The sequence below is a fragment of the Solanum dulcamara genome, chromosome 2 (genome assembly GCF_947179165.1).
Source record: "Solanum dulcamara chromosome 2, daSolDulc1.2, whole genome shotgun sequence".
Classification (NCBI taxonomy): Eukaryota; Viridiplantae; Streptophyta; class Magnoliopsida; order Solanales; family Solanaceae; genus Solanum; species Solanum dulcamara.
Window position 1 is genome coordinate 69,894,576 of NC_077238.1, and position 72,089 is coordinate 69,966,664.

General features: G+C 36.3%; 2 protein-coding genes, 1 long non-coding RNA gene and 1 pseudogene across 4 annotated transcripts; 1 reads left to right on the forward strand and 3 right to left on the reverse strand.

Moving 5' to 3' along the window:
* Positions 1-1,214: 1,214 nt before the first annotated feature.
* Positions 1,215-2,808, reverse strand: LOC129872599 (phosphomannomutase-like; annotated as a pseudogene).
* An 8,373-nt stretch (positions 2,809-11,181) lies between these two features.
* On the reverse strand, positions 11,182-15,244 carry LOC129880666 (phosphomannomutase). Of its 2 annotated transcripts, none has more exons than XM_055954801.1 (12): positions 15,082-15,244; positions 14,663-14,767; positions 14,073-14,117; positions 13,935-14,001; positions 13,282-13,358; positions 12,804-12,839; positions 12,274-12,329; positions 11,981-12,080; positions 11,785-11,880; positions 11,602-11,691; positions 11,477-11,528; positions 11,182-11,386 (listed from the first exon to the last, which is right to left on the reverse strand). In XM_055954801.1, exons 2-12 carry the CDS (start codon positions 14,729-14,731, stop codon positions 11,316-11,318), a joined length of 759 nt encoding a protein of 252 aa, XP_055810776.1. In that variant the 5' UTR covers positions 14,732-14,767; positions 15,082-15,244; the 3' UTR covers positions 11,182-11,315. The 2 variants fall into 2 exon arrangements, with proteins under 2 accessions (XP_055810776.1, XP_055810779.1); XM_055954804.1 differs by lacking the exon at positions 15,082-15,244 and adding an exon at positions 14,891-14,981.
* Positions 15,245-33,261: 18,017 nt separating this feature from the next.
* Positions 33,262-35,652, forward strand: LOC129880668 (uncharacterized). The gene is made up of 2 exons (XR_008765472.1): positions 33,262-33,420; positions 35,232-35,652. It is a non-coding gene; the product is annotated as an uncharacterized LOC129880668 (long non-coding RNA).
* LOC129880667 (uncharacterized) lies at positions 33,718-37,169 on the reverse strand. The gene is made up of 5 exons (XM_055954805.1): positions 36,962-37,169; positions 36,752-36,822; positions 35,015-35,223; positions 34,243-34,369; positions 33,718-34,110 (listed from the first exon to the last, which is right to left on the reverse strand). The coding sequence occupies exons 1-5, from the start codon at positions 37,098-37,100 to the stop codon at positions 33,970-33,972; spliced, it is 687 nt and encodes a 228-aa protein (XP_055810780.1). The 5' UTR covers positions 37,101-37,169; the 3' UTR covers positions 33,718-33,969.
* Positions 37,170-72,089: the final 34,920 nt, after the last annotated feature.

Here is a 72,089-nt window from a genome sequence, read left to right on the forward strand (position 1 = left end):
AAAATACCAAAATGGGCTCGGGATCTCTAAAAAATTCAACCAACACTTCTTCCAGACCAAAAACCATCTCCCAAATCCAACGGAGTCATCGGAATTCAATTTCGAGCATCGAAACTCCAAAAGTTGACCAAAGTCAAACCTTGGCCTAAAATTCTTCAAATTCCAACTAAAGACCTCAAATCTTCGTTACAACTCCAAAACTGATTCCGTAAACTCTCCTAGCCCAATTTCCATATTCTGAAGCTGTTGGAATCGACAGAATTTTGTTCCGAGAACCATAGCTCCAGTTGGTGCCAAATACCACTTTTGAACACTTGTAGCCTTTTAAACTCAAAACTTTTCAAAACTCATCTTTTTCATAGAATTCCCCAAAACCCACATCCGGTACCAATAAAAACGACATGGGGTAATTATAGGGAGGGGTAAAATGGACATTTTGTAAAAATTACCAAAAATGACTTTTAGGGTCATTACACAATCACTGAGAACAGTCTTTCAATCTTAACACTGCGAGCCTCTCTACGGCCCATCCAGTGGACTCATCTAAAAATTCCCGAGACCTGAAAATTTTCCTAGCTCAGAACATTACCTACGATCGCGTACCTACGGCAGGTAGATACTTGTATGGTTCGTGGGTGGGACCGTATAAACTAGCATCAACACATTTATGCAACATTTCTGTTCCATCCAAACTTTCCAACTTCCAAGGTGTTACAACAAAGGGGCAAAACAATAATAATAACAAAAAAAATGACCTCGAGGGTCATCTTGTTGTAGAAGTAATCAAAGTAGGGGAGCTGCTGTATCAATCAGCAAAAGAGTTGTTTCCTATATTAAACAAAAACAAAAGAACTCATGAAGTGCAAAAAGCAGGTGAAAGACCCTCGGATGGCAGAAATTATATGCTCCGTCTTACTTTGCTTCTAAATTCATGATATTCTTTACTTGACGAGTGAAGTTTCTGCCCTTATTGAAAGGTTAAGGCTCAAATTTAGGTTGGGAAAAGCCGATTGCTTGGAAAACCTATATGGGCATATCATGGTTATAATGTTCATAAAGATATCTTCAAAGTGTAGAGGAAGGAAATATGGTTGTGTTGAGATCAACCACATCCCTGAAGCAAAAACAATATTATGGTATTTTGCCCTACAGGAATGGTCTAGGAAATAATTTCTTAAACGGAAATGTACACAAAAAAAAAGTACTACATTCATATTATAATTTTGATGAGTAAATTCAATACAAGAATTGTTGCAATTATTCATTTCTGTAGTGCATAGGTTATAAGCATACAATCGTGTATCGGAAAACTGCAACAAGCTCAAGAATTTTCATTATCCTTGCCAAGGAATAGAACAGAACACTGCTTCAATGTGTCCTCCAGGCTAGTAACTGGAAAAAGGAAACAAATAACTGGTAATGTGAGTGATCGGGTAATTATGCAAACATCAAAAGAATGAAGTTTTAGGCAGACCTGTGTGACCAACAGTTCTCTCAGACTCGTAGATCTCATGGTCATTTCCTCCCTGTTCCAAGTAAAAAGCAGGACTGTTATATCAACACGGACAGGAAAAGAAAGCTTCAAGCACGTCGGTAACTCAAGATTACCTTGTATGTTTTGTCTCCATAAAGTGCATTTCATTAAATTCTTCAATGTATCTCAAACAATAAGTCTTGTCCCAGCCTTGGGGAAACACCTGTCATGAGCAATATCCTCAAATCAATAACAACAAACCCAATATAATCCCACAAATGAGGTTTGGGGAGGGTAGTGTCTACACAGATTTTACTCCTATTTTGGGAGGTAGAGAGCGTTGTTTTCGATAGATACTCGACTAAAGAAAAAATATAACAAAGCAGTTCGAAAAAAGAAATAACAGAAATGAAGAAGCCAAATCATCTGTCAATAATACACTTAGGGGTTGTTTGGTAGAGCGTATAAGAATAATACTAAATAAGGTGTGTTAGTAATGCTGAAATTATTTCTTATCAATTGTTTGATTTGATATATTATGGACAATTATGACTTTAACCATGCTTATCCATGTATAAATAATGTGTGCATTGCTAATACCATATTTTGCTATGTATTAGTTATACCACTATATAATACTGAATATCATGTATAACTAATACATGTAGTAGCTATGCATAAGATGAAAATCTTACCAAACAGAGAATTAAATAATACCATAACTAATACATGTATGATTTTTTCTAATACATTCCAAATGAGCCCTTAAAACGTTCAACAATCAATGAGCACAAGCAAAGGCTTAAAAGATGCTCACATCGAAACTAATTTGGCCTCCAATGGAAAAGGTGAGATGAAGGTGTGCAAACTTTCCTCTGAGAACTGATATCATTGTTTCGCGTATCTTCTGTGCCTGAATATAGTTTTAAAATTGCCTTTAAATCAAAGAGAAAAAAGAATCTATAAGAGGTACATTACTTCAAAACATATATGCAATACTAGAGAAGTTGCCTGTACCTTGTCATACTTTACAAATTCATCCCTCTCTTCCGGGTACAGTTCCCCCCAATAGGTGACACATTTAGTTTACCACTTCTGAACTCAATGAATCTTCCTCTGCAAAGGAGAATGATTTAGAAGTTTGCCACAATGAAGCAGATAATTCAACCGTTGATCTATGTTTGCTTGAATCCTTTAAAAATTTTGCGGGGTATGATACGGGTACAACAACATTTTTTGAGGATCCGAGCAACATATCCTTTGATATGCTCACCTCTTTATTGGAATATCCAAGTCAGCAATATAATGGAGGGTAAGTTAATAAATTCCTGCATACCATCAAGTCATCAAGATATGTATTGGCCCTACACATATAAGCTCATTTCTAATTCAAGTGGGTGAGCCTAAGCTAAAAACATGAATCCTCACCCAATTGTATGCAACAAACATACAGAATTGACTCTATATGTTACTCCGAGAACTTAACAAATTAATGCAGAGTCAAAGCAGTTTTTCGACAAAAATACAGAAGTATTATAAGTGTTCAGTGAAAAGGATAATGTTATTTCTATAGATGATAAAAATTTTCTTAATATAGTATATCTATGTAAGTTTTCATATTTTAAATTATTTGTGTTATTTAAGCAAATGATTTTTGGTCCTTACCTAAATATACCACAATGCAATTATCAAAATTAAGAGCCCGTTTGGATGGGCTTAAAAAAATAACTTTTATGTATGAATTGCTTTTAGAACTTTGAAGTGCTGAAAATTATTTTTATAAATAAGTCGTTGAGTGTTTGGATAAAAGTGCTTATGTTGAAAATAAGTGTTTGAATTTTAGGGTTAAAAGAATAAAAAAGGTAGTTTGGGAATTTAGTTAAAATATAAGGGATATAAAAATAATTTTCATGATCAAATAAAATGGTTTTAAGCACTTAGACAAAAAAAGTTAGAAATCCTAACTTTTCATTTTTGACTGACTTTAAGAACTTTATGGCTTAAAGTTAGCATTAGGCAAACACGTCTAAAAGCTAACAAAGGGGCTTTAAGTTGGTTTTGACCAACTTAAAGCCCATCCAAACGAGCTCTAAATAACCAAATGTCTTCTACTGCTTGAGTTGGAGCAAAAAGATCCAAATGAAATTGCACGTTCACCACGTTCAAGAAAACGTCCTTCATTTTTCCCTCAAAGAATTTGCCATTATTATTGGATTGAGATGTACTGACAATATTGAAGATTTTCGATACCTCGATGATGCAAGAAGTCAAAAAGAAAAAAGGAAAAAGAAAGAAAAACAAATATGCAGCAACTTTTAAAAGTTGACAGAAATTATGTGTTGCCTCTTTTGACAAAACGAACTTTGACAGAAAAAAATGCGTAAAAAATTAATGCGAATTTTTTTTATGCGTTTTCATCCTCCTATAAATAGAGGGCCTTGGGCCTCATTTAATTCATTCAAAAAAGGAGAGTAAAAATACAAAGAGAGTTATACACCAAGATAAATATTATAGTCTTGATTGTCCTCTTTAGTAGTTGTTCCTTTTATAAGAGAGAAATGTTTATTGTTGTTTTCTCCTTATATTTGAGACCAGTGTACTCCCATATTATTATAGTAAAATCCTTCTACCCCGTGGTTTTTTTCTCTATCTGTTTGAGGGGTTTTCACGTAAAATTCTCGTGTCTAATTTATTTTCATTATTTATTATCATATCAAACTTTAGTTGTGGTGGTTTCTCCCCTCAATAGTGGTATCAGAGCCCTCAGTTATTCTGTTTATTTTATGCGAATGTACTATTTGTGAATAATAAATTTTCGTGAATAGTAAAATTTGGTGAAAAGTACTATTTATATGAATAGTAAATTTTGGTGATGGTATATTTTGTTACGATTATTCGCAAAAATATTCAAAAATGATCTAGAAGGGAGTGAAGCAAATAACAATGTCGAGTACAACAAAGTTTGACGTTGAGAAATTCAATGGGACTAATTTCTCATTGTGAAAAATGAAAATAAAAGAGATATTGAGAAATGACAATTGCTTAGATGTAATTGAAGGCAGACCCATAGACTTTACTGATGATAGAAAGTGGAACGACATAGACAATAATGCAGTTCCTGATCTACACTTGACACTAGCTGATCAAGTGTTATCTAGTGTGGCTGAAAAATGAACTGCGAAGGAAATATGGGATACTCTTACGGGATTGTACGAAATCAAGTGTTTGCATAATAAAATCTTCTTCAAAAGAAGATTGTATACTCTTCGAATGGCAGAGTCCATGTCAGTTACTGAACACATCAATACTTTGAATACTCTATTTTCGCAACTTATAATAATGGGTTGCAAAATAGAGGGGACTGAACATGCAGAGCTTCTACTTCAAAGTTTACCTGACTCGTATGATCAACTCATCATCAACCTGACAAACAATACGAATAGTCTAGTTTTTGATCAAATTGCAGCCGTTGTCTTAGAAGAAGAAAATCAGCGCAAAAATAAGGAAGACAGACTAGCAAGTTCGCAGCAAGCTGAAGCTTTGATGATGGTGAGAGGAAGATCAATGGATCGTGGCCCCAGTGGGAGTCACAATTATGGTATATCTCAATCAAGAAGTAAGAAGAATATTAAATGTTACATATGTGGCAAGAAAGGGCACTTCAAGAAAGATTATCGGTTCAAGAAAAAGAGTGAACACCCTAAGTCATCAAATGCTCAAGGGAATGTTGCAAGTACCTCGGATGATGGCGATATTTTATGTAGTGAAGCAATATCAAATAATGAAGGCAGAAAATGTTCACTGATGCCTGGATCATGGACACAGGAACAACATGACACATGACTTTTCGGAGAGAATGGTTCCATCAATATAATCCTATCTCAAGAGGGTATGTGTTCATGGAAGACGATCATGCTTTGGATGTTATTGGTATTGGGTCCATCAAAATAAAGATGTATGATATCACAATACGCACCATCCAAGAAGTACGACATGTAAAAGACTCGAGGAAAAATTTATTGTCTTTGGGATAATTAAATGATAATGAATGTCCATATAAGACTCTTAGTGGAGTTATAAAAATATCCAAAGGAGCGCTTGTAGTGATGAAAGCATAAAAACTTATTGCAAATCTATATGTCCTTAAAGGTGAAACACACCAAGAAGGAGAAGTAGCAACCGCGTTGGTAAGTTCATTTGAAGAATCAGTGATGATATGGCATCGTAAACTTGGCCATATGTCAGAACGAGGTTTGAAAATTCTTGTTGAGCAAAAACTTCTTTCAGGGCTCAAAAAGGTTTCACTACCCTTTTGTGAGCATTGTGTTACTAGTAAGCAAAATAGACTGAAGTTTAGCAGTTCTTCTGCTAAAAGCAAGGAAATATTAGATCTGGTCCACTTTGATATCTGTCAAGCACCGGTGGAGTTCCTAGGAGATGCAAAATATTTCTTGTCATTTATCGATAATTACTCCAGAAGAAGTTGGGTGTATCCAATCAAGAGAAAGATAGATGTTTTTTTAGTTTTCAAAGAGTTCAAAGCGCGGGTGGAACTTGAATCTGAGAAAAAGATCAAGTGTTTGAGGACAGATAATGAAGGAGAATACACAGGTGATGAATTTGATAACTTCTGTAAATAAGAAGGGATTAAAAGGCAATTCACGGTGGCATGTACTCGACAATAAAATGGAGTAGCAGAGCAGATAAACAGAACCTTGTTGGAACGGACAAGAGTTATGTTGGCAACTACAGATTTAGAAAAACTATTTTGGGCAGAAGCAGTCAAAATCGCTTGTTATATGATCAATCGGTCACCATCAACTGCAATTGATCTGAAAACGCCAATGAAGATGTGGACAGGAAAATCAGCTGATTATTCTCGCTTATATATATTCAAAAGTCCTGCTTATGTTATGTACAACACCCAAGAAAAATTGAAGTTGGATCCAAAATTCAGGGAATGCATTTTCTTAGGGTATGCTGATGGAGCCAAGTGGTATCGCTTGTGGGATGCCACTGTCCGCAAAGTGGTAATCAGCAAGGATGTTGTATTTGTTGAAAACAAGATACAAGCAAAAGAAGGTAGCACTTCAAAATAAAAATTAGAGACTACTATAGTTGAAGTTGAAGAAATAAAAGAAGTTTCAATTTCTTCTGAAGCAACACTAGAGCACGAAGAATAAGAGCAAGCTGAGATCAAAACTTCACAAGTTCGACGGTCAACTAGGGAGAGAAGAGAACCAGCTTGGCACTCAGATTATTTTATGGAGAGCAATGTTGCATACTGTCTATTAACAGAAGATGGAGAGCCCTCAACTTTTTACGAGGCTATGAAAGGCCAAGAATCATCTCTTTGGATAGAAGCAATGCAAAAAGAAATTGAAGTTCTTTATAAAAATAAAACATGGGATCTTGTTCAATTACAACAAGGAAGGAAGGCCATTGGAAACAAATGGGTTTACAAGATCAAACGCAATGGTAATGATCAAGTGAAGCAAGATTGATGGTGAAAGGATTCGCTCAAAAAGAAGGTATAGACTTTAATGAGATATTTTATCCGGTGGTTTGACTCACAACAATTCGAGTGGTCCTGGCGATATGTGCTATATTTGACTTGTACTTGGAGCAGTTAGATGTCAAAACTGTATTTCTTCATGGAGAACTTGAAGAAGAAATTTATATGCTCCAACCAGAAGGTTTTGAAAAACAAGAAAAAGAGAACTTGGTTTGCAAGTTGAACAAATCTCTATATGGTCTCAAACAGGCACCGAGGTGTTGGTATAAGAGATTTGATTCCTTTATTATAAGCCTTAGATACAACAGACATAGTTCAGATCCTTGTGTTTATTACAAGAGATTTGGTGATGACGATTTTATTATTTTGTTGTTGTATGTTGATGACATATTGGTAGCAGGTTCCAACAACGATCGTCTCACAAATTTAAAGGTATATTTGGCTAGGGAATTTGAAATGAAGGACTTGGGACCAGCAAATAAGATTCTAGGGATGCAAATTCACCAAAACAGAATTAATAGGAAGATTTGGCTTTCTCAAAAGAACTACTTGAAGAAAATCTTGCGACGCTTTAAGATGCAAGACTGTAAGTCAATTTCTACCCCACTTCTTATTAATGTCAAGTTATCCTCAAGAATGAGTCCTAGCAATGAAGCAGAGAGGATGAAGATGTCTCGAGTATCGTATGCATCAGCAGTGGAAAGTTTAATGTTTGTCATGGTATGTACAAGACCTGACATTGCACAAGCAGTGGGAGTGGTTAGTCGATACATGGCTAATCCTGGTAGAAAGCATTCAAATACTGTTAAGAGGATCCTAAGATATATCAAGGGTACCTCAAATGTTGCAATGTGTTATGGAGGATCAGACTTTACTGTTAAAGGTTATGTTGATTCAGATTATGCAGGTGATCTTGATAAAAGCAAGTCCACCACAGGTTATGTGTTTACTCTTGCTGGAGGAGTCGTAAGTTGGGTTTCAATACTGCAATCTATCGTGGCTACATCTATGATGAAAGCAGAATATGTAGTAGCAACACAAGCTAGCAAAAAGGTAATATGGATGTAGATGTTACTGGAGGAGCTCGGGCACAAACAAGAGAAGGTTGCTCTGTTTTGTGACAATCAGAGCGCTTTGCATCTTGCAAAGAATCCGGCATTTCATTCATGGACAAAGCACATACGAGTTCAGTATCACTTTGTTCGTGAGAAGGTGGAAGAAGACAGTGTGGGTATTCAGAAAATTCATACCGATGACAACCTAGCAGATATGTTTATGAAGCCGATCAATAGTAACAAGTTTATATGGTGTCAATTTTCTGTTGGCTTAGCAGAAACGTAACATTACAGTAATTGGGTAGAAAGGATGATGTGAAGACTTATTGATTCTCAATTAAATCTTCAAGTGGGAGAATGCAAGAAGTCAAAAAGGAAAAAGTAAAAAGAAAGAAAAACAAATATGCAGCAACTTTTGAAAAGCAACTTTTAAAAGTTGACATTACGCGTTGCCTCTTTTGACAAAAAGAACTTTGACAGAAAAAAATGCGTAGAAAATTAACGCATAATTTTTTTTATGAGTTTTCATCCTCCTATAAATAGAGGGCCTTGTGCCCTCATTTAATTCATTTAGAAAAAGAGAGTAAAAATACAAAGAGAGTTATACACCAAGATAAATATTATAGTCTTGAGTGTCCTCTTTAGTAGTTGTTCCTTTTATAAGAGGGAAGTGTTTATTGTTGTTTTCTCCTTATATTTGCGAGCAGTGTACTCTCATATTATCACAGTAAAATTCTTCTACCCCGTGGTCTTTTTCCTTTATCTGTTTGAGGGGTTTCCACGTAAAATTCTTGTGTCTAATTTATTTTCATTATATATTATCATATCAAACTTTAGTTGTGGTGCTTCCTCCCCCAACAGATGATTCCACAAGCAGGTTGTTAGAAAAATATTTCTCAAGTGCACATTCAAGTGTAAATAAAGGGTGTTTGGTACAACGTTTTCTTATGAAAAGATAGGACAACAATGAAGATGTCCAGATGACCATTTTATATTTTATACACACGTTTTTATTTTCTCAACTTGGTGACACGCCTGTACCATTAGCCGATTTTAAAATGGTGGAAGGTGGCAAATATCAACATTTTCCTTGGGATCAATTGGCATTTTCTAAACTAATGAAAAGTCTAAGACAAGAATTCACCGTGGCTAAACAGACGCATCGTTTGGGAGGCATGTCATACGCACTCAACGTATGAATGTATGAATGTGCATCACAAGTTCATCCTGATATTGCTGTAAAAGAGGGAAACAATATCCCTAGGATTTTGAACTGGCGCGTGGTTGGAGGTAAGCTGAAATAGAGACATTCATGGTGAGCATGTTTAGTAAGATAGTTTTACGTAGTGTATTTACTGTTTGAATTGGTTCAATTAATTTTCACAATATAATGTTTTAATAATTAACTGATCTTTAAAATTAAAACAATTCATGATACATATTTACTTGTTTTGTGTTTGGGTTGTTGGTGTCACACATAATTTTCCAGAATGCATGCACCAACATAGTGTCAACATCTGAGGAAATGGCAACACTTGATCTGCCTGGTAATGGTGATGTTTCGGCTACCCATAATTCAACACTGCCTCCTTCGACAACATCGGCTGTCAAGAAAATTCAACAGAAACCCCTTGCTTGATTTTGAGGATTTGACTATAAAACCACCAGAACAATTGTCAAGGTGAATGTTCCAATTCAAAATACATATGATGATGAATCCCGGTTGATTAACATTAATAATGAAACAAATGATAAGTAGGATTTAGACTTAAATCTTTGAAGTTAAAGGTATTCATGCCTAGCAGGTGGTACTTTTTTCTTCTTTTATGTTGTTTTTTAATCTCATTTTCACCTGTATTATCAAATCATAGTTGTTTAGAAGATTTTCAAATTTTTTTTATTTTTTTTAGGATTTTCTCTTTCAAGAGTTGTACTTTCTTCGGAAAAATAAACAATTTTAATTTAGCCTTTGTTCCGTCATAGAAGTTCTTTCAATTGTAACAAATATAAAAGGTGATTCATATCAAGAGTAATCAATAATTAGATTCGCGTTTCAAAATTGGACCTTGGTTACATTCATGAATTGTAGTAGGTGATGTTTTGTATTGTAAAGGGACATTCATACTTGCTCTTTAAGGAAGCTTATATACATAACTAACATAGTAATCGAGGCATTTCAAATTGTCTGCATACTGAAAAGGAAAAAGTAATGAACATACAAATCACTCTCCAAAAGGAGTGCAAGGAACTTGAATAAAAAAAGAAGAGAACTTAAAACAAAAAATTCTCTCTTATGAACCAGGTCCTCTCCTTTGGTAACAAACAATCCATGCTTGAAACTGATGAGAAGAAAGCTCTCATCACTCATCCCAAGGAAAAGGACCATGTTGAAAACATTCAAGGGAATCTGAAGGAGACATGGTATTTCAACACTGTCAAATCCACAATCCACAACGAGAAAAATGGGCCTGAATTACTGGCACTGATGACAATGGGGTCTCACTTATCAATCCCATGAGTAGTCTCACTATATCTCATTGTATATTTTAACTAAGCAGAACGTTTCCTAGCTCGAAACAAAGGCCAAAACTTCAATGAATACAACTGAATTCTCTTTAAGCTCTCTCGGCTCAAAGAGACCATTATTGAGGTACCTATTTGGAAGTAAGATTGTATTTCAAGAATTGTTTGGAAATGCATTTTCTCCTGCTGTAGAAGTAATCAAAGTAGGTGAGCTACTGTATTATTCATTAGGTTGGGTTGGTAGTCAATCAGCAACGTAGTTGTTTCCTACATCAAAAAAAAGAAGAAGAGAAGCTTATGAAGTACAAAAAGCAGGTGAAAGACCCTCAGATAGCAGAACTTTTTATGTTCCACCACACTTTGCTTCTAAATTCATGATATTCTTTACTTGACGATGAAGTTTCTGCCCTTGTTGAAAGAGTAAAGCTCGAATTTTGGGTGGGAAAAGACGATTGCTTGTAAAACCTGCATGGCTATCATGAAGATTTCTCCAAGTGTATAGGAAGGGAATATGGTTGTGCTGACTGCTGAGGTCAACCATATCCCTGAAGTAAAACAATATTGTGGTATTTTGCCCCACATGAATGTTGTAGAAAATAATCCTTGAACAGAAATGTACACAAAAAAAGTACTACATTTATATGATAATTTTGATGAGTAAATTCAATACAAGAATATTGCAATTATTCATTTCTGTTGTGCATAGGTTTACAAGCGTACAATGGCGTATTGGAAAACTGCAACAAGCTCAAGAACTTCCATTATCCTTGCCGAGGAATAGAACAGAACACTGCTTCAATGTGTCCTCCGGGCTAGTAACTGGAAAAGAGAGAAAAAGAAACAAATAACTGGTAATGTGAGTGATCGGGTAATTATGCAAACATCAAAAGAATGAAGTTTTAGGCAGACCTGTGTGACCAACAGTTCTCTCAGACTCGTAGATCTCATGGTCATTTCCTCCCTGTTCAAGTAAAAAGCAAGGCTGTTATATCAACCCGAACATGAAAAGAAAGCTTCAAGCAAGTCAATATTACCTTGTATGTTTTGTCTCCAAAAAAGTGAATTTCATTAAATTCTTCAAGGTATCTCAAACAATAAGTCTTGTCCCAGCCTTGGGGAAAAACCTGTCATGACCAAGATCCCCAAATCATCTGTCAATAATATATTTAAAACATTCAACGATCAATGAGCACAAGAAAAGGCTTAAAGATGCTCACATCGAAACTAATTTGGCCTCCAATGGAGAAGGTGAGATTAAAGTGTGCAAACTTTTCTCTGAGCACTGATACCATTGTTTCGCGTATCTTCTGTACCTGAATAAATTTCAATTGTCTTTAAATCACAGAGAAAAAGAATCTGCAAGAGGTACATTATTGCAAAACATATATGCAATACTAGAGCAGTTATCTATACCTTGTCATACTTCTCAAATTCATCCCTTTCTTCCTGACTACAATTTCTACCAATTGGCGACACATTTAGCATGCCACTTCTGAACTCAATGAATGTCCCTCTGCAAAGGAGAATGATTAAGAAGTTTGCCACAAAGAAGCAGATAATTCAACTTTTGATCTATGTTGCTTGGATCCTTCAAAAATGTTGTCGGGTGTGTTGGATTGTCCAAACAAATAATTTGCGGAGGATCTGACATGGGTGCGGCAGCACTTTTGGAGGATCTGAGCAAACATAGACTCTGATATGCTTACCTCTTTATTGGAATATCCAAGTCAGCAATGTAATGGAGGGTAAAGTTAATAAATTCCTGCATATCATTTGCATCCCATCAAGATATTTCTTGGCCGTCTACATATAAACTCATTTCTACTTCAATTGGTGAACCTAAGCTACAAACATGAATTCTCACCCAATTATACGCAACAAGCATGCACAATTAACTCTTCATTGAATCTATAATAACTTGGTTTTCAGATTTTCGTTAACTATCATAAACATTGCTTCGAAAATTTATGAAATACTCATCAGAGCAGTTTTTCAACAAAATATAAATTACATAGTAATCTTTTTTTTTTTAGCTCTTAGGCAAGTTAGCCTTCATCTTATACATAAAGGTATACATGCAGAGACTAATTTATCACTTCGGCGAAATTATTTTCTGTAAGTTAAACAACAAATAATTAGAAGGATCACTAAGCCTTTATTGAACTGCACTCTTTGCACGATTGCAAAAACAAAACATTCCCTCGTTAAATAAGAAAAGCAAAGCGCATTGACTAACCTTGAGCTTCTCATCTCCAAGAAATGCCTTCAAGCTCTGCACGCACACAGGGAGTCATGTCATTTCAAAACAAATCACCCTGCTTATTAACAACTAAGGAGAATGAAAGAAGTGATGCACTTTGAAGATGAGAAGAAAGAAAATTCCTTCAAGCTGTTCAGTTGTTCCATGTTTCATGAGACTATTATCTAGTCATATGGTTGTGATTGAGAGAGGTTTCTACTTCCATGTAAATCCAATCAGAATTTGAATTACAAGCTAAGGATCCAACTACAGCATGTATAGAGAATAGCATCTGTGTGTTTGTCGCATATCCAAAGAAGTATTGACTTGGTACAAAGTGCTTAAGTAGTGGCAACAAGGATGTTGTTTTAAGTCGATAAAGACAGTATCCAAAGATTTCGTTTTGTCACAAAATGAATATGCACTTACATGTAATATTATAGAGATAAGATATCAAATTCTAATCATTAATCACCTGTTTCCCAATAAGCTTGCCATCCTTATGTGCTACAAGGCCATTTTCAGAGAAACAATAATCATAGTCATTCGTAACTGTATCAAAAATATTAGAAAGATCAAATTGTTATCATTCTCAAGAATTTTTTTAGATAGATCAGTTAATAGCCACATATTGAGAACCAAGGGCACTACAGTACAAATATACTTCAGATTTGCATGATGAGAAGAACTGTGGCCCGTTTGATTGAACTTTCTTTTCATGGATACTTGTTATTTAAATATGTTCGCTTTTTTTCATTTAAGAGTTACCAGCTCTATACATTGCTTTACTTTCTAGTGATAGTTATGGTGAAAATCATATCAGCTCCATATGGACATGAACGACCTCAAAGAATGTTTAGCACTAAAGTTGGGCAGAAAAAGGTACATTTCAACAGCTAACATGGAGCTATAACCATAAGGCTATGTATGCCTTTCTAGTGGAAAGGTCCTTTCATTTTCGAAATCAAATCGCAGTTCAGTGCTCTTGGCCATAGTTCTACACTTCTACTCTTGCCTAATACTGCGAGAAATTTTAGATACTGAGCTAGAAACATGAGCTCTAATAAGTTGATGTAGCACCTTTTTCATCCCAACTCCAAGTTTAGCATATATGCTAGTTTAGCTAACCTGTATTGCCAAGCTGTTCTGATATCTTTACAAGATCGGAACCTCCAACAACTCCAACAGTAACAACCTGCAGGTCGACAAAATTTGTTATGGAAAAGAGAAAGAAGGAAAAAGGAGTATGGCAAGAGAATCATCTACCTTTCTAAGTTCCTGCATGAATTTCAACATTTCTGGAGTAGATTCCTGAAATTTTGATGGAAATTTTCCATAGAAGAAAATCATTATCGTTATGGGGATGATTAAATGCCACTACTGGGAAATTAAAGGAAGACATAAGAATCAGAACGCTTAAAAATCATGACAATTTTTTGAAAATAAATGTACAGGCTAGCAAGAATACAGTGAATCAATGAATGGTACCTCCAATCTCAAACCGGTTGGATTCAGCTAAATATACAAATCATATGTACCATTCTGCTCTATTCAAGCCCGTCAACAAGGATGCAATTGTTCATAATGTCAAATTAAACTAAACAAGGGTGTGTACGGTATGGATCTGATTTTCTCATGTTCTTTTGGTCAAAAATTTTAGAAAATTGGAAAATGACTTGTCTAATGGACTAAGGGAAAACAAGTTCTATAATTAGCATTCCACATTAATTTTGTCCTCAACACAATTTATCTTCATCCCACCCCTGTATGCCTATCTCCACCACCCTACCCCATCCTCCTATATTATTTGCCTAGATTATATACAAATACTTTTAGAATAATAGCGTGCACTATACCTTCCTGGGTGCTGTAAGAGTTCCATCAACATCGAACAGAGCAATTAAACCAGCTTTCCTTGCTGCCATTTTGATCTTTCTATACTTCCTCACCAACTCTTCCCCCTGCATTCAACGGCCAAACATTCAACACAAAAGTTCACAAAAGATGAAAGGAATCAAATCAACTTTTAGAATCACAATCATGTAAACAAAACACCTCATTCAACTACAATATTAATCCAATACCTTCTGAATATAATTATATTCTTATTATATATATAACTGTTGTCGCCGTTGTTACAGCAACAGATGAACAAAAACAAGGGGCGGTGAGGCACCGTATTCAGCAAAATCAGTTATAGAAAGTGCAAAATTTACACCGACAGAAGAAGAGACGTGCAAGGAATTTTCCACCGTTGTATTGAATATTGGCTTACCTCAGCAAAAATGGCTCGGAGAATCGGACGCAGATCTGAGATCGAATTGCTTTTGAGTAATTTATAGTGGGGATATTGGGATATGGAGTTGAGGTGTTTTTACTCAAAGGGTGCTCACTCAGTTTTTAGATCTATATGTCCCAATATGTGGTTTCTTCAACAACTAGCCAATTATATTCTGCCAAATCATTTATTTCTGTCATACTGATGCTAAAATCTTACAAATGTGAAAATTGCACATACACATTTATCACTTATTCTTGGTTAATAGCAAAAAATATCTAAATACACATTCTATTTTATCATAATATCTAAAAAAAAATTAAAAATCTCTTCTCGGATACATCACTCACCTCTCGCTAATGCATTTTTATCCCTTCTCGAATACATCCTTCCCTTATGTATCCAAATGAGACTCCCTCTCTGATACATCTCTATCCCCTCTCTGGTACATACCTCTCCTATGTATCCAGATGTCTGCTAATGTATCCGGAAGTTGAGTGTGCATCCAAAATTTATAAATTGTAAGGGATTTATGAAATTTATAAGTAGAATAATCCTTTTATAAATTTATTGCAAAATTTAATGTTATTTTTTTATGATTGTTATTTTATATTATATACATTAAGTATGTATGCATATAATGTATAATGTGCATTCATATTTTGAGTTTCACTTATTTTTTAGGTATAATACATTAATGTGCTCTTGAACTTGGTCTCAGTTGGCATGTATGCCCTCCAACTTATGGGTGTCCACAAGTAGACATTTAAATTTGTATAAAGTTAAATAAGTAGACACACACATTCTACTTAGAGCATAATACAAATCAGATCGAGTGTGTCCATGCGAATTGTCATGTAGGACGCGTGTGTCTACTTGTTCACACCCAAAGTTAGAGGCTGTCACGATCTTGGCCCGCCATGAGTGGCACTCACACTAACCCTCCGATGGGAGAACCAATTACTAGCCCAGCTAAACCCATCAACCTATTTTAGAGAATACAAACTATGTAGTCATAAGAGTAAAACAGTTTAAAACAATCAAAACTTGAGTTTCCATAAACTCAATTAAATATCAAAAATCATTTGTGAAAATTAAACCCCCTATAACCTGAATATCATAGTATCAAAACTCTAAAAAGTTTAGAATAAAAGGAGATGCAAGCCAATCAAGAAAGCAATAAAACTAAAATCTATGAAATGTTTGAGTCTGAAAAGATGGACAAAGAATAGAGATGAATCCATGGCAACTCGAAAGAACTAGCTCACCTTTGTATTTAGAAGTCAAGTATCTCTCAACTGAGGTCTCTCAATAGCCTCCTGAATATGCTCCGTACTCAAGAAAGAAAAAAGCAAATGCAGTATCATTACACAACCACAGTATACTGGTAGATCACAAGATCAATTCCAAACCATGAATGTAAACAAGTAATTATAACATAGTAAACATGTCAATACATATATACATCACAGTCACAACATAATACAGATTCTCAATTACAATAACCTGAATCAGACAATGAATAAAGCATGACCCACCTGATCACACAATGCACATGCTCGGTTTTTTCATGAAATTCACATACAAACTGTTAGTGTATCATCATGGTATCCTAGTCAACCATTAATGAATCATACCAGGCGTGGTATTCGATCCAACCATATATATATATATATATATATCCTATATCGGCATGGTATCCAAACCAACCATATAGATATTCCAGGCGTGGTATCTGAGCCAACTATCAATCATAAGCAACATACACAATCACAATCACAAATGAACAATCACATTATCAACATGGTGCCATTTCACATTAGCCTCTTAGTTTCCTTCATATGCATTGCATCAGTAATACTACAAAGCAGTAGACATACATACATAATTTGGAAACACGCAAACCATTACGTACCTCGAATCAAGTCTTGAAAACTGTTAAAGAACTTAAACCTTCTCCTTTTGTAATGCCTTGGCTTATTCTTGGTCTAAAACAAATATAAAATATAATAATTAATGAAAATGGACCAATTACATTCGGATTATACTCATATCCTAACCCCAGGCCAATTCCATGATCATTCCACCCAATTAGGGCTTTTCTCATCATCAATTCAACTCAAAAATCTTCCCCTAATATAATAACTGTAGATTCTAAGGCTTAAGAATAAAATACAAGTTAGGAGAGTTATTAACTTACCTTTATCGCAAGAATTGGTGGAAAATTAAAAAATAGCCATAAGTCGTCTCTTTCTCTCCCAAGAACAAAGTTGCAGAAATAAAATAGTTTTAGGACTTCTCTCTATTAAATCCGCTACTGGCCCGCCATAGTGGCCCCGTCATAGTAGGATTTCACCTGCTATGACAGCTTGCACAGAGATAAAAACTCAAAATTTCTTCCCTCCCTCAAGCCCTCATTTTACAACACAACCTCAAACCTGACATTCCAAAATAACCATTGCACGTCAAGTTTGATATCAGGAGTTCTACTTATCTGATTCAGTTTAGAAAAGTCCTAAAAACTTTTTAACGCTTTAGATTTAGAAATTACAATCCACTCTCAATCATTAACCCCAGTCCATTCCTGGATTGCCCTATACCTCACCTTACTCAAATTCATCTAAGACTGGCCTAGCCTGAAAATTTTAAATTACTACCCAAAAAGTTTTCTTGCTCAAATTCTTTCACTATCGATTTTTCCATAACGACCAAAAGGGATCATTACAATAGATACAATTTATCCATCGCTCATCTCCGAGCGATCTACAAGAAAATTGGCTAAGTTAAGAAAGGAATAGAGTGTAGTACTTAAATCCTTAAACAAGTGACGGTACTTGTCCCCCATTTTCTTTTCATTTTTTCAAGTGGCTTTCTCAATCAGATGATTCTTTCATTGTACCTTTATCGATTTGATCATTTTAGTTCTCAACTTTTGGGTATCACAATCAAGAATTGCAATCGGTTCCTCTTCATATTGAAGATCCTTGTCCACCAATATCAAGTCCCACTTAATAATATAATCCCCATTCCCATATTATCTTTTCAACATAGATACATGAAACAACACTAGATGGACTTCAGACAAACTAGGCGGCAAGTCTAACTTATAAGCTATTGGCCCCACAATCAAGAATCTCAAAAGGACCAATATAACGAAGGCTAAGCTTACCCTTTTTATCAAATCGCATGACCCTTTTTATAGGTGACACCTTCAACAGGACTTCCTTACCAACCTGAAATGTCATGTCTCTTACTTTAGGGTCTACATACTCTTTCTATCTGATATAGACTACCACAATCTTGGTATTAATATAGCCTCTCTTATCAAATCAATGCCCAATGATTTCACATCGCGAACCTCAAACAACCCTATGGGCGATTTACATCTCCTTCCATAAAGTATTTCAAATAGTTTCATATCAATGTTGGAGTGATAACTATTATGTAAGAAAACTCACACAAGGGTAGAAATTGATCTCAGTGTCCCTCAAAGTTGATTAGACATGCTCTCAACATGTCCTCCAATACCTGAATTGTCCTCTCTAAATTTCTATCCATTTGAGGGTGAAAAAATATGTACTGAAAATGAGTTGAGTTTCTAACTCCTCATGCAATTTACCAAAGAAATTTAAAGTAAACTAAGTACCACGGTCTGAAATGATAGAAAGGGGCACCCCGTGCAACTTTACTATCTCTTTGACATAAATTTTCCCCACCTGTTGAGAATTATAATCCACTCTGACTAGTATGAAGTGGGATGATTCAGTCAACCTATCAACAACAATATAGATTAAGTCATAATTTCCCAATGTTTAAAGAAGACCTACCATAAAATCTCTGACTATACTTTTTCATTTTCAATCAGGAATGGGCATACTCCGCTATACCTTTCTTTATTCATGGCTAGTAATAAAGTCATCTCAAATCTCGATACATCTTGGTTATCTCCGTATGAATCGCATATCGCCAATCATTAGACTCTGTCAACACCTTCTGGATCAAATCGTCAATCTGGGGAACACAAATACTTCTCCTAAAACTGAGCACTCTGCTTGTATCGAGAGTGGCTTCCTGAGCCTCATCATACACCACCCTAATTCTGATTTTGTTCAAATCCTCATCTTCAAATGACTTAGTGTCATGACTCAAATCCGAGTGTGATGACACTCTTCTCAATCCATTGAGACGATTCAGACTAAAAGCCAAGGAAAATTAAATGCGGAGGAAAATAAGGCAATACAACATAAAATTTAAGTGAAAATGGTAAATAACTCAAAAATCCCCCAAGACTGATTGTTACATGTACAAACCGATAATGTAATACATAAAGTAAGAAATAAAATACAGTCACAATGTCTTTGTCTCTAGAATATGACTAAAACATAAAAAAAGCAAGAGGTGTCCGCTGGATGGATGCAACAACTACTTCAGCAAAACGATGAGTGACAAAGATAATTTCTATAATAATTGAAACCACCGTCTCGTGAAATAGGAACTTGCTGGATTTGTTTGTAACGCAAGTTGCTATTTATGGGAAATTCTGAGGCACAACAGGAAAAAAAACCGCTCTATCCTTCGTTTGCTTGTTGTGTACTTACATTACTAGCTTTACCTGTTACCGCAGCTAACTTTCTACATCATCCGGACAGTGACTCTTAACTATAACATTCACATGGGCTTACACCAATCTATTGATGTGCCTTTTGTCCTACACGACAATATGTCTCCATGCGCTTCTAAAATTTATTCTCTGGTGGATCGATAGCAGCCCCAAAATTCACCCTACATATGTGTTGATGTTAGTTTTGGAAATGAAGAAAATGGAAAAGGTTGTTGTCTCCCATCGAAGAAAAAGAAATGACCAATTCTTTTTTCAGTTATAAAAGAAGCTTAGCTCCTTGGTTTATAACACCACCAAAAATTCAATTCCTTGTATATTAGAGGAGAGGTTTAGAGATAATTCTCTTGAAGATCTCTTTGGGAATAATATTTTAGAAATGGGGGGTGTGTGGGAAAAATATTGTGTGTTATGTCGGAAAAAGACGGTTTAAAATTAATTTCAACTTTATAGAGAAAAAATCAATTTTAGTAAAAGAAGAGTCGCTGCTTAATTTTTTTAAAGAAATTAAAAAAACTTAATTTAAAAGATCCTAACAGATTTAACTCTTAAAAATTAAAAGAAAAAGGTACGAGGTTCATATTACTATTTTAAGCTGGTTTTAACACTTAAAATAACCGCTAACATGCAATTGTCCGACGATTTGAAAATTATTTGACTAACTTTGACAAGAAAAATAATCTTAAGTAAGAAAAAACAATCACAAGTTTTTCACAAAGGAACTTAATTTAAAACATTCAAAGTAATTTTGAAAATGAATACAATTTTAGCCAAAATAAACTAAGTATCCTTTAATCCTTTAAAAGAAAAATAAGGTTGATGTGGTTTAGCTAATTAAGAAAATTGATCAAATAAGCAAATAAATAAAAAGTTGATAAAATCATTTAAACAAATAAACCAACATAAAAAAAATTAGTTCTTCTTTTGGATAAATTAATTAAGTTAAAATAGAATAAAATTAGAAAAGTAAATTACAATCAAAGAATATAAAAATAGACGAAAGAATAAATTTGGGCTCCTGCCCAAGTTCGGATTATTGGGCTAATAGGCCCATTTTTATCCTGCCCAGTTTGCTGTTGTATACACCAACTGTATATCAATGTATATCGCCTGTTTTTCACATTATACTAGGTGTATACAACACTGTATACATCCCATTTTGGACTTTCGAGACCCCTTTTCAGCTTTCAAAATCTGTTCATCAGCTTCCATTGACGAGGTTGACTCGATAATTGGGGTTTTAAATAACCCGAGATGCGCAGGGGAAAAAGAGAGTCCAATAGACTCAAATCGAGGGAGTCCATGCAAGAAAATTAATAATAAGGATTAATACCCAATTCATATCATAGGTAAAGGGATCAAGTGAAATATTGTGGAGGGTCAAAATTGGCTGTCAACATTGTGTATTATATAATTGTAATAATTTTTCATATATTGAATATTTTTCTGAGAGGCCCGTGTTTTTTCTCCAATTGGGGATTTTTCTACGTTAAATTTTTGTGTTGTTATTCTCTTTAAATTTCTCTGTTATTTTCTGCTTTAAGGCGATCCGGAAGGGGTGAAAAAATAGTCGGTGCCTTTTTTTCCCAACAAGTGGTATCAAAACTTTTGGTGTGGAATAATTCTTTTGAGATTTTAGTATGCTCTGTGGTTGATTCTTTGTCTGATCTTCCACATTAGAAAAAAAATCTGAATTAAAATTATTGTTTTCAAGCAGAAATTTTGTCCTGATGAAGTAGCAAGTGGAGTCTGATTCCGGTGGAGTTTACTATTCTGGTGAAATTACTTTCGTATACTTGTATATTTGGTAATAGTGGAAATAAGAACGATCTAAAGAGGTTCAGACTAAGAAAAAACTTGACACTTAAATGTATTCGTTGTGATCCATCTCTCTTTTCTTGGAATTAATTTAGTGGGTACTTTTCATTGCTATTGTCCATTTATTAGTACTGATAAGTAAGATGGACAAAATTTGAGATTGAGAAATTTGATGGGAGAATTAATTTTGGCTTGTGGCAAGTACAAGTCAAGGATGTGTTAATCCAATCTGGATTACACAAGGCTTTGAAAGGGAGACCAACTAGTGGAAAAGATGACAAGGGTTTAGAAAAATCTGAAAGTAATGAAGACTCGGAAAAATTCAAAATTAGTGATGAAGAATCTGAAGAGTTAGATATGAAAGCGGTAAGTTAGATTCGCTTGTGTTTAGCTAAAAATGTTCTAGCTAATGTAATTGGATTGTCTACAACAAAGGAGTTGTGGGAGAAACTTGAAGAATTGGACCAAACCAAAAGTATTTTAAATAGGCTATATTTGAAGGAGCAATTTCATAACTTGCAAATGGACGAAGGTACAACTATTTTTGATCATCTGAGTGTCTTGAATGAAGACAAGGCACTTTGACTCATCTGGTCTCTTCCATCTTCCTATAAGTACATGCAACCCATTTTAATATATGGGAAGAGAATTGTGATTTTCTCGTAAGTGATGAGCAAATTGATTTCTGAGGAAAAAAGATTGAAGAATGGAGATGAAAAATCTCTAGAAAATTCAACTCTTGTTGTTAAAGGAAAATGGAAGCAAAATAAAAACTCTAAGAAGAAGGTCGCTTGTTGGGATTGTGGTCAACCAGGACATGTTAAGAGTGTTTAAATAATGGGGCTAGTTTGGCTGGAAGCTCCAAAGGAAATGCTGTCAATGTTGTTTCCGAGAGGGATAATATTCTTCTGTAAGAAAAATGAAAATCATCATGACATGAATGCTATCTTTAGAATTGTCATGGAAGAAGATGTTTAATTGGTAGCTAGTCCACAAGTTTGCACATGGGCATTGGTTGATAAGTGATGCAAGGTGTGTGGTGGAAAGGATGTCGATGGCTAATGAACTCTCAAGAAATCAACAAGAGGGTTGCACCATAAGTTTTTAGCAAGTTTTTCGACATGAGCCAAAATTGAAATTCTTGAAATTGAAAAGTGATTTCAAGTGAAAATTCTTGGATTGGTTTTTTCAATCTGAGTGGATGTACTCTTTATGGTGGGGGTATGATAATTCTTGAATTTAGAATTATGATTGTCAGTATCAGACAATGTGAAAGTTGCAGTTGCACATGATTGGCGAGTTTAAAGTTAGGTGAAAAATTAATTCTATTATGTGCAGCTGGACAACTATAAAGGACCAGCGGATTGCGTTTTCTTCTCTTCAAAAGGTGGAGATTTGTTGATGTTAGTTTTGAGAAAGAAGAAAATGCAAAAAGTCTTTGTCCACATCGAAGAAAAAGGAATGGTCAATTCCTTTTTCAGTTATAAAAGGAGCTTAGCTCCTTAGTTTATAACACCAAAAATTCAATTCCTTATATATTAGAGGAGAAGTTTAGAGATATTCTCTCAAAAATCTCTTTGGAAATAGTATTTTAGGAATTGAGGTGTGTGGAAAAAATATTGTGTATTATATGGCTGTAACAATTTTTCATATAATGAATATTTTTCTGAGAAGCCGTGGTTTTTCTTCAATTGGGGAGTTTTCCACGTTAAATCTTTGTGTTGTTATTCTCTTTAAATTTCTCTGTTATTTTTTGCTTGGATGCGATCCCAAAGGGGTGGGAAAACAGTCGGTGCCTTTTTTTTCCTAACAATATGCATCCTGCATGACATTCTATCTTCGTGCACTTCTAAAATTTACTCTCCGGTGGAGCGACCCCCGGCTCAAAATTCACTCCACATGTGCATTGAATTTTAATTTAGAAATTCCTACACTGCCATACATGACAGCCATGAAAGTAAAGTTGCTCAGTCTTTTCTGACCTACCACAGTGTGTAATTTGCTCATCCACAATTCAAAGGGGATTTTCATTTAACTTATTTAATGGGAGGAACTGAATTATGAATATTGTTAGCATCTATCTACCTGAAAAGTTGGGGCCATAACTCGAGACAAAATGACAGCTTCTCATGTTTACTGGTTGATGAATATAAAGTAGAAAAAAACAGAATATAACTAAATAACCACCCATTTAACATATTACTCAGCCAACCTCTTCTAAAAATTTGTTATTAGAATAAATTTATGATCAACTTCATAGTTAACTTTCACCATAAATTTTCTATTAATTGTTTTTTACTTCTCGCAGGAGACGATTTCAATGATCATGACTATTGCAACATAGGTTGTATTAAGGTGTGCTTTTATGTGTAGTGTTGATTATATACTATTCGCCTTGCTTGGCTTATTACTGGTACTTCATGATATGTGATGAATGTTTTGCTTTTTTGTAGTATTAACATACCTTTTAACATGACCACTTTTAGAATATTTGCAGTAGAAAATTTTGGTCCTTATCATTCATGTAGTGTCGCCTATTTCGAAATATATCACTCGGAATTTCCAGAGTTATAATAATGTAAATGATATATTGACTGGGTAAAATTTCATGATAAAATGGCAATGAATAATATGTGGTCTAAGTATGAACTTTTTACTCATTATGTCGAATGAAAATGGAGATGAAATCCTTCAGGAAGGATTATCTAGGTCTACAGGCAAGTTAATGATTGACACATTCTTTTTAGAAAACATCTTACCAACTGAAAAATCGAAAGTTATTCTTTAGAATGTCCTTTTAAAAGCATCATCTGGTACACTGATTTGGGTTTAAGGGAGGCAACTTCAAATCCTTTCAATTGGCTATAGTAGTTCTAGAAGAATTGAAGATAGTGCCTAAAGTAACCAAGAAACTGGACATTTCATCTTTATGCAAGAACACAAAGGCAAGTACATTTTGGATGAACTTATCAATATTGCCACGAAAATCAAGTATGTATATATCAATTTCAATTTGCTCCAACCTTTTTTGTCACGTTGGTTCTTATTTTTATCTCTTCGCAATTTTGAAGTGTGACTTACAATTCATATGGAGCCAAATCTTTTAGTTATGCCCGACTCAAATTGAGAAAGGCACAACTGCTTGACTATTATAGTTTAAGCCAAAAATGTATCCTCTATTTTGTAAGTACAGTCTTTATATTTTCTTTTTCTGATACTGAACTGTAACTGCTACGTTATAAAATTTTGATGTCAAAATAAATAAGAAATAGATCACAAAGGAACCTTTTAAAGCAAGATTTCTGTATTCTAAAGTTTTTCATCTTAACAAAGAGAACATTGGTTCTTCTGAGCATTAGCGATGGTTTAAGTGATACAGTAAAGATCATAATGATTCTTCTATGACAATTTGGTAGGAGTCGATACCAAAACGGGAAAAAAGTAATTTAATCCTCTGTCAGGAGTTGTGTTCAGATCATATAATTTCTTGCTAATCATGTACTATTTCACTCTTAAAAGTGTCACAAAACTTAATTACATGAACAATTTGTCAAATTATCTTTTCTAGAAAAAGAATATCTTATCATCTGTATTTGTACACTAAATGAAAACCTTCCTCACTATTTTATAGAACCATGGTTGCATTGTCAATATATAACAATATTTACAATTAACCTATGTGTCCAGTAGACCGACATTTTTTACTTCTCTTCTAAAAACTTATGTTTCACAGGCTACCACTTGTTGTATTAAGACTTGGTTGATGCAGTTCTTTCATAAACTATAGATAAAAATCTACTAGATGCTTTCTTGAATGATTTTCTAAACCTCACATCCCCTTCAAAATACTAAATGTATATACTTCCACAGATATTTTACTAAACCTTCCTTTGCCTCTTTTCAAAGAGTACACCATCTCTGGTCCATATAATCTTACAAGGCGACTGCAGAAAAATCTTTTGCTTATCCATGTTGGCAGGAGAAATCTTTTCATCTTTTCCTAATCGGTACTTCAGGTATTAAAATATTAGTGTCGATAGCTTAAAGTATCTTTAGATTTGATTTTTGCTTTGTGGGTAACTATTTTCCTCATGAGACATGAGGCAAATGTAGATTTGGAGGATAAAAGAAGAATGCAGGACGTTTGAACAAATTTTACATCAGTCAAAATTAGTCGAGCTGATAAGACAATGTGTGGATGTAAAATCACTTGGTGTCATTACACACTTGATATATTCAAGTCCTACTTTATAAATTGCAGATGCAAGGTGTGCTGAAATTTGTGAAGTTGGCTGCTCCAGATGGTTCTTTGGTTCCTTTTTTTTATACACTAATACGCTGGTTCGTATTAGACTAACTTTAAGATGATCTCTATGATTTTTTCTTTTGGGAGAAGAATTGAGTAGCTCTTTAGCTTTCAAATTTAACTTATACTTTGGATTGGAGAGGACATTCTTTGTCGTATATTGGTAAAGGTGATTCATGCTTACTTTATAGCTTAGTAGAATTTATTTCTTGCATTTTGATATTCTCCTCATGTTTTATCAAATTAAACGAAATAAACAAACAACCATGTCAGGCACAAGCCCGTGCCTTGCACGGGCACACCACATCTTGTAATTCTTGAAGAGGCACTTATTTATATGAAAAAAATGTTGATATTTGTCTACGAAAATGTTAAGTTTCATGTTTTTTTTTTCATACTTCTATATGTATGATTTGCTGCAAAAATATTGATATTTTTTTATATAAAAAATATTATTTATTTTTCTTTTCTGCCTCTAATGATTTGGGGTTTCATGAATAATGTTATGATATTTGTTATGATTGAATTTATATTATCATGCTCTAGGAAAACTGTAGAGATTAATAATATTTTAAATAGTTTTTGATGGTGTAATTAATCATTTCTTAGTATAAAAATTGAGGTGAATCTCTTTAACAATTTAGAACACATCTTCGAGAATTGCTTCTATTGGATTTAAAACTTTGTTTAGATTTTTGAAATACCTAATTTGAAAGCTAAACCATCTTTAGAAAACAAACAAATAAGTTTTACGAAAAAGGAAAGACAAAATTTGATTGATTATATGTTTAAAAAATAGCTACTTGCTTAAGACCTCATTTGTTTCTATTAGGATTAAGAAGTTTGAATATGAATGCACATATAAATGATTAAGATGTTTTTTGTACATCTAAACACTAAATGATGAAGATTGATTGTTTTTTTAACATTTGAATATGTTGGATCAAAAAATTATTAAGTATAAAAATATAAAAATGGCAACAACAATAATATACCCAATATAATCAAGTTAAATTTTAAATATTATAACATTAATATATTATAGAAAATATTAATATAACATAATAAGATTATTAAACTAATAAAATATGAAATATACCATAATATTTCATCCAATATATCAAATTAATCAAACATTTTTTAAATCCACAAATTTTAAGAATTATTGAGAATTTTAATTGGATATATAGATTGTACTTTTTATACAGCCACAAAATTAATCGATTTTTCCTCGAATAACAATTCACGCAAAGACAAAGATAGATAAATAGATAGATATTATCTTAAAATGAGACAAAAATATATTGCATAGCTTAGATAAAGATGCTTGTTATAAAATCCCACAATCTATTTGAATAATAATTAAAACGAAATCGATATGCCATATTTGATTCAACTTAGCAATTAATGCAAATGAGTTGCCGAAGAACACTGAATAGATTTCAGACTTGATTTAGATATTATAAGACCCAATAAATGATAAAATTTTAAGAAAAACTTAGCTCTATACTTTCTAGTGTTATTGCCAGTCAAATTACTATGCCTTTCGTATAAGTTGTTTCCTTACAATCTTATTGTTGTGGGACTCAGAGTTAAAGTTCAAACTATAATAATTGAACTTCATGACATATGCCTCAAGTTTGAATTATGGAGTTAGAATTTCAAGACACAAGCTTGAAGTATGCCTTGAAGTTTAGACTCCGAAGACACACGTGTGTGTTTCTTAAAGTTTGAATAGTTGATTCCATTTCATAGTTGTTGCGGGAGCTGGCAAAATGAGTTTGGTCCGTGAGGCCGATCCAATTCAATCTTTGAATTAAGTGGGATTGGGCTAAAAATTTTCAGTCCATTTAAATTTAGGAACGAGGCCTTTTAGGCCAGCCTCATTTGGCCCGCGAGTCTCAAAGGCCAGTCCGTGGGTCGTGAATTTTATATATATTTATTATATATATTTTAAGTAATGTTTTATTTTTTCAAATCTTTTGTAACTAGGAAATTGAAGTTATTATAACTATGAATCTTTGACCTCTTTTATTTTTGTGTTTATGCCTAATTTTTCTTTTCTCCTTTCTTGTCTAGTTTATGGAAAAAAAATGATCATGTAATGTATATTGTTTTGATAAATCCTTTAAATGTTGACTATTGTATCTTGCCTATTCTGTTGTTTTGTAAGTATTCCACTAAAGTGTGTGCAGCTCATGCACATGTGAATTTTTGAGGTATTAATGTTGTGTTCATCAATATTCGATAGTATTTCTAAGAGACCAATATTGTTCATCTTTTAATTAAAGGGCCAACCCATCCCAACCCGTAGCCTATTTAGGACTGAATTGAGCTACTATATTATTAGTTAAAAGGGTCAGCCCGTCCTAACCCATTTAACTCGCTAGCCCTTTAGGGTTGGGTTGGGCCAACCCATTTTGACAGCTCTAGTTGTTGCTTCTCTTGTGTGAATCCTTGCTAGAATAACTTCCATTGTATCGAGGCCACCAGTCCACTTTACCTATCACCTATCTTCTCAGGTTATCGCACGGAATAATATAGCTCAGTGTGATACTTAGCTACACCATGCAAGCCAAGACTAGATAGGCAAAGAACGAGAGGTGGAAGGGGTTTATCCGCAAGTAGAGTTGTCAATATGGGTCGACTCAGCCCATTCGGGCTAATCCATACAAATTTTGAAATTTTACTGGTCAGGTCGGGCTGACTCATTATTTTGGCGGGTCAAAAAACAGTTAACCCAATCCACAACTACGTGGGCTACCAGCCGCGCCAGATCAACTCTTTTTCTTTAAAGAATATATTTTTTTTATAATTTAAATTCTAATTTTAAAATGTTAACATAAATATTGACAAGACAATAATACATGATGTTTACTACTTGTAACCAAGTCTCAAATTCATGAATAAAATCATTGAGATACTTATTAAGTTTGACTTCAAAAAAAGATTTGGTTATATGATTTCAATCTGAAATTATTGTCATTTTATGTAAATATTTTGGATACAGTCGTATAAGAAAATATTTTTAGTATTTGAGTTATTCTTTTATTATGTTTTATTTGACCCACAGGCCAGCCCAATCCATATTACTCAAGCCCTACAAGCTAGTGGACTTATTTGGGCCGGGCTAAAAAACTCTATTCTTGAATGGACTCTAAATCTTGGTCCGGTCCTATCAAATCACGAGCTTGGCTAGATTGATCCAACAGACCTAGCCCTTAGTGACGACTCTATCCACAAGGCCTAAACTCTTCTTACACCACACTTATGTTGCTTGAGCAATTTCTGCCTCTCACAAGGCCTAAACTCCTGAAGCTCCAGTTTGTGTGCAGAAAATTTGTTAACGATTTGTGTACGTACACTTTATGAGCCTTGTTAGTAAAGTACAAGTAGAATAGTAGAGATTTCTTCAAAATAACAATTTATAACTTCACTTATTTTGTTTCTCTAGCTTTTCATATATTTTCCACTTTTATGCCTCACACGCCAAATATAATACTTTCTCCTTCTCCTCGATTTATGTGTTACAATTCAATTTTAAAAGCAGAGACGGTTACAGCATTGCTTGCTGTATTTATCTTTTCCGTTTAGTTCCTATCTATTGTTTAGCAAATTTATCTTTTACATATATATTGTTTCATTAGAGAAACATTTTGTAGGTATTTCTCTTTTCTCTTGTTCTCTTGTTTTCTTATCTTCTTTGCAGGGTTGCCTTATTGGTGCCTTGAAGGTTCGACGAAATTCCTTAATGAAATACTGCTTCATTAAATGCAATCAGTTTTGGGTGCTTGGCCCAAAAATTTGTTCAACCCTAGATTTGCTACCCGCTCAACTCAAAAGTCGTTGTGAACATCACCTTGAAAATCAGGTTCAGTTCAACTGGAGTTGGTACCTCCGGTTCCCATATCTTCCCCTATTTATTCCTTATTCATACAATTGTAGTTACATTTTGCTAACTTTAAACCTTCGAATAATTTATTAGTTCATACACGTTTTCGTGGCTTTGGATAGTGATGGTAGAATAGGGTCATGTTCTCACTTAGGGACGGAGACGGGGACGGGGACGAGGGTTAGGAGGGGTAAGTGGGTTAAAGGAGCATCTAGAATGATAATAGGCTCTTGGAACATTGGGACGTTGACGGGAAAATCCATAGAGCTAGTTAAGATCCTAAAGACGAGGAAGATTAATATAGCGTGTGTACAAGAGACCAAATGGGTAGGTTTTAAAGCTAAGGTGGTAGACGATATTAAGCTTTGGTTCTCTGGTAGATCGAAGAATAGGAATAGGGTAGGCATTTTAGTAGACAGTAACTTAAGGGATTAGGTGGTGGAGGTTAGGAGATTCAATGATAGGATGATGTCGATTAAGGTGGTCGTTGAAGGGACCACGTTGAACATTATTAGCGCTTAGGCGCCGCAAGCAGGCTTAAACAGGGAGGATAAGAGACGCTTTCGGGAGGATTTGGACGAGTTAGTGGGAGACATACCGTCTACTGAGAAGCTTTTCGTAGGAGGGAATTTCAATGGGCACATCGGATCTTATTTCGGGAGGGTATGATGATGTGCATGGAGGCTTCAGCTTCGGGGTCAGAAATGAAGGAGGAGTCTCACTGTTGGATTTTGCAAGAGCTTTTGGGTTGGTGATAGCCAATTCGAGTTTCCCAAAAAAGGAGGATCACTTGATAACCTTCCGGAGTGCGGTGGCTAAGACCCAGATAGACTTTTTACTCCTTAGGAAGGATGATAAAGGTATGTGCAAAGACTGTAAGGTCATTCCGATCGACAATCTTACGACCCGACATAAGCTCTTGATGATGGATTTAGGGATCAAGATGACGAGGAAGAAGAGGGTCGGGGATGACCGACCTAGGATCAGATAGGGGAGTTTGACCACGACTAGCGCCGTGGAGATGGGGGAAAAATTGAAGGATATGGGGGCCTAGGATAGTAGTGGGGATGCGAACACTATGTGGGATAGGACGGCTAGTTGTATTAGGGTTGTAGCAAGGGAAGTGTTGGGAGTCTCGACAAGTAGCCGTGGCCGGCACCGAGGGGACTGGTGGTGGAATGGATAAGTGCAAGGAAAGGTGGAAGCGAAGAAGATAGCGTATGCGAAGCTGATAGAAAGCAAGGATGAGGTGGAGAAGTGGACGAATAGAGAACTTTATAAGATAGTGAGGAAGGAGGCGAAGTCGGCGGTTTCGACGGCAAAAACGGCAGCTTTTGAATGCCTTTATGCTGAACTAGAAGAAAAAGGCGGGGATAGGAAATTGTTCAAGCTAGCCAGGATGCGGGAGCGAAGGGCACGCGATGTGGATCAAGTGAAGTGCATTAAGGACGAGCATGGAAAAGTATTGGTAGAAGAGACCCTCATTAAACAGAAATGGCAGTCGTACTTCCATAAACTCTTGAACGAAGAAGGAGACAGAGAGATTGTGTTGGGAGATTTGGAACATATAGGGAGGCTTCACGTTGGTGAGTGTTGCAGGAGTATTTCGGTCGAAGAGGTTAAGGGTGTTGTGCGTAGGATGCGCTGGGAAAGAGCGACCGGACCTGACGAGATCCCTAGTGAATTTTGGAAGAGCACGAGCCCGGTAGGTTTGGAGTGGCTGACTAGGTGATTTAATGTCATCTTTAGGACAACAACGATGCCCGAAGAATGGAGGTCGAGCGTACTAATCCCTCTATACAAAAACAAGGGGGATATCCAGAGTTGCAATAACTATAGGGGTATCAAGCTTCCAAGCCATACTATGAAAGTGTGGGAAAGAGTGGTGGAGATGAGGGTTAGGAGAGGCGTGTCTATTTCAGAGAACCAGTTCGGATTTATGCCGGGACGCTCAACTACTGAAGCTATCTATCTTATGAGGAGACTGGTGGTGCAGTATAGAGAGAGAAAGAGGGACTTGCATATGGTATTCATCGATCTAGAAAAGGCTTACGATAAAGTTCCACGAGAAATACTATGGAGATGTTTGGAGGCTAAAGGTGTACCGGTGGCGTACATTAGAGTGATCAAGGACATGTATGAGGGTGCCAAAACCAGGGTAAGGACAGTAGGAGGGGACTCAGAGCATTTCCCAGTTGTGATGGGGTTACATCAAGGATCAGCCCTTAGTCCATTTTTATTTGTCTTGGTGATGGATGGATTGACGCGACAAATTCAAGGTGAGGTGCCATGGTGTATGCTTTTTGCGGATGACATAATCCTGATCGATGAGACTCGTAGCAGAGTTAACGCTAAGGTGGAGGATTGGAGACACACCCTGGAGTCTAAAGGGTTTAAGCTGAGTAGGACCAAGACAGAGTAATTAGAGTGCAAGTTCAGTGAGACACCTCATGAGGTGGGCGCGGAAGTTATGCTTGGTGACCAGGCCATCTAAAAGAAAGGTAGTTTCAAGTACCTTGGGTCTATCATGCAAGGCAGCGGGGAGATTGACGACGATGTCACACATCGTATTGGGGCAGGGTGTATGAAATGGAGGCTCGCTTCCGGGGTGCTCTATGACAAGAAGGTTCCACCACAACTTAAGGGCAAGTTCTACAAAGTGGTTGTTAGACCGGCTATGTTATATGGGGCGGAGTATTGGCCAATTAAGGTCTCTCACGTTCAAAAGATGAAAGTAGCCGAGATGAGAATGTTGAGATGGATGTGTGGGCATACCAGGAGCGACAAGATTAGAAATGAGGCTATTCGGGACAAGGTAGGAGTGGCCTCAGTGGAAGACAAGATGTGGGAAATGCGACTTAGGTGGTTTGGGCATGTGAAGAGGAGAGACACAGATGCCCCAGTGAGGAGGTGTGAGAGGTTGGCCATGGATGATTTCAAAGAGGTAAGGGTAGGCCAAAGAAATATTGGGGAGAAGTGATTAGATAAGACATGGCGCAATTACAGCTTACCGAGGATATGACCTTAGATAGGAGTGTGTGAAGGACCCACATTAGGGGAGAAGGCTAGTACATAATCGCGTTATCCTACCCTATTAGTAGGCGCATTAGCGCACTATAATTTTCTTTGTGGAGGACTCAGATTAGGATAAAAGGCTAGGTGATTCATCCTTTGCACCATATTAGTTGTAGTTCTGCTCATTATTTATTGCCATTTGATTTCTGCATTGTATTGTTGTTTATAGTTGTGGCGCCGTTGTACTTTGATTGTCTTATCTATCTTATCTTATCTTATTTATTTATAGTAATTAATGCCTCTTTCTTTCCGTACCACTCTACCACGACTTTCTCTTTTTGCTATTCCTGTTTTCATCTTGTTTTCTATATGCTTGCCCCTATCTGACCTTTTGTCTTGTCCTCTCTTAAAGCCGAGGGTCTTTCGAAAACAGCCGCCCTACCTTTCAAGGTAGGGTTAGATCTGCGTACACTCTACCCTCCCCAGACCCCTCATTATGGGATTATACTGGGTTTGTTGTTGTTGTATGTTTCACAAGAAACTACTCAAAATTACAACACAATAAAAACCCGTCTTGTGAAACTACTATACTAAAAGAACAATGTAGAATAACTTTCAAAAGCAAGCCCAAACAGGACTGAATTCAGCATCCTCTTCAACATTAACCTACAACTACTGCAATTTTATGTGAGTTTTGATATAGTGTTTCATTTTAAATTTAAAATATTTCTATAGGGTCTTCTCCTGTTCCTACGATGACACGGGGTTAAAACCAAAAAAGATTTGTTTTCTCAATGTTTTCTGTTAGGTCCTCACTTCTCAGCATCAAATAAGACCTATAGCACATTCATTGCACGCAAACTTAACTCTGGCTGCTTCCATTTTCCAGTTCTTTTTTTCGCGTTTCATGATCTTACATCACCCAGCTCCGACAATTTCAGGGGAGAATACCATAGTTAACTCTGCTCTATGAGCCAAGACAGAAACCCAGAACACAAGTCACATTCAAATTAAAAAGGATTTCAATGTAGAATGACTTGTGTACACTAATAAACTACAAGAAAGACTCATACTGTATAATTCAATCGAGTCTCCACTTCCTTTTCCATTTTTTTTTTCTGTTAACTTTTTCCGTGACAAGTATTTCCTTACTTCTACTTTGGATATTATATAGTGCGCAGTGTAGATATTTTGCATGGCATCATGTACCCATCCAGCTAGTTGTCTCTGAGATAACTATACCAATGGAGTCTCTATGACTGGTGGAGAAATCTGAATCCCTAGTCTTGATGTCCATCCTTTCCGCTGCCTATAGGCCTCAACTGCTTGCAATCGAAGTCTTTCTTTTGAAGCATCATGTGCATTATTCTTGAATGCCTTCATAATGAGAACAGAAGTAGGTTTTACAATATGAATTGCAGTATATACAAGGTCAATGTCATAAGCATAGGCAAACTTCATATGTCAATGCGAGTGTATAGAATACAATATAAAAATATCCAGATGTACCTTTGGAACTATAAGTTTAGGTGGAGCTTCAACAACTTCACCAAATTTTATTTCTTCACGGCCAGGAAAATCCATGTGTTCATCAGCATTGGCCTTTCTGCGTTTCTTTTTCATTTCTGCCAAACGCCTGCATACATCCAAATAAAAACCATTAGGTAACAACCTGTAGACAATGAAATGATCAACTAATTGTTACGTCTTAAGGAGTAAAAGATTATCTGAAAAAACATATCTCAGCTACTTCTTAGTAATCATCAAACTAAGGGAGAAACACACAAATAATCAATTAAACTACAGAAAACAGGTAATGGTGCTCAAAGGTTAGTCACTAAATTAATACTGAATTTCGTTTGAGTCAAACTTGTAATAGTATAACACCCAGCCTCAGCAAATTAACCACCTAACTGCACAATGATCTTAGCCATTCTTTGATAGCACACACTATTAGTTAATGGCTTCTGGCCCAGGTGCACTCCTAAGAACTTAAAGCTCCATAACCATAAATTTTTACAGATTTGACTCCCCTGAATACCTGGGATTAAAATGGATATCCCTTTCCCCTCATCAAATAGAAATGGTTTAGTTGTTCTTCTAAACAAGATATGTTGCATATACATATTATATATTTAAGATGATATAGAACAATGGCTCTGTCTCTACTTCAGCTCCCACCTCCGATCTAATAGAAAAGTCAATTTTCAAGTGTGAATGTCACTATCTTTAAGACAGGAAAGTAAAGGAGGGATTTTTTTACAGAGGCATCAGTTCTTACTGTTTCTTGTGCTCCTTTCTCTTTGAACTAGTAATGCCCAGTTCAGCTGTATCAAACCGAAGGTCCTTCACTTCCTTTCTTTTTCTCTTTTTTTTTCTCTTCTGATGTGAATTACCTTCTTCTGCTCCAACACTGCACAAACTGATTTTGTCATCTTTCCTTTTGTTACCCACATTTTTAGCTTGAACTTGATCTTCTGAATTTATTCTCTGTTCAGGGACACATATAAGTCCAAAGTTTGAGCACCTAATATAATACACAGAATGCATTCACATAGAAGGGAGAAAACACACACACAAAAAAAAAAACGTTGGAGGCCTTAGAAGAAGAACAAACAGAAGGAAAGGAGAGAGAACTCAAGAGTTTCTTTGGCTAATATTTCACAACAACATGAAAGTCACCCGAGACGAGAAAGAGAGGAAGAATACGAATCTATAATGACTGAGTCAACAACCATAATTGGAACAAGAGATAGTGAAAAGATCACTGGCATTGAAAATGTGCAACAAACTTACCATACAGAAGAGCATAGGCTTTTATTTTGGTCAAAATGGAGACTTAACAGAAAATTCTTGAGACACTTCAAGTATACTTTTATTTATTTATTGACAAGTTGAAATTGAATTTATTTTGATTAACTTAATTATTCCATTCATGTAACAGGGACCCCCCCACCCCCCAAACAAGACATATAGAAAAGTAGAAAGCTTACATAAATATGATTCTCGAGAGAGAGCATCCAATTAATTATTCCAGAGATATATAAAGATTGTATTTTGTTCAGAAAAAAAACTTAAGCAAATAAGATTATGCTCTTCTGGCCCAAGTAATAGCTACACAGAACCCTTTTTTTTTCCTGCAGAAGGGGGGGCTGCGGAATCTGTCTAACTTCCTTTAGCTTATAGAAGATGACAAGTGTTGAAGACGGAAAAACCAGCCTAGGACTTAACTGGGCTTGATTGAACTTGGAATTTTCAAGCTTGACTGCTTACTTGAGCTGATCATGGATCTAATAGCTATCACACAACACTTCTGAGCTTTCGAAGAGTGTTAATGACAATAAGCTACACTTGCCAGATTTTTTGAGTCTACCTTTTTTTCCTGAAGTAATCTATAACTTTACAACATAGAGCGGTTGTGAGTACATCATATATTCATCTGATATGACACATTTTTTCCTGGTATGTGTTAGTATGCATATCCGAAAGCTATGACATGAGCACTAATATCACCACCACCATCCCTACCCTTACTACAGGACACTTACCTAGCCAATGCTTAGATCCAGTTATACTCAAACTTTTGTGGTTCACCCCAACATTCCCCACTTGTCTGATTGTTGCTGAGCAAGAGCACTCGATTACACACTCTTTCAAACTATGAGAGCAAACCTCCTAGCTGTCTCTGCACCCTTACCTCCTTTATCACGGGCGGTCATTGATACGGATCCTCATAAACATATTACTAACACTGGACTATTACTTTCTCTAAAAAAGAAAAACTCATAATCATAAATTAGACTATTACTACTAGTATTAATATTGTTATAGCTTGTCTTAGTAAGAGAGTGAAATTTATCCTTTATTAACTAGAGATTCCCAAAATCATGTTATTCCTGCACTGCCTATAACTAGTAGAATAATTAACACCAAACTGTACAAACAAACTACAAAAATTATCTCTACAAAGACACGGACAAGTGCCATGAGGACCCAAGTTTCAATATTCACACTTTACCTGCCCATTAGCATTGCCACCACCATTTCCTTTCTTCCTGTCTGCATTATCCGATGAAGCTTTCCCATCCCCTAAAATAAGAAAATACGAAAACCCCACTTCGTAAGAAACATTGAAAACTAAGAAAAACTATTACTTTCCACCAAATTACATGTACTAAATCAATTCACAAGCAAGCACATACAAGACAGTGTATTTATATGTATGTACCTGAAAGGGCCATAATTTGACGAAGCTTAGAAGGAATGGCATCAATAGAGGAGGTGGTGGGTGGGGGAGGAAGTCTAGTAGTGCCTCCATGAGCTGCTCTGTAATTTTTCTCTCTCCTCTTCTTCCCTTTTCCTCCCATTTTTGCTGCTTCTTCTCTGTGTCGACCCTGGAATACGTTAAACCCTAGCACTCTCTTTTACAGCTTTGAAGCAGGCAGTATTAAATGCAAACAGGTCCTCTTATTTTTTAAAATGGTTAAATGGGAGGCATACAAGTTCTTATAATTACAATTAAACCCCTAGAAAGTATAGAAGGAGAGTTTTTCTCATAGTTACTAATTTAAACGGTTTAATTAAAACCACATAATTTATCATCAGTTTAAGCGTCGTTTAAGAAAAATCAACTAGTTACAATTGATTCAAATTAAGGGGGCGATGTTTGATTCTTCGGTTTGATTTCATCAAATTTTGATTTGATTTTTCGATTTTTGATATTGGAAAAATTTGCGTTGAATAAATTTTCATTTTGTTTTTGTTTTTTTAACTTTAATTTAGTTTAGTTCACTATTTCTAAAACGGATTTTTCATAAAAATAAAAAATAATTAAAAAAAGAACAAATTATCAAAATATAAGACATTAAAAAAAACTTAAACATTTAAAAAATGAATGTGCAACCCAAAATATAAGCAATATATCGAAATTCCATTGTTCATTTTGATTAGGAAAAGTGGCCTTTTTTGGCTTTGGATTCCAATTTATCGCTTGAAATTCTCTATTTCATAACAATTATATCTCGTGTCATTCATATATACATATACTGTCGTAGGAGAAACAAATAGGAAAGCAGTGAAGCCAACAATAGACGAACTCAAAGTAATAAGTTTCATGATAGAAATTTTAGATTACAGTGGCTAAAAGTGGTTGGGCCGAAAATTTTAAGGTCAACGTTAAATGTAATTTCAATTTAAATATATTTTTTAAAATATTATTAATAAAAGTTCGATTTTTGATAAAAGTGGTTGGGCCGAAAATTTTAAGGTCAACATTAAATGTAATTTCAATTTAAAAATATTTTTCAAAATATTATTAATAAAAGTTCAATTTTGATGCACCAAAAAACTACAACCCTTAAATCAAGCATCAAATCGAAGAATCAAATTTTCAAAAAAAATATTCAAAATCGAATTAAAAAGTTGAATTAGTTTGATCCACTTCAATATTTCAGTGTTTCGATATTTATGTCCACTCGTAAATCAAACTAATTTGGTGCACTGGCGTATTCTTGAATTTGATAGGATTTGACGTTAAAATTATAAAAATAAAGAAAATTTAGATTTGGTGATGTTGAACAAAAAAAAAAGAAGTAAAATCAAAGATATTCCTATTAAAGTATAAGGAGAAATTTCATAAATATTAGTGCATAAAGCTTTTGAGACTCCATATTGACAGAGTCCGGACTTAAAGGGCAACTTTTTTTTAAATCAAAAATTCCCGAATGGGCAAAAAAATGAAAAAAGAGACCCAAAGAGTAAGGGTGTGAGGGGCAATACAACTTACAATAAAAAATTAACGGGGATATTAATTGTTTATTGTAAGCGTGCAGGTGGCCATGCCTTGTAACGCGGGCTGACACCCTGTAACAATATATTTTCGTCGTTATGGATAAGTCAATGGGGAAGGAATTGGGCTAGAAAACTTCTGAGTAGTAACTTGAAATATTTGAGCCTAGGCCAGATTTGAATGAAATCTGAGTCAGGTGAGGTCCGGAGTAATCCGGTAATAGATGGGTGATGAAATTTCAAGTTTGACAGCTTGTGTTATAGCCAAGACATTAAGGAGCTTTTACGACTTTATGAAATTGAATTCGGACGAGTAGAACTCCCATAATGGATCTTGGCATTAAGAGTTGATTTTAGAACGTCATGATTTGAGGATGTGTTGCGAAATGGAGATTTGGGACTTGAGTTATGTGTTTTTGTCCCAGTGCAATCCACCACGGCGGGATTATTCTTGCTATGGAGGGGTAAGTGGCGCCATGGCGGGACAGTCTTAAATTTTAACGGGAAAAAGTCCAAAACCATTTTTATTTCTCCCACTTCATTCTTGAGAGAGAAGAAGCAACCTAGGGAGATATTCCTTCAGTTTTTCACTAATTGTCGTGTTAAAGGTAAGTTAATCATTCCTCTAACCTGTAATTTGATTCCTAGACATTAGAATATAGGGGAATCCTCTTAGGGAAATATTTTGTCCTGAAGTTAATGGTGAGAAAAGCGCTAGTTGGGGGGAGGTGATCATAAAAGTGGCCAAGGATTAGGATTTTGATATAATCCGGGTATGTAGGAAATTGTTCATTGATTCTTTGTATTTCTTGTTTGATTTTAGACCAAGAACAAGCCAAAAAATTCCGAAAAGGGAAAATTTCAGCTCTTTAGAGTTTTCAAGACTTGGTTTCAAGGTAGCACTGTTTTATTTTCTGTCTGTGTTATATGTGCCTGTTAACTGCAATTGATAGTAGACTAAGGAAGATGTGATGAACTTGATGAAATGACTAATGTGATCAATTGCATGCAATGAACCAATTATTTGATTGTGCAAGCTATGAACTATTCATTGTTGATTGTGATTGTGCTTGTGCTTGTGATAATTAGATTAGGTGGTACGTAACACATATTGGATCGTGCACCACGCCGATACAAACTAACTGTTTGGGTATGGGTTCTATGAGAGCATCATTGTTGACTGAAAATTGTTATTGCTCATGAAATGATAATTGGTAATGTATTTATGCATATGCCTGTCTTTATTATGTTATGGTTATTAGTATATGTTTCACTTACTGGATTGGCCGCGTGATCCTACCAGTACACTATTGATTACGTGTACTGATATTGCACTTGCTTTTTTCTTGTTAAATACAAGCAATATTTTGGCGGCTACTGACATACCTCAATCAGGAGACCACTGACTGTTTGGATTCAAGGGTGAGCTAGTTCTTTTAGGCTGCCGTGGATTCTTTTAGGATTTCAGTCCAATCCTTTGGGACTTAGACCTTTCAGACTTATTTTTATATTATTATTTTTGGGGTTGCATCCCCTTACTTTTTGACTGTTAGTTAAGAGTTTAAGTACAATGACTTTCAGGTTCTAGGGGATTGACTTCTGCATGTTTTGACTATATTATGATTGTTGTTTCAATTTATTTCTTGAGTTTATGGGAACTCAGCCTAATAAACATATAAAAACTGTTTCCATATCTTTTTAAATGGTTTTCCTATGTCAGTATGTTAGTTCAGGTATAGAATTAGTTTTCCCATTGGAGGATTAGTGTGGATGCCACTCATGACCCATTTTGGATAGTGACACACTCACCATCACCCACACCTTATAAGGTAAATGACACCATGTTTCTATCTCCAGGATTTTCGTTTGAGCTCACGGAGGCTACCACCATCGGAGCTAAAACTCTTCTGTTTGACTGAGACAGAAAAGTGGTGCCATTTACCTTACAAGGCGTGGGTCTCAACCCTCCTTGTGGCCTCCCGCATTTCTTTACAATAAACAATCAACATCTTTGTTAACTTTTTATTGTAAGGCGTATTGTCTCTCACGCCTTTGCCCGTTTTGTCTATTTTTTATTTATGTTGCCCCTTTACAAATTTTGATTAAAAAATTGTCCTTTAGCATTTAGTTTCATCTTCTTAATTTCCCCTTTGCAAATATATATTTAATAGGGTCTAAAAAATAGCATTTAGTAGTCATCTTCTTAAGTTTCTCCATTTTCCCTTTTTCCTTCCATTTCATTTCATTTGTTCTCTCCTTCATTTTTCATTTTCTTTTATTCTATCTCCTTAAATCTCTCTTCCATGTTCCCACCTCACCTCAAACATCATCTCTTTTCTATAGACTTGTTCTAAGTAGATTTGACAATTTCAGTTCATATTTATAAAATAAGTCGATGTTATCAATATTTTAATGAATTTGATCACTTGTATTTTTAATTTAGTAAATATGAGTTTCAATCTATTGTTAACCTATAAAAGTATGGACAAATACAACAATAAAAACATACTCAATGAAATTCCACAAGTACGGTTTGAGAGGGTAGAATGTATGAAGGCATTACACTGCCTCGTAGAGGTAGAGAGGCTGCTTCAGAAAGACCCTCAGCTCAAGTGTAGAAAATTCAGATACAGAAAGAAGGAGACTGTGAAAAAAATATAGCAGGTAACAAGGAAATGGTGAAAGTCTACCAAAAGAGAGAAAATAACAACAAAATAGTACGATAATCAAAACATAATAACCAACATACTTGGATAGATTATTGAAAACAATAATAAACAATGATACTACAATAATAAAACTAGTACAATGGCAAATACCAACCACCCTAAGCAAGACAACACTATACTACCTACTAACCTTCTACGCTAATATGTGTCCTCCACACCCTCTTATCTAAGGTCATGTCCTCGGTAACCTGAAGCTGTGTCATATCCTATCTTAACAAAACTCTATAATACTTCTTTAGCCTACCTGTGCCTCTCCTTGTATCCTCTATAACCAACCTCTCACACCTCCTCATTGTCCAAACCATCTCAGTCTCGATGACACCTTTTTATCACATAAGACTCCAGAGGTAAGCCTCCAGTTCATTCATGTCGCACGAATACAATGTGTGATATCATCATCCATGTCCTCACCGTCCTAGATTATAGACCCAAAATACTTGAATCTGTCTCTCTTGGGGATATTTTTTGAGTCAAGACTTACTTCCACGCCTACCTCATGCATCACATCACTGAATTTACACTCCACATACTCTTTTTGGTCATGATCAATATGAACCCTTTAGTATACAAAGTTTGTCTCCATACCTCTAACTTAGTATTAAATCTATTGCGCATCTCATCAATACATGCTATGTCATTCACAAATAACACACACCAAGGAAACCTCATCTTAAATATCTCGTGTCAATTCATCCATCCCCAAGGCAAATAGAAATGGACTAAGAGTTGATCCCTGATGTAACCCATCTCCATAGGGAAGTGTTCCGATTCTCCTCCCACTAGTATTACCTGTATTTTATCTCATTCATACATATCCTTTTATCATCCTAATGTAGGACACCGATACACCTCTTGCCTCTGGCATCACCACAAGACTTTCTACGAGAATTTGTTGTAGGCCTTCTCAAGATCAATGCAAACACCATATGCAAGTCCCTCTTTCTTTCTCTATATTTCTCCATTAGTCTCCTCAAAAGATGGATGACTTCTATGGTTGATTATCTGGCATGAATCCAAACTAATTCTTGGAAATAGAGGCACCCCTCCTCACCCTCATCTCTACCACTCTCTCCTACACTTTCATAGTGTGTCTTAACAACTTAATACTGCTGTAGTTGTTGCAATTTTCGATATCACCCTTTTTCTTGTACAATATAACCATTTTACTCCACCTCCATTCCTAGGGCATCTTAGCCTTATTAAAAATGACATTGAAGTGACATTGAACAAGCTAGTCAACTACTTTATTCTTTCTCTATTCGTGCTCTTCCGAAACTCCACCGGTATCTCATCTGGTCTTGTCACTTTTCTGCAAGTCATCTTACTAAGAGCAGGCTTCACCTCCTCAACCTTAATATACCTACAATATTTAAAATCTCAATATCTCTTAGAGTTATTCAACTCACCCAACACTATGTCCCCGTGTAAGACCCCGTAAGTCAGAAAGTTGGAATCATGGAGAAAATTCTCAAAAATCTTGAACTGACCCATGTGAACGAGTTAACTCTAAGGCTCGTAGAGCTTTCTACTACTCACAAAGTTGAGTCGTAGAGTGACCCCTCGAGCAAAATGAGATGTTTCCCTTAGGAGAGGTTCTATGAGTCATTATCCTATTGATGGGTCGTAGGAACCCCTCATAAACCAGAATACAGAGGTCTAGTTAAGAGATTCCTCAAGGACAAGTCTACAACTTGCTAGGATGGGTCGCAGAAGTTGTTACAGGTCGTAAGAATGACTCATGACAAAACTTCAGATACTCTTCAATTGTACGTTTTTGGGACCTTCAGGACGAGCCCAAAGAATGACCCATTGCTTTGACGGGTCATAAACAAGACCTGTTTCCAAACCTCAAAGACTCGATTTTTGGTACTTTTCTCAGACTTGCAGGATGAGTTGTTTAGACGACTCATAATTCCTTAGACGACCCATAGAAGGTGATTCGTAGGGTCAAAATCTAAAGTTTAATGAGCGGTAATTGTGTCTTTTCCAAAGTTTCGATCAATGAAACTAGGGCTGTTCACAGTTTTGGTTAAAACCAAAACCAAACCAAAAATTTAACCAAACCGAATAAAAAACCGACATTTGGTTTGGTTTGGTTTTAAATTTGAATAACCGATAATATTTGGTTTGGTTATGGTTATAGAAAAAAATAACCGAATAAATAACCGAACCAAACCGATAATTATATACATAAAATTTATAATTACTTATACGTATAATATTAGTTTTTCATAAATAATTAAAGATATTTTATACCTTTTAATTATTAATTTAATATTAATCTACTTATTTTTAAGGCCCAACAATCCAAGCCCAACTCTCAAGCCCAATTATAAATTCTAATAAACACTAAACAGCAGTCCAAGTCCAACAATCCAAGCCCATTAGCCCAACTCTCAAGCCCAATTCTAAATCCTCAATTCTTTATCCTAAATTCCTAATAAGCACTAAGTACTTAAGCAACAGGCAGCAACATAAGGTAAAAGTTAAAACTTTAAAATCCTAGTATCTATTTTTCTTTTACATTTCTGTTCCTCTCATGTTGGTTTCTCACAAAGTCACAGACTCACAGTAAAGACTCAAAAGCAACCTCAACTCCTCAACCCCAAATACAAGATTGTCAAATTTTGAGAAGGTTTATAAGAAGTTTTTCAAATTTTAAATTGATTTTAAGTTGTTTTCTTCTTTGTTTTGAATGTTTAAGTTGTTTCCTTTTCTGTTTTGAACCTCTGTGGGCTGTGAGAAAAAAAGAGCTTCGTAAGAATTTGAAGAATGTAGACAGAGAATATTTAAATTGTCTCGGCTAGTCATAAACCGAATAACCGAACCAAACCGAACCAAACCGACAATAACCAAACCCGTGGTTATTATTTTACTTGGTTTGGTTATGGTTTTAGACATTTAATAACTGATTAAATTGGTTTGGTTATGGTTTTAATCAATAACCGAACCAAACCATGAACACCCCTAAATGAAACTAAACACTTTTATGGCCAATTTCAAATTTCATAACTATCAATTCTTCAAATTCCCCTCTTATTCAATTCATTCTCTCAAAATTTCCCAAAGTAAGAACTCTCAAATTCTCTCAAGGTTTCTCTCCAAATTCAAGATAGGGTTTCTAGATTTCTTCAAAGGTTCTTCTTCAATTCTTATCGAATTCAGGAAATGTATGTGGGGATTGATTCCTAGGCCCTTTCACTTATGAAGTTCTAAATATTTCTCAAGTTTTCATTCAATTTCAATGGATGATGAACCCTAGTTTTGATGAATTATATTGGGATGATTAAATTCCATTTTAAATGTTATCAATGATCATTATATGCATGTTATCATATGAATTGCATGATTTTAAGTTGAATTATGAATGCCTATGCATAAAGCTATTCTCAAGTTATGATTCTGAGTTAAAGATGATTTTATGAGTTGGTCATGAGTTAAACGATTTTCAATGAAAGTTTTATGAACTAAAGATAAGATTACGATTTTGAAAGATGAAGTTATTATGATGATCAAAGTTAAGATCAAAGATGTTATTATAGTGTGATAAGTCCAATTCTCACACAATCATGTTTAAAGATGGTGAGAAGGAAAATTCTCATCAAAGTTATGGATTCTTATGAATCACTAAGTTAGATGAGTTATTCCTAATATATTTTTTAAAGATGAGTTGATAGAAAGTTACTATCTTTCCCTATTATATTAAGATCATGTTTTATGAGTTTTCGTTGGGATATTGACTAAGCATCGAGGATTTTTAGGTGGGGTTTGGTCCGATAATGCGGTTAGTTATCCAAGGGAATTCTAGTAAAAATCTAAAGTACCAAACTACGTTGTCTACATAGGATTGCCTTTATGACCTAGCTAGTAGATTCACATATAGCACAATCGAGTTGAGTTAAGATGAGTTACTTATGGTGTATGCCCTGACAAGGTAGCCTCTTTGTCTCGATGCAAAGTCATTGGCCTGTCTTAATTCAGAAGTCATCGAATTCCATGTAATAGCTCGCATTATCTTAAATGTCGGTTAAAGGTCTTATCCCACACAAGTTGAAGTTAAGTTGTGAGTTGAAAGTTGAAGTTGTATGATATGCATTGTCTTTGAGTTTCATATATTTTCAAATACTTTTAAGCTTTACTCAAGTTCATTATGATTGATCATGCATCTTAGGACAAATTGATTACGTTGTTTTACTTGTTAATGCATACCTCACATACTTAGTACATTCAAAAGTACTAACACATATTTTTCCTACATTGTCTCATAATGTAGGAACAAATGACACTCACGACCATCCTATTCATGGCTAGAGATTGCCCTAGATTCTTTAGGAGTTGGCGAGTCCTCATTTTATCGAAGACACAAGTTTTGTTCATATTGCCATTATTCTAAGATGGCTTATGGTTGGAGTCCCTCGCAATCCCGAATGCCATGTCATGACTTGGTCTTAGTTTGGATCATGACAAACTTGGTATTAGATCACAAAGTTTAGAAGAGTCATATGGCGTCTAATATGCGCGTTGAATAGAGTCTTATTCATTTATGTGAAGCGCCACATCTATGAATAGGAGGCTATGAAATGTCTTAGGAAAAGTCTTACTTCTTTTATGAACTATGTCATGCGGTAGAGTGGTTAAGTCTTTTCCCTCTAACGCTTGTTCTTTGCGATTTTTAGAATATGCCTCCACGAAGATGCCCTACTAGAAGAAATGTGGTTGAAGAGGAGAAACAAGCTCCAAATGACCCTTTGAATGATCAAGTTTCTAATGCCGAGTTTCGAGCAGCCTTTTAAGTACTTGCTCAAGCCATTACGGCTCAAGTTAACCGTGAGGGCGGAGTTGGCTACGTACCAATTGAGGGGTATTCAAGAGGATCCAAAAAAGTTTGTTGATAGATCATGGGGATTAACCTGATTGAGAGGGTGGAGTTGGCTATATACCAATTAAGGGGTTTTTCTCAAATTTGGTTTGATAAATGGAAAAGAGAGAGGCCTATAAAAGTGGAGCCCGTGACTTGGGATGATTCAAGGAGGTGTTTCTTGATCACTTTTTTCCATTGGAGTTGAGGGAGGCTAAAGTGCAATAGTTCATCAATCTTAAGAAAGGTGGTATGAGTATGAGGGAGTATGCCCTCAAGTTTACTTAATTGTCAAAATTTTCTCCTTTCATGGTTGCTGACTCAAGAGCTCGTATGAGCAAGTTCATATCGGGTGTGTCGGATATGGTTGCGACATAGTGCAAAATGGCTATGTTAATTCGGGAGATGGATATATCTAGGCTCATGACCTATGCGGGGCTAATAAAGTGAGAAACTAAATATGAAGAATAGAGAGTCCAAAAGGCCAAGGACCGATGGTAGTGAATTCTCTCATGCTAAGCCCAGAAGTGGCGGACGTTCTCATTTTCGCCAAAAGTACTCCAGCCAAGGATCTTCTAATGCCACTACTCCAAGATTTGACAAGGATAGTGTGCTCAACCCTAAACCTTAAGGGGGTGCTCCGATTGGCCAAGTTACTCTCGTATGCAAGAAGTATGGTAGGAATCATAGGGGTGAATGTCTAGCTGGGTTGAATGTGTGCTACCGATGTGGTAAGCCGGGTCATCATGCCAAGGAATGTAAGGCCAAATATGTTTGTCCTCAAGGCCAAGTTGCTCAAGATGCCCAAGTGCAACCAAATGGTGGTTAACACAACAATAGGTTTTATGCCCTCCATGATAGGTAAGAGGCGGAGGAGACTCCCGATGTTGTTACCACTAAGTTACCGGTCTTTCACTATGATGTTTATTCTTTGATTGATCAGGGTGGAAAATTATCTTTTGTTTCCCCTTATGTGGCCATGAGATTTGATGTTAGTCCTGAGATATTATTAGAGCCTTTCTCCGTTTATACTTTTGTAGGTGAGTCGGTTGTGGCTAAAATAGTCTATAGAAGTTGTTCGATTATGATCTTCCATAAAGTTACTTTAGCTAATCTAGTTAAGCTTGAGATGATCGATTTTGATGTTATCCTTGGTTGGATTGGCTATATGCATGTTATGCTTCTATTGATTGTAGAACCCGAGTGGTTAAGTTCCTATTTCCAAATGAGACGATTCTATAATAAAAGGCTAGTAATTCTGTGTTCAAAGGTCAATTCATTTCGTATGTTTAAAGCTCAAAAAATAATTTTCAAGGGTTGTATTTACCATCTTATGAGGGTTAGGGATGGGAATTCCGAAGCCCCTATCTTAGAGCCTGTTCCTATTGTTAATGGTTTTCCGGATGTGTTTTCCGATGATTTATCTAGTGTTCTCCCTAAAAGGAAATTGAGTTTGGTATAGACTTTCTTCCGGATACCCAACCTATTTCTATTCCTCCTTGGCTCTGGCGGAGTTAAAAAGGTTGAAGGATCTATTGAAAGACTTGTCAGGGAAGGGTTTTATTAAACCAAGTATATCTCCATGGGGTGCTCCCTTATTGTTTGTTAGAATAAATAATAGCTCATTATGTATGTGCATTTACTACCAGCAATTGAATAAGGTAACCATTAAGAATAAATACCCAATTCCTAGTATAGATGACTTGTTTGATCTATTTCAAGGAGCAAGTTACTTCTCCAAATAGATCTTCATTCCGGTTATCACCAATTGAGGGTGAGGGAGTGTGATGTTTCCAAAATAGTATTTTGGATGAGGTATGGCCATTATGAATTCCTAGTTATGTCGTTTGGTTTGACCAATGCTCTTGTGGCTTTCATGGACTTAATGAATAGGGTTTTCAAGCAATATTTAGACATGTTTGTCATTGTATTTATTGGCGACATTTTGGTTTACTCTCGGAATAAGGAGGAGCATGCTAATCACTTGAGAATTGTGTTGCGAACTCTAAGAGAAAACAATTATTTGCAAAGTTCAATAAATGTGAGTTTTGGTTAAGGGAGATGACCTTCCTTGGTCACATTATGTCCGACAAAGGGATTATTGTTGATCCTAAGAAAATTGATGCGGTTAAGAATTGGCCTAGACCGTTATCTCCTTCGGATATTAGAAGTTTCTTAGGCCTAGATGGTTACTATAGGAGATTTTTGGAAGGATTTTCATCAATCTCGTCGTCTTTGACCAAGTTGACTTAGAAAAAGGTGAAGTTTCAATGGTAGAAAGCTTGTGAAAAGAGTTGAAAGATCATCACACTACCGCCCCTATCTTGACCTTGGACCTTGCCAGAAGGGTCCGATGGTTTCATGGTATATTGTAATGCTTCAAGGGTTGTTCTTGGTTGTGTACTAATGCAACATGGTAAGGTAATAGCCTATGATTCTAAGCAACTTAAGGTGCATGAACAGAATTATCCAACCTATGATCTTGAGCTAGCGGTGGTGGTGTTTGATTTGAAGATTTGGAGATACTATCTTTATGGTGTCCATGTGGATGTGTTTACCGACCATAAGAGTTTACAATACATGTTTAAGCAAAAAGACTTGATCCTTCGACAAAGAAGATGACTTGAATTATTGAAAGATTATGACATGGTGTGTTGTACTATCTAGGCAAGGCAAATGTGGTTGCTGATGCACTAAGTAGACTGTCCATGAGTAGTATGGCGCATGTAGAAGAAGATAAAAAAGAATTGATTTAAGATATTCATAGATTGGCACGTTTATGTGTACATTTAGTTGATTTAATTGATGGAGGTGTTCTTCTTCACAATGGTCCGGAATCGTCTCTTATAGCGGATGTTAAGGCCAAGCAAGACCAAGATCCAATATTGGTTGAGTTAAATAAGTTGGTTGCTGAAAAAGCCATTGAGGCTTTCTTCCAAGGGAGAGATGGTGTGCTACGTTACCAAGGTCATTTGTGTGTATCTAATGTTGATGGGTTGAGAGAGTTGATATTGAATGAGGCCCATAATTCACAATATTCGATTCATACAGGTTCCACCAAGATGTATCGTGACTTGAGAGAACTGTATTGGTGTAGTGGCATGAATAAGGACATAGCGGAGTTAGTAGCTATGTGTCCAAACTGCCAATAAGTTAAAGTTGAGCATCAAAGACCGGGAGGTCAAGCCCAAGAAATTAAAATTCCTACTTGGAAGTGAGAAGATGTAAATATGGATTTTGTAAAGGTTTTGCCTCGTACTAAGAAGCAACATGACTGCATTTGGGTTGTTGTAGATCGGATGACCAAGTCGGCTCATTTTCTACCGATTAAGACTTCCTATGGTGCCAAAGATTATGCAAAGTTGTATGTATGGGAGTTGGTATGACTTCATGGTGTTACCTTGTCCATCATATCAGATAGAGGTACATAATTCACTTCACACTTTTGGAAGTTGTTTCAAAAGGGTCTCGGTACAAAGGTTAAATTATGTACCGCTTTCCATCCTTAGATCGACGGTCAAGCCAAAAGAATGATCTAAACTTTAGAGGATATGTTAAGGGGCGTGTGTTATTTATTTTAAAGGAATTTGGGATGAACATTTTCCATTAATTTAGTTGGCCTAAAATAATAGTTATCACTCTAGCATTCAAATGGCTCCATTCGAAGCATTGTATGGGAGGAGATGTAGATCTCTGGTGGTATGGTTTGAAGTAGGTAAGATGGCCTTAATTGGTCCAGATTTGGTGATAGATGTATTGAGAGGGTAAGACTCATAAGGGAGAGGTTGAAGACAGCTCAAAGTCGTCAGAAGTCCTATTAGAATGTTTGTAAAAGAGAGCTTGAATTTTGAAATAGATGATTGGGTCTATTTGAAGTTTCACCCATGAAGGGTGTAATGTGTTTTGGCAAAATAGGGAAATTGAGTCCTAGATACGTTGGACCTTATAAGATATTGAGAAGTGTTGGAAAGGTGGATTATGAGTTAGATCTTCCATTTGAGTTAGCTATGGTTCCCTCGGTGTTTTATGTGTCTATGTTGAAAAAGTTCATGGGTGATCCAAACTCCATTGTGCCATTGAAGGATGTAAGTGTTGAGGAGAAATTGACTTATGAAGAGGTTTTGGTGAAAATCTTAGACCAGCAAGTTAAGAAGTTAAGGAACAAAAAAGTTGTGTCCGTCAAAGTATTATGGAGGAATCAACAAGTCAAAAGTTCAACTTGGGAGGTGGAGGAAGATATGATGAAATGATACCCGTACTTTTTCCCCTCTACTCAAGCCTAAAGTAGTAAGTTGTTCTTATTCAAGTTAATTGAACTTTTACGTATTCAGTTCCTCCTATGTCTTTCACATGCATGCATGTCAATGAAAAGGTTGATTTTAAAGTCATGATTTTATGTTAAGTTGAAGTTTTCATGTTCCATGCATTTTAAGATGTCATCAAGTTCATGTTGGGTTGCTTGTCCTGTTTCCATGCCCTTCCTATGATAAGTTAATTTAATTCAAGGACGAATGTTTCTAAGGGGAAGATATTGTAAGACCCCATAAGTCAGAAAGTTGGAACCAAGGAGAAAATTCTCAAAAATCTTGAACTGACCCAAGTGAATGAGTCAACTCTATAGCTCGTAAAGTTGAGTCGTATGTGACCCCTCGAACAAAATGAGATGTTGCCCTTAGGAGAGGTTCTACGAGTCGTCGTCTTGTTGACGGGTCATAGGAACACCTCGTAAACTAGAGTAAAGAGGCATTGTTCAGATATTCCTCAAGGCTAAGTCTACGACTTGCAGGACGGGTCGTAGAAGTTGTTACAGGTCGTAAGAACGACTCAAGACAAAACTTCAGAGACTCTGCAATTGTATATTTATGGGACCTGCTGGACGAGCCCAAAGAATGACCCGTAATTGCTCTGATGGGTCATAAACATGAACCGTTCCCAAACTTTAGAGACTCGATTTTTGGCACTTTTCTCAAGCCTGCAGGATGAGTTGTTTAGACAACTCGTTATTCCTTAGACGGCCCGTAGAAGGTTATCCATAGGGTCAAAATCCGAAGTTTAATGAGGGGAAATTATGTCTTTTCCAAAAATGCAAATCAGGTCAATTATTTTAATGTCAAAAACTAAAAACAAAATGCAATCCGCTCATAGAAAGTCCTTTTTTTTCAAAAACAATTGCAAAACGACTCCTAAGGTCATTTTTCCAAGAAAATAAAATAATTTGTTTTGCAAAAAATCAACCTCCTTGTTTTTTCTAAAAACAATGATGTTTTAAGTTCGAAATTTTCCAAAAAAATAATAATAGACCTTTTAGCGGGTCTATTTGGCCAATTTAAGTGTGTAAGTCTAATTATGCATTTATCATATCATAATTCATAAATATACTTTTAAAAAATATTTTAAAGACATGGAAAAAAGAAATAGATAAAAAGAAGTAAAAAAGAAAAAAAGAAAAAGAAAAAGGACGGAAGAAGGGAAGACTTAAATAAAAGAATGAAGAATGGTAAAAATGGGTTAGAACGATTTCATCCAATCCATATTAGATAAAATCTATATATACCTATATATTTATATGGGTAGATTGCAATCCAATCCATTTTAACTTAATCAATTTTTAATTCGCCCAAATTCGCCCATTTTCCACCCTAGTTCTAAGGAGACAAAAAACCAAGTATGGTGGATAAAATGTGGTGTGTGATTAACCGTCCCCATGGACTCTGGGCGATGGAGTCGTGATGGTCTCATGGCTGTCTGACAGACTCGTTATTTCTTTTTTTGCTAGTACTACTATGTTTTTTTTTTTAAAATTACAGTAGGCTTTAAGCATCATTCTGTTCCATTTTTAAGTGATGAATAAGTTTGCGATGATTTTACTTAATAGATTGAGGTGGTATTCATTGTCATAATAACTATACCCTCAAAACTAGAGGCCTCTTGCAACGCGTTCAAGAAAATGCATTGCTTCCGAATCTAACCATGTAAGCATATGCAAAGCAAATAAAAAACTGTGTATATAAAATAAGATTGTAATGAATTTGGACTTCCTCAAAATTAATGTCACGCCCTGAGAGGGTACCCTAGGCGTGGCCGATACTTAAAGACCATTACTGACCCCAAGCGAACCACTTGGTCCAATCATATCAGCAGAAGACTTAATATAACTCGAAAGAAAGAGTATTTTAAATAACAATCTTATATAAGTAAATCTCATATCATAAAAATATAGTTTTCAAAACAGGATCAAGTGAGACATCACCTCCAATCTGCACAATCTAAGTCTATGAAGCCTCTATCAACTGTCAAGAAGGTGCTGAGACAAGCCCACGACTACGTCGAAAGAAACTGCTCATAAGTAATGACTTAAATAAAGGCAATTCCTCCAAAAGTAAGAAGGTCTCACCACTATCAAGAAGGGAAGAATCCTTAACGAAGCGCCTGTTGATGATCTCTAGCACCTGTATCTACATCATGAAATAATGTAGGACAAATGGTGTCAGTACATAAAATGTATGAGTATGTAAAATAGCTTGAAGAAGAGGCAGTAGACAATGTTCAATCAACTTAACAATAAACTCAAAGGACTCAACTCAATAGGTATGCAAATTAGAATTTTACAATATTTTCCAAAATGACTCAATCATCTACAATCTCAATGCAAATTAGAATTTTACAATATTTTCCAAAATGACTCAATCATCTACAATCTCAATCAACCCAATCATATCATGCATGATCATATCCTATTTGGGACTTTCCCTAATTAGAAACTATCACCTATGAGCTGGTGATGTGCTATGAAGCGGTGTCGTTGCCACACCCGTCCGATACTTTGCCAGGGTAAGGGATGAATCGCTATCATTGGATCCATAATCAATCAAAGTCCATCATTTTGGGACTTAAGTGGTTTAACCCTCCATCCTACACTGGCTACGTAGTTTATGGAATTTGAGTAGTAACTATACTGTTACCCAATTAGGTGCTCAATACTCCTCCCAAGACTCAATATCCTCATAAGTCAAATCAATCAATTTATGCATCTAGTCACATTGGACTCTTATCAAACTCAATCTCACCTCAATCATCGAACTCTTTCATTTAAAACATGCTTTTAAACTCATTTGTGTCCCATCAAAACTCTATCTCAAAATAATCATTTATACTCAAAATACTTAGGTTAAATAATAATACTTTTAAAGACTTCTCAGGCTCAACTCATTCTCAATCAAGACATTCACCTTACATACCTGGAAGATTTATATTATAATCGAAACTCGAAAAATAATATCTTTTTTTGGAGGAAACCTTCGATCTTGAAATCTTTGTGCTTGATCTCTAGAAAAGAAACTCTTTTATAGAGTTCTTAGATTGGAAGAGCTTGGAAAAACTTGTATGAGAAATTTCTCTTCGTATCTTGAATTTTTTGTACGGAAGCTTTAGGGTTCTTGGTGGAAAAGAGGAACTCTAGGTGAGTTTTTGAGAGAGTTTCTTGAGACTAGATTATTTGAATTGATGATTATGATAGGAAAATAAGTTAATGGAATGGTATATTCCTTCAAAACACCAAAAAATGACTTAGAATAGGTTAAAAAGCTTGGAAAAGGACCAAATTGACCCTAGAATGTGTCTAAGAAGTTGCTGAAAAAAGGTGTAGGAAACCTTAACGGAAGACTCTATAGATCGTGAAAGTGTTTAAGACCCATAAAGGGGTTTCGTACAAACACTCTACTCGACAGGGCTTCACTAAAATGGGCGTAACATTTTACTCCTAACTCGTAATCATGCAAACTTGGTGGCATTGGAAAGAGAATTCAAAGACCTTTAATTTGATAGGTCATGTACCACCTAATTATTTATATATTCTACAAGATATGTGTAACACCCCCCAAAATTTTTCTCTAAGGTTCAAACTTTTCTTGTAGACGTGTAGGATCGAACTCGATTATTGTGAAGCGTATGCATGATTTAGGATGAGTTCTTAAGTAATTAAAGAGTGTTAGAGGTGATGTGGGGCCATAAAGGACCTCTAGGACCAAGCTAAGTTTGAGAATTTGTCATGGCTAAGTTTTAGAATGAGTTCGTAGAAGGGGGATGACTTCTAAGTACCCTACCTTTTGAAAGATGATGGTCTGGGTGGCCCATGATCTATTAAATCAAAGGTCTTCGAGTCTTCTTTCCAATGCCGCCAAGATTGTAATTTTTGGAGTTCGAAGTCAAAAGTTATGACTACCCTAAGACGAACTAGCACGGTAGGAATTTCAGGCCTGGGTTGCAACTGCTGGAAATCTGGGCTTGGCGCCACAATGGCGCGATACGCCACTATCGCGCCAGGAACAAGACTCAGTAGTTTGTCCCCTAGCGCGGCGTGCCACTATGAGATGTGCAGGGTTTTCGAGCCTATTTTCCAGAACTCAGAAGACTTGGGCTTGGCGCTGTAAGGGTGCGACGCGCTACTATCGCGCCAAGAACCAGCCTCAGTAGTTTGGCCCCTGGCGTGATGCGCCACTAGCAGATGTACAGGTTTTAAGCCTATTCGACTTGGCGCTATAGTGGCGCGACGCGCCACTATCACGCCAATAGTGTTTTGGCCTATTTTCCAAATTTTGGAGAAAGGGCAATTTGGGTATTTTCCTAAATTATATATAAACAGCCTTAGAACATTTTTGGGACTATTTTTCAGTCCCTCTCTCTCTCTCTAAAAGCCCTAACATTTCCCTCTCTTTTTCTTCTTCTTCTCCAAATCCTTCTCCAACAAAGAGTGCCTCCAAGAGCTTCAAGAATTCAAGTCTTCCATTAGAGACACAACATCAACGTCTTCTTCAAGTCTTCAATAAGGTATGTAAGGCTATTTAAAATATGGGTTGAGTCCACCCATGTGCCCTATACTTTCTTGGAGGTTAAATGTTCACAAGAGTGGAGTTTCTTGATAGGCTTATGTCCAAGTGAGTCTTGTCATCTATTAATTTGATTCTTGTTATGTTGACGTTATTGAGTCAAGAAATTTCTAAAAAGGAGCCTTCATGCGAGTATGAGTTGATAGAGATGAGTTGTTAAACATACTTTATTGATTTTCTTAACCATGTTGATTTTGATAAAGATGTTAATTTTCTCGATATGTTATTCATCTTGAATTGTTGGTTTAGAACCTTGGAGTTGTGATGAGTCCTAAGGATGTGATAAATGAGAAGAGGAATGGTTGAATATGTTGGTAGGCTGTTATAAATGCTTATCTAATGTACCCTTGATTGAGTTGAATTGAGGATAGAGTTGATGAGTTGGCAAGGTTATAAATGAGACTAGCCGTGATGATTTGTCTGAGTTGATTGAATGGAGTTTTATGAGCATGGAGTCATGAGAGGATTATCGAGCACCGAATTGGGTAAGAGTATTGTCCATACTCGAACCCCATAAACTACGCCGCTAAAGTAGGGAGGGATGGAACCGTTAAAGTCGGATGTTTCCCATGGGATCGAACCGTTAAAGTCATTTCCTATTTTATTGTCTTGAAATAATAGGACTTGATTGATCGATGGAATCCATGATTGGTGACTCATTCATACCCTGGCAAGGTATGAACGGATGTGGCAACAACGTCAGCTTGTTGTACTATCACTGGCTCATAAGTGATGGTTGTCGGATAAGAGAAACTCCCATATAGGTCTTGATAGTACTCTGAGTTGGATTGAGTTAAATGGTATGTGATTGGTCCCGTTTAAACCATATTCTTGTTTAGACTTAGGACACTAGATTGAGTTGTTATTTCTCTTGAGTTGAGATTCCGAGTTGATTTGATTATTCCTTGATGTTTGTTTCATTCAGCCATTTTACATACTCGTACATTCCATGTACTGATGCCATTTGGCCTGCATCATTTCATGATGCAGAGACAGGTACTAGAGATCATCAACCGGTGCACCGTTGAAGATCTACCCACTCCCAACTAGTTGGTGAGTCCTCCTAGTTTCCGGAGGATGCTGAGATCTTCCTTACACCTTTGTTTTGTTTTCTTTATTTTAATTGTTGGTAGCCATAGACTTGTCATTGGCACCTCCTAGATTGTTGATAGAGACTTCATAGACTAGAGTGTGAGAATGTTGGATTGTTCTTTTGAATATGTCACGACCCAAGCCTAGGGCCTAGACGTGACATGGCGAATGAGGAACCCGAAAGTACCTCAAACAAGCCTCTTAGCATTCTTTTAGCCTTTCATAGGTAATGATGATAAATAGACAAGCGGAAATCATAATAATAAATCTTCAACTTACATATGTCCAACAATACCTCTAAATATTAGATTTAATGGGGCTAAGACAAGTTCCTAGCTCACCCTCAATCATAATAGAAGAAATGCCATAATAAAATATCTTAACATATCATAAGCTAGAAAGACAAAGGAGTATTGTTCCCGGAACATGGGAACTCACCAAAAGTAGTCTTCAATGGAATATCAACTAGCCACGTGGAGGAGAACGAGGAGGAGCACTGATCCCTACATGGTGATATCATGTAGGCAAAAGAGTATGCGTTAGTACTTTGAATGTACTAAGTATGTAAGGATGCATGAACATTGAGGAAACATTAAAAGTTTATGTAATATGGAACATAATTTAATGTATGCATAATAAATCATATATATATTCTTTAAAACATTCATTTTGTGGGAAATTAACCATAACTGACATTTAAGACCATGCGAGCTATTACATGAAATCCAACATAACCCCCTACGTTGGCCGGGGAGACTACTTGCCGGGTAGAACTCCGTCAACTTCATTCATTTCTTTAACTTTAACTTTAAGGACTATTTATGGATCCATTAGCCTAAGCCTACAAGGGCTCCTATGTTGGCACATAGTTAATGAGACAAGGGGTTGCTACTAGGATTCCCTTACCGAATCCCACCTCAATGCCTCATTCGGTGCTAAGTCAATCCCACGGAATAGTTTAATACTTCAAAATATTCATAGCATATAACTTGAGAATTCAAACATCATATTCGGTAGAATAGCTCATTAAAACATTTTGAATATTCAAATATGCAAGAATTGTCCTTATTGCATAAAGAATTCATCATTCATATCATTTCATAAGACTCCCTTTTTGATCATAGATATTTCTTTCATAAACATTTATTTGGAGTCAAAGCTTTCAAGTCAAACTTTATTAAAAATATAGTAAAACTAGGTGGGTTCAAATTACTTCAACTTGCAAATATGTATGTAAATAAATATACATAAATACTTTGAAATCCATTAATTAAAAATCATGCTTTAAACAACCCACCATGAATTTCAAGAACCTTTAAATAGATAAATAGAGGAATTACTTACAAACCATCAATTCATACATATAAAATTATGTTGCATCAAAATAGACCAATAATTATTAGTTTAACCATGATTCATACCATTAAGTAAAAATAAGAATTACCATAAGAAAATATTACTTGAAATCAAGAGACTTAATTGAAAGAGTTTTTGGACTATATGGGTGGAAGAACCCATGGATAAATACACACATAACTTAGAGTAGAGCTTAAAGAAAATAAATATAATTTATCATATAATCAAAATAATTTAGACATGAGAGTGGAAGGAATACTCTCATTGAAACCTTACATACCTGGAAACCGAAGCTTTAGTTGGTACCGGAAGACTTAATGACCACTCTTGAGTCCTAGCTTTTCTCCTTGCCGGAACGTTTTATGTACTACCCGGAATATATGAATTACCGGAATAGTATTTCTTCACTACTAAGAACTAAAACTATATTTGAGAATGTGTAAAGAAGTGTATAGAGAGAAGATTTGCTTGAGAAAGCTTGATGAATAAAATGAGGAAATAAGGTGGGTATTTATAGGTGGGAAAGAGGACCTAACAATAAATAAAATAATTATAAATAAAAATCTGAAAATTTAGTGGAATATATTGATGTCATGGATGATGTTAAATGGAGGACAATTTATGTCATGAGTGATGTCAAATGTATCTAGATCTTTCTATGGTAGGTGAAATGAGTTATCTTTGACAGAATACTCGTTTTGGGAGCTACGTTTGAATAAGATAAATTCCTTATTAGGATTTGGTGTCTTCATAAGAATTGTAGATATGGAAGTCTAGTTTCATATCGTTCAAGAATCAACCAATTTGGATAAACCTACAGTGAGATATGATTTTTCTTCTATAAACACTCATTTCCATCACAGCATCCTACCTTACAAAGATTAATTTATTTGACCTACTTAACCTCCGAATCTTAAAATATGGTCTTCATAAAAGTTGTAGGTAATGATCTTGTGGTTACTCAGAAATTTGAATCACTCAATTTGGATATTCTTATGAAAAGTTATGACCAAAATACAGAGGCTGTATCATGTGTAGGCAAAAATTGAAACATCGTATACAACGTTTTTAGGGGATGTTACAAAATAGTTCTATTAAAGCTGTTTGTTGATTTGATAGTTATTTGGCCTTCGGCCCTAAATTATGAATAGTATTCCTGTGATTGAGTCTTCCGCAGAGAGAATGTAATTGAATGAAAGTGTGACTGGACTAGGTGGTTCACTCGAAGGTCAGAAATGGCTTTCGAGTACCGGCCACGCCTAGGGTACCCTCCCAGGACGTGACAATATGATCGTTTTAATTTGACCTAAGTGAAATATTTTACAAAAACTCAATCAGTTAGGAAGCTTTCGACTCGGCTTTGTGCTAGAGGATCCTTATGACGTTAATTTTTCTCCAAATCTATTCTAACACAAAAGAATTAACCTCCACACATACACATAATTATGAATCATTCGGTACAACCCCATACACATATAAAGGATGGCTTGGTCTTAGCTAAAAAAATTGGGGTGTTACAATATCTCCCCCTTGGGATCATTCGTCCTTGAATGATGACCAAGTTAGAAAGTTGCACAAGGCAAGTGCGAAAATCAAGAATTCATATACTCAAACACTCAATCTATCATTACACGGACTTAAGAATACTCATCATATACTTAAACTCGGAATGAACATCAACTCTAAGATAGGAAAAAAGAATATTACCATCAATATCATCATAGGATGGCACAAATGCAATTTTACCATCCGAATTCGTGTGATAGAGTTGAACTCTATAAACTTCGTTTCTAATTTGTTCATTTATACGTTATAAATAATGCCTCCTAAACATTCTGCTAGTCAGAGGAATGATGATAACGCAGAGATGCCACAGTCAGAGGTACACCTATCGAGGGCTAGAGGCCAACCGATGAGGTATGCGGATGCACCTTAAATGCCTACTACTCCACCTGCACCAACTTCAGAAGCAGACTTTAGAGGAGCGATTGCCATGCTCACTCAATTAGTGGCTGCCCGAAATGGTAACTAGAGTTTGCCAATTCTTAGCTTTAGTTCCCAAGATCCGTCTGCTGCTACCAGAATTAGAGACTTTCTGAGATTGAATCCACCAACATTCACGAGTTCTAAGGTTGATGAAGACCCCCAAAATTTTATTAATGAATATGGAAAATCCTAAAAGCTATGTATGCTACGAAGATCGAGGGGGTTGAGTTGGTGTCTTATCAACTCAGAGATGTGGAAAACATTTGGTATAACCAATGGGAATAAGGTAGAGGTGAGGATGCTGAACCTGCTATGTGGGATGAATTTGAGAGAGCCTTTGTTGACCATTTCTTTCCCAAAGAATTGATGGAAGTGAAGGTGAAAGAGTTTCTGAATCTGAAGCAAGAAAGTATGACTGTTAAGGAGTATAGTCTAAAGTTCATCCAACTGTCCAGATATGCTCCAGAGATGATCCCAGATGTGAGGTCGAAGATGAGGAAATTTGTCTCTGGATTGGGAAGATATGTGAAGAATGAGAAAAGGAAAGATAAGGAGGAGCATCTGAGATGGATATTTCAAGATTAATGGTGTATGCTCAACAGGTGGAGGATGAGAAAAGGAAAGATAAGGAGGAGCATCTGAGAAAGAGGACAAAATCAGTTGGGCATGAGAATGAATAGAGGCAGAACAAGAGCAACAGGTCCTTCTTCCAGAAAAGGCCTTCCAGTTATGCCTCATCGACTACAAGTGCACCTATGCCATAGAACAAGTATGATCGGCAGGGATAGAGTCATCAGAATGTCAGACCCCAGGGTTCTCAATCCCAGGCTAGCATGGGTCAAGGTTCGAGAGGGAAGCCACCGTGCGGCAAGTACGGTAAGCTCCACTTGGGAGAGTGTAGAGCGGGAGGGGTGGTTGTTATAAATGTGTCTAAATGGACCATTTTCAGAGGGAGTGTCCAACAGGGGGGAACAGATCCCAGTATTCTACCACCGCACCACCTGCTAGAGGTAATCAGAGGGGCACTACTTTAGGTTCGAGCGGAGGTACAAACCGTCTATATGCCATGGGTAGTCGCCAAGATTAGGAGGACTCCCCAAACATCATAACGGGTATGATTCGAGTCCTTTCTCTTGACTGTTATGTTTTTATGGATCCGAGTGCCACCTTATCTTTTGTGACTCCTTACGTGGCAAGTAAATTTGGTAGAATTCCTTAATATCTTTATGAGCCTTTTTGCGTAGCTACTCCTGTCGATGATTCTATCGTAGCTGAGAAAGTCTATAGAGATTGCACTGTGTCAATTCATCACAGGGATACCTTGGCTGACTTAGTTGAGTTAGACATGGTTGATTTTGATGTGATCCTTGGCATGGACTGGCTTTATGTCTTTTATGCCTCTATCGATTGTAGGACTCAGATTGTCAAGTTCAAATTCTCGAATGAGGCTATTATAGAGTGGAAGGGTAGTCCTGTCGTGCCTAAGGGTAAGTTTATTTCCTACCTTAGGGACAAGAAGCTAATCTCAAAAGAGTGTATTTATCACCTTGTTCGAGTGAAAGATGACAGTATTGAGTCTCCATCCCTTGATCAGTTCCGATTGTCAACGAGTTTCCTAACGTCTTTCCTGAAGATCTGCCTGGAGTCCTTCCTGATAGGGAGATCGACTTTGGAATTAATGTCTTTCTTGATAGTCAGCCTATCTCTATCCCTCCATATAGAATGGCTCCGGCTGAGTTGAAAGAATTGAAGGAATAGTTGAAGGACTTGTTAGATAAGGGATTCATTAGGCCAAGTGTCTCACCATGGGGTGCTCCAGTCCTATTTGTGCAAAAGAAAGATGGGTCCCTTAGAATGTGTATTGACTACAGGCAACTGAATAAGGTCACCATAAAGAACAAATACCCTCTCCCCAGGATAGATGATTTATTTGACCAACTTCAGGGTGCCACTTATTTCTCAAAGATAGACCTAAGATCGGGCTACCATCAGTTGAAGGTGAGGGAGTGTGATATCCCAATGACAGCTTTTCGGACCTGTTATAGCCATTTTGAGTTCTTGGTGATGTATTTTGGGTTGACTAATCCCCCCGCAGCTTTTATGGATCTCATGAACCGAGTATTTAAACCATATCTTGATATGTTTGTGATTGTATTCATAGATGATATTTTGGTTTACTCCAAGAATGAGGAGGAGCACGCCCATTATCTTAGAGTCATCTTACAAACTTTGAGAGACCAGGTATTGTATGCAAAGTTCTCCAAATGTGAATTTTGGCTTGCATCAGTGGCCTTTCTAGGACACATTGTATCTAGAGATGGTATTCAGGTTGATGCTCAAAAGATTGAGGCAGTGAAAAATTGGCGTAAAACCATATCCCTGATAGAGATCAGGAGTTTCTTGGGCTTGGCCGTCTATTATTGAAGGTTTGTAGAGGGATTCTCATCCATATCATCACCATTGACCAAGCTGACCCAAAAGAAGGCTAAGTTCCAATGGTCCGATGCTTGTGAGGAGATTTTTTAGAAATTAAAGACCAAGCTAACCACTGCTCCTGTTCTAACTTTGCTTGATGGAACAAAGGGTTTTGTAATCTATTGTGATGCATCTAGGATCGGTTTGGGCTGTGTGTTGATGCAGAGGGGGAAGGTGATAGCCTATGCTTCAAGACAACTTAAGGTTCATGAGAGAAATTACCCAACTCATGACCTTGAGCTGGAAGCTGTGGTATTTGCTCTAAAAATTTGGCGCCACTAGTTGAATGGAGTGTATGTTGACGTGTTCACCGATCACAAGAGTTTACAATACATCTTCAGCCAGAAAGAACTCAGCGTGAGACAAAGAAGATAGCTCGAGATACTCAAGGACTATGATATGAGCATCCTCTACCATCCAGGTAAAGCTAATGTTGTTGCTGATGCTGTTAGAAGATTATCTATAGGTAGCACTGCCCATCTAGAGGAAGGAAGGAAAGAATTGGTGAAAGAGGTATATAGGTTAGCTCGAATAGGAGTTCATCTTGAAAAGAACAATGAAGATGGAGTTAATGTTCAGGATGGGTCTGCATCCTCACTTGTGACAGAGGTAAAAGAGAAGCAAGACCAAAATCCCATCCTTCTCCAGTTGAAGGAAGTTGTTCACAAGCAAGAGGTGATGATTTTTACCAAAGGGGGAGATAGTATGTTGAGATACCAAAATAGATTATGTGTTCCAGATGTCGATGATGTTCGAGGAAGGATTATGGCTGAAGTGCATAGTTCCAGATACTCTATTCATCCTGGCTCTACAAAGATGTATCACGACTTGAAGGAAGTTTATTAGTGGAGTCGGATGAAGAGAGATATCGCAGAGTTTGTTTCCAAGTGCCCGAATTGCCAACAGGTAAAAGTTGAGCATCAAAGGCCATATGGGTTAGCTTAAAATATAGAAATATCAGAATGGAAATGGGAGATGATTAATATGGACTTTATTATAGGTTTACCGAGGTCCCGAAAGCAACATGATTTAATTTGGGTGATTGTGGATAGAATGACGAAATCCGCTCATTTCTTGGCAGTTAAAACTACTGACACCGCCAAAGATTATGCAAAATTATACATTCAGGAGATCATCAAATTGCACAGGGTTCCCGTGTCTATCATCTCAGACCGAGGAGCTCAATTCACTTCCCAAATTTTGGAGATCTTTTCAGAAGGGACTAGGTTCGAAGGTGAACCTTAGTACGACTTATCATCCCCAGACAAATGGCTAAGCGGAGCGCACCATCCAGACATTGGAGGATATGTTGAGGGCATGTGTGCTTGACTTCAAAGGAAATTAGGATGATCACTTACCTCTCATAGAGTTTGCATATAATAATAGCTATCATGCAAGCATTCAAATGGCTCCTTATGAAGCTTTGTATGGGAGGAGGTGTAGATCGCCAATTGGATGGTTTGAAGTTGGTGAAGTTGAGTTGATTGGGCCCGATTTTGTTCACCAAGCCATGGAAAAGGTGAGAATTATTCAAGATAGGCTAAAGACAGCCCAAAGCCACCAAAAATCTTACACCGATGTGAGGAGGAGAGACTTAGAGTTTGAGGTGAGTGATTGGGTATAGTTAAAAGTATTACCCATGAAGAGCGTCATGAGGTTTGGGAGGAAGGGGAAGCTTAGTCCTCGATATATTGGTCCTTACCAGATTTCGAGGCAGATTGGGAGTGTCGCCTATGAGTTGGAGTTACCCTCGGAGCTATCCTCTATTCATCCGGTATTTCACGTTTCGATGTTAAAGAAGTGCTTAGGCAATCCCTCATTGGTAGTCCCCATTGATAGTATTGGAGTTAAGGATAGCTTGTCCTATGAAGAGGTTCCGATCCAAATTCTTGATCACCAAATTTGGAAATTGAGAAACAAAGAGATCGCCTTAGTCAAAGTCCTGTGGAGAAATCCGTTTGTTGAGGAGGACACATGGGAAGCAGAGGAAGATATGAAGTCTAAATATACCCATCTATTCGTGCCTACCGGTGAGAATATTGAAGGTAATGCCTACTTTCTTGACTTGAATTCGTTGGGCATTTTGAGTTTGGATAGTAAGTAATTGAGAATTTGATTGGTTGATTGGCTGAATTTTGATTGTGATTTGTGCCTAGATTCCATTCTTGGTTTACTCATCATTCGAGGACGAATGATCCTAAGGGGGAGATATTGTAACACCCCTCAAAATTTTTCCCTAAGGTTCGACTTTTCTTATATACGTGTAGGGTCGAACTCGATTATTGTGAAGTGTATACATGAGTTAGGATGAGTTCCTAAGTAATTAAAGAGTGTCAGAGGTGATGTGGGGTCATAAAGGACCCCTAGGACCAAGCTAAGTCCGAGAATTCATCGTGGCTAAGTTTTAGAATGAGTTCATAGAAGGGGGCCGACTTCTAACAATCCTACCTTTTGAAATATGATGATCTGGGTGGCCCATGACCTATTAAATCAAAGGTCTTCGAGTCTTCTTTCCAACGCTGCCAAGATTATAATTTTTGGAGTTCAGAGTCAAAAGTTATGACTACCCTAAGACGAACTAGCACAGCAGGAATTTCAGGCCTGGGTTGCAACTGCTGGAAATCTGGGCTTGGTGTCACAATGGCGTGATGCGCCACTATCGCGCCAGGAACAAGCCTCAGTAGTTTGGCCCCTGGCGCGGTGTGCCACTACGAGATGTGCAGGGTTTTCGAGCCTATTTTCCAGAACTCAGAAGACTTGGGCTTGGCGCTGTAAGGGTGCGATGCGCCACTATCGCGCTAGGAACAAACCTCAGTAGTTTGGCCCCTAGCGCGATGCGCCACTAGCTGATGTGCAGGTTTTAAGCCTATTCGACTTGGCGCTGTAGTGGCGCACCGCGCCACTATCGCGCCAAGAGTGTTTTGGCCTATTTTCTAGATTTTGGAGAAAGGGCAATTTGGGTATTTCCCCAAATTATATATACACAACCTTAGAACATTTTTGGGGCCATTTTTCAGTCCCTCTCTCTCTCTCTAAAAGCCCTAATATTTCCCTCTCTTCTTCTTCTTCTTCTCCAAATCCTTCTCCAACAAAGAGTGCCTCCAAGAGCTTCAAGAATTCAAGTCTTCCATTGGAGACCCAACATCAACATCGTCTTCAAGTCTTCAATAAGGTATGTAAGGCTATTCAAAATATGGTTTGAGTCCACCCATGTGCCCTATACTTTCTTTGAGGTTAAATGTTCACAAGAGTGGAGTTTTTTGATAGGCTTATGTCTAAGTGAGTCTTGTCATCTATTAATTTGATTCTTGTTATGTTGATGTTGTTGAGTCAAGAAATTTCTAAAAAGGAGCCTTCATGCGAGTATGAGTTGATAGAGATGAGTTGTTAAACATACTTTATTGATTTTCTTAACCATGTTGATTTTGATAAAGATGTTAATTTTCTCGATATGTTATTCATCTTGAATTGTTGGTTTAGAACCTTGGAGTTGTGATGAGTCCTAAGGATGTGATAAATGAGAAGAGGAATGGTTGAATATGTTGGTAGGTTGTTATAAATGCTTATCTAATGTACCCTTGATTGAGTTGAATTGAGGATAGAGTTGATGAGTTGACAAGGTTCTAAATGAGACTAGCCGTGATGATTTGTCTGAGTTGATTGAATGGAGTTTTATGAGCATGGAGTCATGGGAGGAGTATCGAGCACCGAATTGGGTAAGAGTATTGTCCATACTCGAACCCTATAAACTACGCCGCCAAAGTAGGGAGGGATGGAACCGTTAAAGTCGGATGCTTCCCGTTGGATCGAACCGTTAAAGTCGAATGTTTCCCATTTTATTATCCTGAAATGATAGGACTTGACTGATCGATGGAATCCATGATTGGTGACTCATTCATACCCTGGCAAGGTATGAACGGATGTGGCAACAACGTCAGCTTGTTGTACTATCACTGGCTCATAAGTGATGGTTGTCGGATAAGAGAAACTCCCATATAGGTCTTGATAGTACTCTGAGTTGGATTGAGTTGAATGGTATGTGATTGGTCCCGTTTAAACCATATTCTTGTTTAGACTTAGGACACTGGATTGAGTTGTTATTTCTCTTGAGTTGAGATTCCGAGTTGATTTGATTATTCCTTGATGTTTGTTTCATTCAGCCATTTTACATACTCGTACATTCCATGTACTGATGCCATTTGGCCTGCATCATTTCATGATGCAGAGACAGGTACTAGAGATCATCAACCGGTGCACCGTTGAAGATCTACCCACTCCCAACTAGTTGGTGAGTCCTCCTAGTTTCCGGAGGATGCCGAGATCTTCCTTACACCTTTGTTTTGTTTTCTTTATTTTGATTGTTGGTAGCCATAGACTTGTCATTGGCACCTCCTAGATTGTTGATAGAGACTTCATAGACTAGAGTGTGAGAATGTTGGATTGTTCTTTTGAATAGTTCTATTAAAGCTGTTTGTTGATTTGATAGTTATTTGGCCTTCGGCCCTAAATTATGAATAGTATTCCTGTGATTGAGTCTTCCGCAGAGAGAATGTAATTGAATGAAAGTGTGACTGGACTAGGTGGTTCACTCGAAGGTCAGAAATGGCTTTCGAGTACCGGCCACGCCTAGGGTACCCTCTCAGGACGTGACAATATGATTGTTTTAATTTGACCTAAGTGAAATATTTTACAAAAACTCAATCAGTTAGGAAGCTTTCGACTCGACTTTGTGCTAGAGGATCCTTATGACGTTAATTTTTCTCCAAATCTATTCTAACACAAAAGAATTAATCTCCACACATACACATAATTATGAATCATTCGATACAACTCCATACACATATAAAGGATGGCTTGGTCTTAGCTAAACAAATTGGGGTGTTACAATATCTCCCCCTTGGGATCATTCGTCCTCGAATGATGACCAAGTTAGAAAGTTGCACAAGGCAAGAGCGAAAATCAAGAATTCATATACTCAAACACTCAATCTATCATTACACTGACTCAAGAATACTCATCATATACTTAAACTCAGAATGAACATCAACTCTAAGATAGGAAAAAAGAATATTACCATCAATATCATCATAGGAAGGCACAAATGCAATGCAAGAACTCAAAGACTCAAGCTCATAAATAACTCACTTAATTACTCAAAATCAAGAAGGTACTATCTCACTTAATTACTCAAAATCAAGAAGGTACTATCTCAAAGATAGGAATAAGAACATTAGCTTCAACATCGACACTAAAGCAAAAATGAGAGGAGGGCTATAGTCTCCAATGTTTTCATTGAAATTTCTCATAACTTTGGGAAAGAGGCTTATGAGCCTAATATAAGAGTATGACCACTATTAATTTAGCGACATGACCGACAGCTTTCAATCTTAAATGCTCTTCTTTCTACACACAACTCTTTCTCGGCTGCAACTCATAACTCCCATAAGGATACATGTGACTACCTTCACCAAGGCCTAGGACTCCAAGTTTAACTGCATGCTCTTATTATGTTCAAGCCTAATGCAAAGTCACGGGGTACTAAACATAATATAATTATACTAATTTAAACCACAAGCTTCATGCTCTATACCTCTATAAACAACCTCATCTCAAGAGTACTACTTCTTTCCATTACATTCAACCAACCTCGAGTCCAAATCAAGAAGCACCTAATGCATCGTGCATTCATCCACATGCTATCAATACCAAATTCAAGCCTAGTTCTATAACCATCCCAATACACTTACTGGAAAACTTTACAAGAGGACATTACTAACCTACTACAATCACTCACATAACGATAACCACTCATTCAAGCCTATTATTCTAATCACTTTATGGCTTCTTTGAATTCAACATCTCTTAAGAATTTTCATGTCAATCTTAGCATCTCTACACTATCAATTGCATTAACTTCTACCATGAGGTACACCAAAATACTCTTGCCTATCTATTTCACACAACAAGATCCCATCTCGCTCTTCCGCTATGTCTATAACATTAATGGAATAAGCACACCACAACTAATACAATAAGGAACATCCACTCTCTCACATTTTCCACCACTTATCTACTATTATTAACATCGCTATCAAGATTGAAAAGACAGAATCACTGGAAAGGCTTAGAGCGACAAATCATAAGCACGATTCATTCAAGAAATCTGATCTGAGAACATTCATAACGTCATATGATCTCACTAGCCTTTTAAGTCCTACTATGGGTTTATGAAACTAAGCATACTCCGAAACATAAAAGCATATATTATGTCCTATATGCCATATGGCTAAAAATTTGTAGATTCAAGGAATAAGATCGGGATCGCTGAAGAAAGTTACCACTTCTCACTTTAAGAACTGAGCATGAACATAAATAAACATAAAGCACATGGGTATGAGTCACAGGTATGGCTCTCATACATAGGGCAGGTGTAGGGTATCACCTCGACTGTAGTATAAGGATCATAAGAGATGGAAACACACTGATGTCTCATCTTGGTCAACTCATTACTTCTTAAAACTAAAGACCCACTTTGGTTCATTACCTCATCATCTCCCCCTTAACTTGAAGGTCACTACTCTGAGCTTGTGGACTGATTCTCTACATTTATCTATAAGCACACTGCTCCACATGGTAGAGTATCACTATTCACAAGAACACTTAAACTCTCTGATTATACTATACCTGAAGATACCAAACTTCTACTGGGGCCTCATTCTAAGATACTTCCCTTAAATTCCCTCTATCTTTTAGGCATCTTTCTATACTTGCTACTCTTATTAGCGTATACATTCACTTTCTCTAACTCTTATGATCTAACCTCTTCTCTTTAGCCCACTAACACTCATCTTCTAGGTTCACATATTCCTAACTTAGTTGAAGGAAACTTGAACTATAACAGGAGACTCATCATTATCTATATACAACTCCCTTCGACCCAATTCTTATGGATATTAAATAAAAAAGAAAAACTCACATCCAACCTTCTCCACATTAGCAACTAAAGGATACTAACTAGTCACGCAAAGCAACTCATAAAATTAGAGCCTCATACAACATTATACCATCTTGGATACACATCTTAAGCCTCTTCTTACCAAATGCTTTAGCCTCAATTTACTATTTACATCTAAGGGTCACATACCCCCATTTGTAACACACACTCCTCACAAGTTAATATCTCAATCTCTCGCATATGCCATGTCAACTCTACTAAATCAAGTCTTAAAACTATCACTATCACACTCATAATGCTATCCTTTCTTTCTTCACACCACCCATCTCAAATTCAACCTTAGGGTTTAGTACTAGCATGCAGATCATACTTCTCGCATACTATACTCACTTACAACTACTAGATAAGATTATGAAATATTAAACCACTTAAAACCTCATGATAAGTAATCGATCCACATCTCACTGTCTGTCTAATTACAAATTTTCACCATATCTCCTTTCATAACCGAAGTACTATTTACCCATTCATTATTCCTCATTGCCTAGTTATATTAATATTTCTCTAAATAACGTGGGATTTATCTTCAAAATCATAAGCCTAGCTTAGATCTATTATCTCATGACTGCTTCTCCCTTCTTTCAACACCTATACTAGGTCTTTACTAACACAAATATGCCTCAACATAAAACACCTCTCTTGGTTTGAGTGTACTCTAACTCATCCTAACTAACAACTCTTCTTCTACCTCCTATCATGAAAGTTAGACGATACTTACTACTCTTTAGTGAAAACTAAAAGGGACTTGACTTATGACCCTATCACCTACCTTATAGGTACATAACTTTAGTTATATGCCTCAACCAACCACCCTTCTCACTATTTGGTTTCTCCTCCTCTAACTCTATCTTTCTAGCTCTAAGATAATTAGACTAATTATAGCTTACTATACCTCAAATCACATTCTCTCGGTGGTAACACTAAGAAATTTGGAACATAACTTCCCCCTCAAAGATAACATCTGAAGTTAGGTTTAGAGATGAGAGTCTAGGATACATCTTGCTCAGGCTCAATGCATGATTCATATGAATAAGAGTGCATTCTTTTGAATCAATAGACTTAAGAACACTAATCGACTCCTCACAATCCTTGTGCAGTCTCTTTGCTTTCTCAAGACTTTATCTTAGCTCAACAATAAGAATCTGAGATTTACTATTCTAACCACCTTGAGTATGAGGGATAGTCAGACAGATTTGAGCAACGCATAAATTAGAAGGGAACTTTTATATAGTTAAACTCTATTGCACAAACTCTGAATATGAAAGAAATGAAATAATGTTTAATATCCAATAGCCTCTTGATTATAAGTGTGGTGTACAATACATCCATAAGCAATACTCTACTAGACACGACTTTATAGACACCCTAAGACTCTTAAAATCTGTGCTTTAATACCAAGTTTGTCACACCGGTACCCTAGGCGTGGCCGCCACTAGGAGACCATTGCTGTCCCCAAATGAACCACTTAGTCCAATCACATCAGCGAAAGACTTAATATATCTCAAAATAAAGAGTCTTTTAAATAACAATCTTATATAAGTAAATCTCATCTCATAAAAATATAGTTTTCAAAACAGACTCAAGTGAGACATCAACTCTAATCTATGCAATCTAAGTCTATGAAGTCTCTATCAACTATTTAGAAGGTGCCGAGACAAGCCCAAGACTACCTCAAAAGAAACTACTCATAAGTAATGACTTAAAAAATATGATTTCTTCGAAAGTACGGAGGTCTCACCACTATCAAGAAGGGATGGGTTCTTAACGAAGCGCCTGTATCTTCATCATGAAATAATGCAGGCCAAATTACATCAGTGCGTAGAATGTATGAATATGTAAAATAGCTGGAAGGAGAAGTGGTAAACAATGCTCAATCAACTTAACAATAAATTCAAAGGACCCAACTCAATAGGTATGCAAATTAGAATTTTACAATGTTATTCAAAATGACTCAATCATCTACAATCTCAATCAATCCAATCATATCATGCATGATCATATCCTATTTGGGAGTTTTTCTAACCGACAACTATTACCTATAAGCTGGTGATGTACAACAAAGTGGTGTCATTACCACACCCGTCCGATACTTTGCTAGGGTAAGGGATGAATCACAATCATTAGATCCATAATCAATCAAAATCCATTATTTTGGGACTTAAGAGGTTTAACCCTCCATCCTATGCTGGCTACGTAGTTTATGGAATTTGAGTAGTAACTATACTGTTACCCAATTAGGTACTCAATACTCCTCTGAAGACTCAATATCCTCATAAGTCAAATCAATCAATTTATGCATCTAGTCACATTGGACTCTTATCAAACTCAATCTCACCCCAATCATCAAACTCTTTCATTTAAAACATGCTTTTAAACTCATTCGTGTCCCATCAAAACTCTATCTCAAAATAATTATTTATACTCAAAATACTTAGGTTAAATAATAATACTTTTAAAGACTTCTCAGGCTCAACTCATTCTCAATCAATACATTCACAAATCATGCTTTAAGATTCAATCACTGCATATAATATTTAAATGTCAAAACTCAATTCATATGAAAACTCAAACTCATTTAAATTAAGGCTTATGCTCAAATCATCAAGTTTTTTCAGTAAAATATGCTTTCAAAAATCATTCACATCTCGTCAAAACTCTTTCTCGATTTCAATCAATCATGTTCGACCCTCATACTCATTTAGACTCAATAATATATATATATATATATATATATATATATATATATAATACTAGTTCAAATCACTCTCTTCATCAACGCATAAAAGCCATCATCTTTACTCAAAAATATGTATGTAAAATTCATAATTATCAAATCAATGAGGGTTCATGGGAAAGTAGCCATGACCAATAATTCCAAATAAGTGAGAGATAGAAAACAATAATAAACTCAATACATAATTATATGGAACTCAATGGAAGAAGAATTAACTCTTTCGAAATTCAAGAAACTAGTTAAGCCTAACTCATTCTCAACAATCAATAGAATTAGATGTAGGGCGCGTGGATGAACTCAATCCAACGCTATGAATAACCTTACATACCTGGAAGATTGATATTACAATCGAAACTCGAAAAATAATATCTTTTTTGGAGAAAACCTTCGATCTTGAAATCTTTGTGCTTGATCTCTAGAAAAGAAACTCTTTTATGGA

Coding starts and splice junctions, on each gene's coding strand:
- LOC129880667 (XM_055954805.1), bottom strand. CDS start 37,100: ATGGGAGGAAAAGGGAAGAAGAGGAGAGAGAAAAATTACAGAGCAGCT. Junction 36,823..36,961: donor TCAAATTATGGCCCTTTCAG/GTACATACATAT, acceptor TTCTTATTTTAG/GGGATGGGAAAGCTTCATCG. Junction 35,224..36,751: donor GTGGCAATGCTAATGGGCAG/GTAAAGTGTGAA, acceptor GTCCCTGAACAG/AGAATAAATTCAGAAGATCA.
- LOC129880666 (XM_055954801.1), bottom strand. CDS start 14,731: ATGGCAGCAAGGAAAGCTGGTTTAATTGCTCTGTTCGATGTTGATGGA. Junction 14,118..14,662: donor CTCTTACAGCACCCAGGAAG/GTATAGTGCACG, acceptor TCAAAATTTCAG/GAATCTACTCCAGAAATGTT. Junction 12,840..13,281: donor GCAAGCTTATTGGGAAACAG/GTGATTAATGAT, acceptor GTGTGCGTGCAG/AGCTTGAAGGCATTTCTTGG.